The sequence below is a fragment of the Mirounga angustirostris genome, unplaced genomic scaffold (assembly GCF_029215605.1).
Source record: "Mirounga angustirostris isolate CCGP_5_RB_7025 unplaced genomic scaffold, mMirAng1.0.hap1 SCAF_9, whole genome shotgun sequence".
NCBI classification, from domain to species: domain Eukaryota; kingdom Metazoa; phylum Chordata; class Mammalia; order Carnivora; family Phocidae; genus Mirounga; species Mirounga angustirostris.
The window spans coordinates 59,002,344-59,074,432 of record NW_026991717.1 but is presented as its reverse complement, the minus strand read 5'-3'; the positions used below and the strand labels follow the sequence as shown (position 1 = coordinate 59,074,432).

Genomic DNA, 72,089 nt, shown 5'->3' with positions numbered 1-72,089 from the left:
AAGGAACAGAGAAGAACTATAAAAACATCAGAAAACAATTAACGAAATGACAATAAATACATATCTATCAATAATTACCTTAAATATAAGTGGGCAAATGCTCCATTCAAAATATATAGAGTGATTGAATGGATAAAGAACATGACCCATTTATATGCTGCCTATAAGAGACTCACTTAAGACCTAAAGACACATACAAACTGAAAATGAAGGAGTAGAAAAATATATTCCATACAAATGAGGTGAAAAATAAAAAGCTGGGGTAGCAATACATAAATCAGACAAAATAGACTTTAAAACTGTAACAAGAGATGAAAAGAGAATTACATAACGATAAAATGATCAATCCAATAAGGAGATACAATTGTAAATATCTATGCACCCAACATAGGAGCACCTAAATATATAAATATTAACAGACATAAAGGGAAAAGTTGACAGTAATACAGTAACAGTAGAGAACTTTAACACCCCACTCACATCAATACATAGATCATCCAGACAGAAAAGCAATAAGAAAACAATGCCTCGAACAACATACTAGACCAGATGGACTTAACAGAAATACACAGAACATTCCATCCCAAAACAGCAGAATATACATTCTTTTCAAGTGCATATGGAATATTCTCCAAGGCAGATCACACATTAGGCCACAAAACAAATCTCAATAAATTTAAGAAGACTGAAATCATGTCAAGTATCTTTTTTGACCATAACAATATGAAACTAGAAATCAGTTACAAGAAAAACTGGAAAAAACGTAAAGACATGGAGGCTAAACAACATGCTACAAAGCAACCAATGGGTCAACAAAGAAATCAAAGATGAAATAAAAAAATACCTTGAGACAAATGAAAATGGAAATCCAATGTTCCAAAACCCTTTGGGATGCAGCAAAAGCAGTTCTAAGAGGGATGTTTATAGTGATACAGGCCAATCTCAAAGAAATAAGAAAAGTCTTGAATAAACAGTCTAACTTTACACCAAAATGAACTAGAAAAAGAACAATAAACAAACCCCAAAGTTAGTAGAAGGAAATAATAAAGATCAGAGTGGAAATTAATGAAATAGAGACTAAAAATAACAATAGAAAAGATCAATCAAACCAAGAGCTGGTTCTTTGAAAAGATAAACAAAATGATAAACCTTTAGCCAGACTCATCAAGAAAAAAATAAGAGAAAACTCAAATAAATAAAATCAGAAGTGAAGGAGAAGTAACAACCAACAGCACAGAAACACAAAGGATTATGAGACTACCAGAAAAATTATATGCCAACAAATTGGACAACCTGGAAGAGGTAGATAAATTCCTAGAAAACAGGGAGAGTCCAAGATGGCAGAGGAGTAGGAGACTAATTTCATCTGGTCCCAGGAATTAGCTAGATAGCTATCAAATCATTCTGAACACCTATGAACTCAACTGGAGATCAAAGAAAAGAAGAGCTACAACTCTATGAATAGAAAAGTGACCACTTTCTACAAGGTAGGAGGTGCGGAGAAGTGGATCCAAGGCAATATATGGGAGGATAGACTGCATGAGGGGGAGCCTCTGTCAGCTGGCTACAGGCAAGTGATATAGCAGTGGAGCACAAAATCGAAACTTTAATAAGTCAACTCTGGTGAGGGACATAGCTCATGTGGCTAAATGGAAATGGATCCCTAGCTGGGACAGTGTGGTCTCAGGATCCTTGAGGTCACAGGAAGACTGAGGGTGCGTGAGTGAGGCAGAGCTCCCAGGCATCAGAGCAGGGAAGCCAGGTGCAATCAGTGAGCCCAGGGGTTGGCTCTCAGCTCAGGGTTGCCATAAACCACAAACCATGGCACAGTCGGGTGACTGCTTTCTGAGCAGGGGCCCAATAAGTGGCAGAACTGGTGAGACCCCCCTTTCTCCCCAGGGAGGAGCAGTGCAGGAGCACACTGCAGGAGTCTACAGGGTTTGGAGACTGAAAACAGGGTTGTGTGCCTGAGATGGAAACACTCGGTCACAGGCTAGGTGAGCATGGAGTGCGCTGGAGACAGGGAGACAGGAGTGATTGACTGCTTTTCTCTGAGGGCTCACTGAGGAGTGAGGCCCGGAGTTCTCCGCTCCTCTGAGGCCAGAGATTGGGAGGCTGCCATTTTCATTCTCATGCTCTAAAACTGCACAGAAAGACTTCAGGGAACAAAAAGCCACATAGAACAAACCAGAGCAGATTATTTAGCCTGGCCCCCTGGCAAGGGTGATACAATTCTGCCTGGGGCAAAGATATTAGAGAATCAATGCAATAGGCCCCTCCCCCAGAAGATCAGGAAGAACATCCAGCCAAGACCAAGTTTACCGATCAATGAGAACTGCTAAACAAAACTCCAGAGCTAGGGGAATACAGCACATAGAATTCATGTCTTTTTTCCTCTTGATTCTTTAGTCTTTCAATTTTAATTTTTTTTTCTTTTCCTTTTCAACCAATTTCTTATTTTAGCAACTCCTTTTAAAAATCTTTTTTATTTATTTATTTTTAAGATTTTATTTATTTATTTGACAGAGAGAGGCACAGCGAGAGAGGGAACACAAGCAGGGGGAGTGGGAGAGGGAGAAACAGGCTTCCCGCTGAGCAGGGAGCCCAATGTGGGACTCGATCCCAGGACTCTGGGATCATGACCTGAACTGAAGGCAGACGCTTAACGACTGAGCCACTCAGGCGCCCTTAAAATCTTTTTAAATTTTCATTTGTACAGTTATATCCTATCTCTTCATTGTATTTAATCTTATTTTTGTATATATATAAGTTTTCCTTTCTTTACAATTTTGGGATACAGTTTCTTCTAACAGACCAAAATACACCCAAAATCTAGTGTATGGCTCTGTTCTATTCACCTGTCTGATCATTTTCTCTTTTTTGTTTTTTTTTCTTCTTCCTTTTTTTGTTTTGTTTTGTTTCCGGTTTTGTTTTGTTAAAGTCTTTTTTAATTTTCATCTTTACAGTTACATTCTATCCTTTCAATGTATTTAATTTTATTTTTGTGTATATAAGTTTTTCTTTCTTTACAATTTTGAAATGTAGTTTCTTCTAACAAACTGACCAAAATACACTCAGGAGATAGTGTATTGCTCTGTTCTGTTCACCTGTCTATTTATATCCTTCCTTTTGTTGTTGTTGTTGGGGGTTTTTTTTTCCCCTCTTTTGTTTTTTTCTTGTGTTTTATTTCCATTTTTACAGTTACATTCTATCTTTTCATTTCATTTCATTTTATTTTTGTACACATATAAGTTTTTATTTCTTTACAATTTTGGGATCTAGTTTTCTAAAAAACAGACCAAAACACACACAGAATCCAGTGTCTTGTTCTATTCTGCTCACCTATCTGATTATATTCTTTTTTTTTTTTTCTCCTGGTTTCAGGTCTCTTCTGATTTGTTTAGTGTATATTTCTCTGTGGTCGTTGTTGCCATTTTAGTATTCTGTTCTCTTGTTCATCTATTCTTCTCTGGACAGAATGACAAGATGGAAAAACTCACCTCAAAAAAGAAAACAAGAGGTAGTACTGACTACCAGGAACCTAAAAGTATGGACATAAGTAAGATGTTGGAACTAGAGTTCAGAATAACTATTATAAAGATACTAGCTGGGCTTGAAAAAAGCATAGAAGATACTAGAGAATCCCTTTCTGGAGAAATAAAAGAACTAAAATCTAACCAAGTCAAAATAAAAAAGGTTATTAATGGAGGCTCTAACTGCTAGGATAAATGAGGCAGAAGAGAGAATTAGTGATACAGAAGACCAAATGGAGAATAAAGAAGCTGAGAAAAAGAGAGATAAAAAACTACTGGATCATGAGGGGAGAACTTGTGACGTAAGTGATACCATAAAGCAAAACAATATTAGAATAATTGGAACGCCAGAAGAAGAGGAAAGAGAGAGGGGAACAGAAGGTATATTGGAGCAAATTATAGCAGAGAACTTCCCTAATCTGGGGAAGGAAATGGGCATCAAAATCCAGGAGGCACAGAGAACCCCCCTCAAAATCAATAAAAATAGGTCATCATCCCAACATATAATAGTGAAACTTACAAATCTCAGATACAAAGAGAAAATCCCGAAAGCAGCCAAGGACAAGAGGTCTGTAACCTACAAGGGTAGAAACATTAGATTGGCAGCAGACCTATCCACAAAGACCTGGCAGGCCAGAAAGGACTGGCAGGATATATTCAGGGTGTTAATGAGAAAAATATGCAGCCAGGAATACTTTATTCAGCTAGGATGTCATTCAAAATAGAAGGAGTATTAAAAAGCTTTCAGGACAAACAGAAACTAAAAGAATTTGTGATCACCAAACCAGCCCTACAAGAAATATTAAAAGGGATCCTCTAAGCAAAGAGAGAGCCCCAAAGTAACATAGACCAGAAAGGAACAGACAATATACAGTACCAATCACCTTACAGGTAATACAATGGCACTAAATTCATATCTTTCAATAGTTACTCTGAATGTAAATGGGCTAAATGTCCCAATCAAAAGACACAGGGTATCAGACTGGATAAAAAAGCAAGACCCATCGATATGCTATCCTCAAGAGACTCATTTTAGACCCAAAGACACCTCCAGATTGAAAGTGAGGGGGTGGAATATCATTTACCATGCTAATGGACACCAAAAGAAAGCTGGGGTGGCAATCCTTATATCAGACAAAGTAGATTTTCAACCAAAGACTGTAATAAGAGATGAGGAAGGACACTATATCATAATTAAAGGGTCTATCCAACAAGAAGATCTAACAATTGTAAATATTTATGCCCCTAACATGGGAGCAGCCAATTATATAAGCCAATTAATAACAAAATCAAAGAAACACATTGATAATAATACAATCATAGTAGGGGACTTTAACAACCCCCTCACTGCAAAGGACAGATAATCCAAGCAGAAGATCAACAAGAAAATAAGAACTTTGAATGACACATTGGACCAGATGGACTTCACAGATATATTCAGAACATTCCATCCCAAAGCAACAGAATACACATTCTTCTCAAGTGCACATGGAACATTCTCCAGAACAGATCACATTCTGGGTCTCAAATAAGGTCTCCACCAGTACCAAAAGATTGGGATCATTCCTTGCATATTTTCAGACCACAATGCTTTGAAACTCGAACTCAATCACAAGAGGAAAGTCAGAAAGAACTCAAATACATGGAGGCTAAAGAGCATCCTACTAAAGAATGAATGGGTCAACCAGGAAATTAAAGAAGAATTTAAAAAACTCACAGAAACAAATGAAAATGAAAACACAACTGTTCAAAATCTTTGGGATGCAGCAAAGGCAGTCCTAAGGGGAAAGTATATAGCAATACAAGCCTTTCTCAAGAAACAAGAAAGGTCTCAAATACACAACCTAACCCTACACTTAAAAGAGCAGGAGAAACAACAGCCTAAACCCAGTAGGAGAAGAGAAATAATAAAGATCAGAGCAGAAATCCATGAAATAGAAACCAAAAGAACAGTAGAACAGATCAACGAAACTAGGAGCTGGTTCTTTGAAAGAATTAATAAGATTGATAACCCCCTGGCCAGACTTATCAAAAAGAAAAGAGAAATGACCCAAATAAATAAAATCATGAATGAAAGAGGAGAGATCACAACCAACACCAAAGAAATACAAACACTTATAAGAACATATTATGAGCAACTATATGCCAACAAATTAGGCAATCTAGAAGACATGGATGCATTCTTAGCAACGTATAAACTACCAAAACTGAAACAGGAAGAAATATAAAACCTGAACAGACCCATAACCAGCAAGGAAACTGAAGCAGTAATCAAAAATCTTCCAACAAACAAGAGCCCAGGGCCAGATGGCTTCCCAGGGGAACTCCAACAAACATTTAAAGAAGAATTAATACCTATTCTTCTGAAACTGTTCCAAAAAATAGAAATGGAAGGAAAACTTTCAAACTCATTTTATGAGGCCAGCATTACCTTGATCCCAAAACCAGACAAAGACCCCACCAAAAAGGGGAATTACAGACCAATATCCCCGATGAACATGGATGCAAAAATTCTCATCAAAATACTAGCCAGTAGGATCCAAAAGTACATTAAAAGGATTATTCACCAGGACCAAGTGGGATTTATTCCTGGAGTACAAGGTTGATTCTACACAAATCAATGTAAATGGTAAGTATTTATCCTTTCTGATGGCTGAGTAATATTCCATTAGATATCTTCTTTATCTATTCATCTGTTGATGGACATCTCTGTTCTTTCCATAGTTTGACTATTGTGAACATTGCTGCTATAAACACTGGGGTGAGGTGCCCCTTCAGATCACTACCTTTGTATCTTTGGGGTAAATTCCCAGTAGGAGGGTATGTGATGTAATGAGCACTGGGTATTATATAAGACTGATGAATCACAGAACTGTGTCTCTGAAACCAATAACACATTATAGGTTAATTAACTGAATTGAAATAAAAATTTTAAAAAATTCCTAGAAACATACAATCCTCCAAGACTAAATCAGGAAGAAACAGAAAATCTGTCCAGGCTGTTTACTGGTATTGAAATTGAATGAACAAAACAAAGCAAAACAAAAAACTCCCAATAAACAAAAATCCAGGACCAGATAGCTTCATAGATAAATGCTACCAGACATTTAAAAAGAGTTAATACCTATCTTCAAACTATTCCAAAAAATTGAAGAGGAAGAAATGCTTCTAGATTCATTATGTGAACTTTCATACCAAAATCAGATAAAGATGCTATAAAAAGAAAATTACAGACCAATATCCCTGATGAACATAGCTGCAAAAATACTCAACAAAATGGTAGGAAACCAAATTCAACAATACATTAAAAGGAACATTCAGGGGCACCTGGGTGGCTCAGATGGTTAAGCTTCTGCCTTCGGCTCAGGTCATGATCACAGGGTCCTGGGATCGAGCCCCGCATCAGGCTCCCTGCTTGGCGGGGAGCCTGCTTCTCCCTCTACCTCTACTGTTCCCCCTGCTTGTGCTCTCTCGCTCTCTCTGTCAAATAAATAAAATCTTTAAAAAAATAAAATAAAATAAAAAATAAAAAATAAAAGGAACATTCACCATGATCAAGTGAGATTTATTCCAGGAATGCAAGAATGGTTCAATATCCACCAATCAATCAATGTGATACTCCACACTAACAAAGTGAGGGATTAAAAATCATATGATCATCTCAACAGGTGCAGAAAAAGCATTTGACAAAATTCAACATCATTCCCAATAACAACTCTCAACAAAACCAGTATAAAGGGAACATGACTCAACATAATAAAAGCCATATGACGAACCCACAGCTAACATCATACTTGATGGTGAAAAGCTGAAAGCTTTCCTCTAAGATCAGGAAAAATACAAGGATGTCTACTCTTTCTACTTTTATTCAACATAGTACTGGAAGTTCTAGCCACAGCAATCAGACAAGAAAAAGAAAAAGCATCCAAATTGGTAGGGAAGAAGTAAAACTGTCTATTTGCAGATGACATAATACTATACATAGAAAAGCCTAAAGACTCCTCCAAAAGCTATTAGAATAATAAATGAATTCAGTAAAGTTGTAGGAATACATATATTATATAATTATATATACATACATATATATACATATATAATTATAAAAATTATATACAGAAATCTATTGTGTTTCTATACACTAATAATGAGGTGGCAGAAAGAGAAATTTAGAAAACAATCCCATTTACAATTGCACCAAAAAGAATAAAATACAAAATACCTAGGAATAAATTTAACAAAAGAGGTTAAAGACCTATCCTCTGAAAACTATAAGACACTGATGAAAGAAACTGAAGACAACACAAATAGAAAGCTATATTGTGCTCATGAAATTTAAAGAATTAATATTGTTAAAATATCCATACTACCCAAAGCAATCTACAGATTCAATGTAATACCTATCAAAATACTGGGGTGCCTGGGTGGCTCAGTCATTAAGCATCTGCCTTCAGCTCAGGTCATGATCCCAGGGTCCTGGGATCAAGCCCTGCATCGGGCTCCCTGCTCAGTGGGAAGCCTGCTTCTCCCTCTCCCACTCCCCATGCTTGTGTTCCCTCTCTTGCTGTCTCTCTCTCTCTGTCAAAAAAATAACTAAAATATTAAAAAAAAAAACACCTATCAAAATACCAATAGCATTTTTTATAGAACTAGAACAAATAATCCTAAAATTTGTATGGAACCAAAAAGACCCCTAATAGCCAAAGCAGTCTTAGAAAGAACAAAGCTGGAGATAACACAGTTCCAGATTTCAACTTATACTACAAAGCTACATTAATCAAAACAGTATGGTACTGGCACAAAAAAATAGACATATATATCAATGGAACAGAATAGAGTCTAGATATAAACCCATGCTTACATGGTCAATTAATCTATGATGATTAACTGAAGTCAAGCATATACAATGGAGAAAAGACAGTTTCTTCATTAAATGGTGTTGGGAAAACTAGACAGCTAATGTGCAAAAGAATGGAAATGGACTACTTTCTTATACCATACACAGATAAACCCATAATGGATTAAAACCTAAATGTAATACCTGAAACCATACAACTCCTCAAATAAAACATAGTCAGTAAACTCTTGGACATCAGTCTTAGCAATATTGTTTTGGATCTGTCTCCTCAGGCAAGGGCAACAAAAGCAAAAACAAACAATTTGGCCTATATCCAACTAAAAAGCTTTTTCACAGTAAAGGAAACCATCAACAAAATGAAAAGAAAACCTACTGAATGGGAGAAGATATTTGCAACTGATATATCTGGTAAGAGGTTACTATCTAAAATACATAAAGAACTCATACAACTCAACACCAAAAAGAAAAAAGAAAAAACAAGCAATACAATTAAAAAATAGAACCTGAATAGACATTCTTCCAAAGAAGACATACAGATGGCCTCTCATTATCTGAGAAGATGCTCATTATCATTAATCATCAGGGGAATGCAAACCAAAACCACAATGAGATATCACTTCATACCGGTCAGAATGGCTAGCATGAAAAAGACAAGAAATAACAAGTGTTAGTGAAGATGTGGATAAAAGAAAACCCTCATGCGCTATTGGTGATAATGTGAATTGGTAGAGCCACTATGGAAAACAGTATGGAGTTTCTTCAAAAAATTTAGAATAGAAACACCACATGATCCAGCAATTCCACTTCTGGGTATTTAGCCAAACAAAACAAAAACATTAATTTAAAAAGATATGTACATCCTTATGTGCATTGAAGCATTATTTACAATAGCCAAGATATGGAAAAAACCTAAGGGTCTATCAACAGATGAATGGATAAAGATATGAGATATATATATATATATATATATATATATATCTCATATCATATATATATATATATCTCCTACATACATATACAATGGAATGTTACTCAGCCATAAAAATGACTGAAATCTTTCCATTTGGGACATGAATGAACTTAGAGATATTATGCTAAATGAAATGAAATAAATCAGGCAGAAAAAGGCAAATACTATATGACTTCACTTATATGTGGAATCTAAAAATTAAAACAAGTGAACAAGCAAAACAAAATAGAAACAGACTTAGAGATACAGCAAACAATCTGGTGGTTACCAGAGGGGAGAGAGATGAAGGGATGGGCAAAATAGGAGAAGGTGATTAAAAGGTACAAACTTGGGGTGCCTGGGTGGCTCAGTCAGTTAGGAGTCTGCCTTCGGCTCAGGTCATGATCCCAGGGTCCTGGGATCGAGCCCCGTATTGGGCTCCCTGTTCAGTGGGGAATCTGCTTCTCCTTCTCCCTCTGCCTGCCTGTCTGCCTGCTTGTGATCTCTCTCTCTCTGTGTCAAATAAATAAATAAAATCTTAAAAAAATAAAATAAAAGGTACAAACTTCCAGTTACAAAATAAATAAGATCTGGGGATGCAATGTACTGAATAGGGAATATAGTTAATAATGTGTAACAAACTTGTATGGTGACAGATGGTACCTAGGTTTACTGTGATCACTTAATGTATATAAATGTTGAATCACTATGTTGTACACATGAACCTATATAATACTGTATGTCAGCTATATTCCAATTTAAAAATTTCAGTGTGTTACTTTGGACTACCAGTTCAAAATGACAGGCTGCACATATTTGTCCACCTTGTCAAAATCCCATAAAAAATTCATAAAGCATATATACCAAAGAATATAATGGTGCTAGAACACAGGGAATAGCCTAGCAGCGGACCAAAAATGGAATTTTTGCATAATATAAAGAAAATGGGATTCAGTGGTATAGAAACCAAACAGTTGAAAAATCTGTAGTACAACACTAGAAAAAGAGAAGATGCTGAAGTGTTCAATCTTGACAAAATTCTGTAAAAACTCTAAATTCAATCACTTATGCTCACAGCAGAATGAGGCCAAGGAGAAGTCAGCTAAGTATTAATTGAGAGATTAGCAAAGATGGACCAATTCAGGCTTTGGGTCAGCTCCAGGTATAGCTGGCCAAGACCCTCTCACTAAATAAAGCATGAGTATGCTATCATTATGGGAGTGAAAGCTGGAAATAAAACAGGACAGTGCTCCAGAGAACTTGAAATTCCATAACACAAGTGGAACCTTCACACCCTGTAGGGATGTTTATCTCTAGGCACATCCCATCTGATTCATTTAAGTCTGCCACTGCATTAACTTCCTCGAGTATGCCAAAGAGGCCACAGAACTTCAATATTAATAGATCTAGGCTCTCATTTATAAAGATGGATACCCATGAATCATCAGAAATTTGAGAAATCCTAGGAACATGAAAGAAAAGTCTCAAGTTACATAAGCAGAACAAATAACCACCAAAGAAACAAAGTTAGTGCAGGAAATAAAAGAGAATTTTAAAAATCTCATTTACATCTTAATAGAAATTAAAGAGAACAAGTTCATCCTGTCTTTGAGAGCAGAGTATCTAGAGAACAAGAAAGCAGTCTTGAAATTAAAAACATTATTGCCGTCTAGCCAAAAACAGCTCTTTGGAAGGGTTGAATATCAGAACTAATGCAGCCAAAAGCAAATTAGTGAGTTAAAATATCAAATTTAAAAATTCTCCTGGGATGTAAATAAAGCGAAAAAGAAGCTTTAGAGAAAAATTAAGAAACACAGAAGTTAGATGTAGTAAATCTAATGTCCATCTAGTATAAACTCTAAAGGAAGAAAACAGAAGATAAACAGGAAGACATAACCAATAAAGTTAAATAAAAATTATCTGATAATATTTTTTTAGCTAAATAATGTTTTAACTGATTAGGGCTGAAAAGATCACTTAATACTGAGAAATACTGAAAAGAGAAATAAACTTAGAGTCATTCTGCTAAAAATTTTGAATGTAAAGATGAAAAGAGAATGCTACACATTTCTAGAGGGAAAGAAACTCATTCCTAAAATAAATTAGAATTAAACTGGCACTGAATTTCTCATTTGCAACATTAAATGCAAATAATGGAAAATGTCCATAAAGTACTGAGAGGAAAACATTTGGAACCTAAAATTTGAAATCTATACAATCATTCAAATGATAGGACAAAATCAGGCTATTATTACTGGAAGTGAAATTATTCCAATGGAATATACTCCCCATTCATCCTTTCTTTAAGAAATGCTTGAAGAGAGGCACCTGAGTGGCTCAATCGTTTAGAGTCTGCCTTCGGCTCGGGTCATGATCCCAGGGTCTGGGATCGAGCCCTGCATTGGGCTCCCTGCTCCGCGGGAGGCCTACTTCTCCCTCTCCCACTCCCCCTGCTTGTGTTCCCTCTCTTGCTGTGTCTCTCTCTGTCAAATAAAAATAAAATCTTTAAAAAAAAAAAAAAGAAATGCTTGAAGATATACTCTTCAAGTTCCATTTCAGGCAATACTGTGAATGATTTTTTTTTTAAGATTTTATTTTGAAATAATCTCCATACCCAACATGGGACTCAAACTCCCAACCCTGAGATCAAGAGTCCCATACTACCAACTGAGCCAGCCAGGCAACCCTGCTGTTAACCATTTTTCCTGGAAAACCTACCACTATAAAACACCCAGAAATGTCAGTTAAGATGTAACAAACATCCTTTGACATGCATACTGGAATGTACAAGAAAGTAAAGAGAAATTCCAAAATAAAAAAAAGAATATAGAACTGAAAAGCATCAAGGTAGGTTAGAGTACTGAGACTCAGGAAAACTCAGATTTAACAATCCTTAGACCTGCACGAAGTAAGGAGTTGGACCTGAGACTTTTGAATAAAGCTGGGACATTTGAAGAGCTACAGCCTTGGTGAAGGAGTGGAAATGAGAGATAATAAAGAATCCTAACTATCTTGATTTGGGGTCTGAGTGAAAAATAAGAGTCTCCCTTGAGAATTTTTAACCACAGCTTGCCCTCACACAGGAGTAGGTGTAAAATTTACAATCTCCCTATGATCTAGAGACTTGAAAACCAATAAAATTAACATAAAATGGTGGATGGTTGGTAGTAACTTACATCTTCAAGAAGTAAACATAAATATTCCCTGGAGGGACTCATCTTTAATCTAGGCAAAATACAAAATAGATAAATATTGAATTACACTAAAATTAAGAACTTCTATTCATGGGAAGACACTATAATGGGAGTGAAAATATAAGCCATGTACTGAGAGATGGAAGGAGATATTTATAACCCAAGTAACCAAAATAGGACTAGTATCAGTGTGCTTGGGTGGCTCAGTCGGTTAAGTGTTGAACTCTTGGTTTTGGCTCAGGTCATGATCTCATGGGTCATGGGATTGACCCCTGCAGCCAGCTCTGCACTCAGCCAGGAGTCTGCTTGACTCTCTCCCTCTGTCCCCACCGCACTCTCTCTCTCTCAAATAAATAAATAAATAAATAAATATTTAAAAAATAGGACTACTATCTGGAATATATAGAGAACTACTCTGAGTCAGTAAGAAAAAGACAACTCATTAGAAAAATGAGCAAGACTTAGACATTTCTTCTCTTAACAAAAGAGGATCCACTAACATGTGAAAAAATGTTAAACTGCATTAGTAATCTAAGAAATGCAAATTAAAGCTCTACTGAGATACAATTACACATCTGCTGGTGTGGCAAAAATTAGAAAATCTGACAACAGTAAGTGTTGATGAGGCTGTGGGATAACCAAAATTCTCCTTCTCTGCTACTGGAGTGTAAATTGCTACATTTATTTTGGCAAACAGTTTGGTATTATCTAGTAAAGGTGAAGAGATGCGTATCTCATGATCTAGCAATTCTATTTCTAGGTATAGGTTCTAGAGAAACTCTTATACATGTTCACAAAGGGACACATACAAGAATATTATTAAAAGCATTGTGTGTAGTAGTCAGAAAAATTGAAATGAATGTCTACTAACAGTAGACTGGATGCATACATTGTGGTATATGCACATAATGAAATACTATATATAATTGAAAAGGAACAGTTGCATGGCTTCTCCATGGATTAATCTTACGAACATAATGTTAAAAAAAAAAAAAAAAGGAAAACAAGTTACAGAAAGATACATACCGTATAATTCCATTTACATAAAGTTCAAAACAGAAGAAAAAACTAAACACTGTATTAGCTAGGGATGCAATCATAGATGATGAAATAATAGAGAAAAGTATAGTAATGTTCAAGTCAAAAGGCAGAATATTGGCTATGAGAAAAAAGGGGACATACGCAATTGGAAAAGAACACACAGGGGTCATCAAAGGTATTGGCAATTAGTGTTTTACTTTTTAACCTGGGTAGTAATTACAAAGTGTTGCTTTGTTATTATTATTTAAAATATATATCAATGCTTTATATACTCTTATGTATCTATATCTCACAATAAAAAGATAATAAGAGAATATAGTTTTATACCAATACATTTATAAACTTAGGCAAAGTAAACTCCCAGAAAAATACAAATTACCATAACTGTGTCAGAAAAATATAGAAAATCTAAATGATCCCATAACTATTCAAGAAGTAAATCAGTACTTCCAGCTAATGCAAAATAAAAAAACAAAGCATCAATCCCAGAAGTTATGCTGGTGAATTTGGCCAAATACTCAAGGAACAGATAATTCTATTATTTTTACACAAACTCAGAGAAGAGAAAAAGAAGGCACACTCCCCAATTACTTTTATGCAGTTAGTATAACTTAGATAAGAAAACCAGACAAGGATGGTTTAAGAAAATAAAATTAAAAGCAATCTGAGTCATGAACATAGAGGTTGAATCCTAAATAAAATATTACCAAACTAAATCTAGTAATACATAAAACATATATCATGATCAAGATAGGTTAGCTCCAGGAAAGAAAAGTTGGTTTAACATTAAATAACCTAGAAAAACCCTTGCATATATGTGTATACACACCAGGAAACATGTGAAAGAATGTTCATAGTAGCATTGGTTATATGGCAAAACACCAAAACAGTCCAATTGGCTATCAACAGTAAAACGAGTAAATAAATTTTCATCAATAGAATATTATATGGAAGTGAAAATGAATGACTTTCAGTTATGTGTATCAACACAGATGAATCTCAAAAGTTATGTTGAAAGCAAAACAAATCCATATATATATATACACACACACACACACACACACACTTGTATTTATATATATATGTATATATATATATGAGCTGGAATGTTCTCAGCAACAGTATTTATAATAGCCTGAAACTGATAACTACCCAAAAGTCTTCCAACAGTAGAATGGAGAAATAAATTATGGTATATTTTCACAATGTAATACTATACAGCAATGAGGATGAATGGACTACAATTACATAGAATAATATGTAAAAATCTCACAAATTTCTTGATAAAAGAAGTCAGCAACAAAAGAATAAATGGTGCATGGTTGCATTTATATAAAATTCAAAAACAGGCAAAACTAGTGTATAGTGTTGGAAGTCAAGATAGGGGTCAACCTTGATGAGGGATAGTGACTTGAAGCAGGCATATGGGGGACTTCTGGAATGCTGGTAGTTTTCCGTTTCCGGTTCAGGGTGATGATTACACAGATGTGTTCATTTTGTGAAAAGTCATTGAGTTGTATGCATGATTCTGCATTTTTCTATATGCATGTGATTTCTGTAATGTGTTCTTAAAAAAGGAGGAGGAAAAGTCTGGATTATATTATGGTTGGTGATATTATATCACTGAGGAATCTGACTGATCTTCCAATTCTTTGTATATGACTTCTAGAAAACAAAACAAAAAAGTAATAACTAGTAGAACAGAAGTTGAAAGTAAAACTTTTAAGTAATACATGGGGAAAATGGGTGGAAAGAAGAATGTACAACAAAAAGCACTCTTCGTTTGTGTACTCTTTCTTCTGCCTTAGCTCTCCACTGAAGTTGAAATAGTGTTGGGAGTAGAAATAACGTTTGAAAATGATGAATTTATCAGATCACTTTCAAAGAGGAGACTGGTGCTTTTACTCTGGCTGCACCTATTCACAGCTCCTTTAAGAATGGAGCCCACTCTCCTGGAGTGCTGAAATGGGTAGCAAGAAAGAGAAACTTATTTTAGTTGTTCTTTCCCAAAGGTATCTTCCAGACCCTCCTCCAACATCGACCCAGGCAACTATGGGGAAGTGCATGATCTGATCACCCAGATACCCTCTAAAGTGCAGATACAAGATATTACTAAGGATCTACACTGCCCACTGTGTAATGATTGGTTCCATGATCCATTGATGCTAAGCTGTGGCCACAACTTCTGCCAGGCCTGTATCCAAAACTTTTGGAAGCAGCAAGCAGAAACATTCTGTCCTGAGTGTAAGATGCTATGTCAATATAGCAACTGTACGTTCAACCTTGTACTCGAGAAGCTGGTAGAGAAGATTAAGAAGCTACCCTTACTCAAGGGCCATCCACAGTGCCCAGAGCATGGAGAGAACCTGAAACTATTCAGTAAGCCAGATGGGAAACTGATCTGCTTTCAATGCAAAGATGCTCGGTTATCTGTGGGGCAGTCTAAAGATTTCCTGCAGATCTCTGATGCTGTCCGTTTCTTCATGGTGGGTGAGCCCTAGGTCTTGAATAATGCCTTAGGAAAGCTGGGAAAAATCTTTTGTAGGGTTTCTTCTTTCTTTCAACCCCACCCCTTTATTCAGATGATTATTAGTAAGCTCAGAAAATATAACATATCTTGCAAAGTTCTTTTCTAGAGTTGCTGATTATAGGAAAGGAGCAGTGGAGTAGCTCTGGCCTACTCCCTCAATCAATCAAATATTTATTTACCTATACCCTGCCATGACAGCACTCTGCTAGATGCTGTGTAGAATATGGACGTACAAGATATTGCTCTTGTTATAAAAGTCTTGAAATTTAGTCAAGTTTAAAATGAATAAAACAACAGAAGCAAGATAGTCTACTATTGAGAGCTAGGTTTTGTAATATTTGTAATTCATAAATATTTAGATTTTCAAAGAATATTAGAGAAAACTGAAATAGGGGATGTATGGTGAATGAAAGCTTGAATTGGGAAATCATTTGCATTTGAATGGGCAGAAGAAAGAAATGAGTATCCTAAATGATAACAATGTAAGTAAAAGTATAGTTAGTGAGAACAGTATAACTAGAGTAAAAAAATGTAATCTTCTCCAAACCCCTGTAGTAAGCCAATAAGAGCATAAAACTCAGTTTTTCTGCTGCTTTTTATTTTCTTTACAATTCTTAGAAGAGACAGGAATTATGCCTTAGGGGAAATGAAAGACTTGCAGCAATAGCTCACTTTTTTTTCCTCACACCCTGGGGCTTTAGGAGAGATAGCCCTATGGTCCTTCATCTCCCAAGTTAGTGTGGGTTAATTCTGTGTGGTATCCCCAGAAGGAGCTCACCACCCATCAAGGTCAACTGGAGGCAACCCTGAAGGAACTTCAGTCCCTGAAGAATATGCAGAAAGATGCTATAGCTGCTTACAAGGTGAGAAGCAGGGTAGAGGGGTTATGAGATAGAACTGAAACACCTTCCTTGTAACTTCAGCTATATGAGTAGAAAGGTGCCTGTACGTGTATTATGAATACACTAAGTGGCACCTGGGCTACAGAATTAGAAAATAGACACTGAAGGGTGGAAAGAAATATAGCAGGGAAATAAGTTCTCAATGGTTGATCAACAGAGAGAGCAGACTGACCTTTCTGTTATAGGCTGATGCTTCTGATGGCTCAATCACTAGGTGATTGATCTGAGGTTGAGATCTGTCTGATCTTTCCCTTTATATATGGCAAAATAAGGGATTTATCAGAAAAATCCACTAAAGATTATTATGTCCAAAGAAATACATTTCTTTTCTTTGGGTTTATAACCAGGCTACCTCTGATTGAAGGTCTCTCGGATTGCTGGTTTTTTACCATCCAATTTGATCTTTCCTAGCTTCCCCCAAACTAAATAAACTATTGCCTAGAGCTTCACAGGAGCTCTAGGAGAACATTAATAGTCAGAAACTTGGCAAAGCAGTCCCTAGGTTATGGGGCTAAATTGGGGCTTCTATTTCTTCACTAATTATTCTATGGAGGAGAATCTTCTCTGGCTTTTGGCATCTGGAAGAAGAAATATGTACAATGAGGGAAAGAAGAAGGATAGATGGAAATAATGATGTCTCCAGAGAATGTTGTTTCTGTTGTAAGAGTTTCCAGTTCAGCTATTACAGTCAACATTCATTCACTCAAAAATTATTTATTGAGTGGTAAGGTATTACACTAGATACCATATTACACTAGGGTGGGAGACGGATTAATGGGACTAAGTAATCCCATTAATAGCAATAAAATGACAACTGTGACAATTAGTATAAATGAAAATAAAGGGTACCATGAGAACATATACATGAAGAACTAATCTATGCTGAGACCCAGGAATTGTTGCAATAGAAGTACCTGAGTAAATGAGCATAAGAAGTTAGTTTTGGTGAAATTGCTGGGGATGATAAAGTCCTGGGTGATTAAGAGAATGAGCAGATAAAGGTGGAGATCACTAGAAATGAGGAGAATAAGGATCTGAGAAGCCTGGATGTCAGAAGGATGTTGCAGTACCTTAAGAAAGGGGTATAGCAGTTATCAATTTCAGTGCTTCAGACATTGTCCATCTCCTGTTTCTTCTATATTGTCCTGGCAGTGGAAGTGGCATCCCCCCAGCTCTGATTTCTAGATAAGAATAGTTCTTTCAGCCTCCTTATGGCCCCAGTTTAACAGCATCACTTGGTAGACATCACTTCTGGGTAGGAGGGTACTATCATTCATTTTAGAATGTTTAATTAACCCCACAGCCTTATTTAATATGGCATTGGTTACCACCCCCAGTACTGCAATAGGTACCTAGAGACCACTTTTGACTATTTCATTCCTGAACTATTATTAAACTAACTGAGAAAAACAAAGTAAGTCTCCCAAAGGACTCCTACTATTTAATATAGTTGAGTGATAATACTCAAGAGCCATTTTAATGCATCTTCCTGTTATGGTATTTCCCAAATTGTATGAGTACTGGTGGTGTGGACCCCCATCCCCAAGTGCTAGTCTCAGTAATTACCATGGTGATGATCATGGAGGTTTCCAGGAAAACAAGCTACATCTGCAGCAACACATCTCCTTGGAGTTTCTAAAGCTACATCAGTTCCTGCATGGCAAAGAAAAGAACATTTTAAATGAGCTCCGAGAAGAGGGGAAAGCCTTGAATGAGGAGATGGAGCTGAATCTGAACCAGCTTCAGGAACAGTGTCTCCTAGCCAAGGAGATGTTGGTGAGCATCCAGGCACGGATGGAACAGCAGAATCCCTTCGACTTTCTCAAAGTGAGACTCCCTATCAACATAATTATGGATATACTAGTTGGGGGAAGAGGGTTAGAAAGATGTAGAAGCAGCTTTTCCCCACCAGGAGGGGGAAAAAACCCCACTGTAGTGCTCTTTAGATTCTCTGGGAGAAAAGCAGAAGGCTACTTTTGCCTTACACCCAATAGGAAGCTTTATTTTCACCCTCCTAAAAAAGATAATGCCATTAATAATGGTATCTATTAATATTTTTATATTTATTCATGAAGAACTTTGAAGGTTTATTTCTCAAAAATAAGAACGTTGCAACCTGATTTGTATCTTAGGCTGGCTTTCAATTGACCTATTTGAAAGGTGTTTGCCAGTCTTTACTACCTGAAGCTTGACCTCTAAAGTGTCATTGATTATCACCTCAACAATCAGAAGTTTACTGAGCCAGAGTAAGGAAAAGTGGCTTTGGGACTGGAAGACCTATAGTGGTTTTCTATTGAAACCATGTAGCAGTATAGGCAGAAATGGCCTAACTATTAATTTCTCTTTTTCCATGTAAAAGGGAACTCTAGAAAATCAGAATAAGATAAAGCCAGTTTGTCCTGGGTTAGATGAAGGATACCTGATCAGAAAAGGCATATGGAGGATGGGAAGAGTTGGTGGTGATGGAATGGGGACATCTGCCCAGGATCCCAGTATTTATGGTCAAATTCTGGTGGTGGCCAGTATCACCAAAGAAATTTCTGGTGTTGATAAGCAGGCATCTAACTTCTTTATTATTCCTTTCCTCTTCTAGGATATCTCATCTCTCTTGGATAGGTAAGTGTTTCTGTATGGTATTAATATCTTTCCTTCAGTCCCTGGAGGATGTCTAAGAATAAATGATTTATGTCCCCTTCAGCTTGGAACAAGGAATGAAGGTGCTGATGCCCAGAGAGCTTATCTCCAGAAAGCTGAACCCAGGCCTGTACAAAGGTCCCATCCAATACATGATGTGGAGGGAAATGCAGTTTTCTCTCTCTCCAGGTATCAGTGGGTAGTGGTTATTGGTTCCTGGGTCTCCCAGGAATCTATGTTCCTTTTGTGGGACCTCTTCTGTGGCCCTAATTAGTACTATAGAGTTTGGGATGGGGGAAGGGTGGAGTTTAGCCAAAAGAAGACTATGGTATGACTTCAGTCAGTATGACTGAATTTCTTCTGGTACCATGACCTAAGAATTTATGACTTTTCACTGGTAACTAGTCTGATGTGAGAATTACTTCTCAGCCTTTGTTTCATTGTTCTATCAAATGTGACAACCAGTTATTTTATCCTGTTTTTATAAATCAGTTATATAAATCCCTGGGCTTCTCTGTCCTGAACGAGGAGGTTACTGTACATACTCTTGTATATAATAGAGTCTTTATAGATCCTCTTGTGTTTGGTGTTCATAATGTAGAGTATAACTTTTTAGGAGACTGTTTAGAGATCTTCAGTGCTTCAAAAGAAAACCAATAATTTCAATAGATGTGCCGAATAAGGACACAAGTTTTTGTTTATCCTGCAGATACCAAGGGACTGAGCAGGAGAAAAGAACACAAATGACAATTTAAGAACATAAAATAAAGTTCTAAATAATATTTATTTTTTTAAAGATTTTATTTATTTATGTGACAGAGAGAGAGACAGCAAGAGAGGGAACACAAGCAGGGGGAGCAGGAGAGGGAGAAGCAGGCTTCCCGCTGAGCAGAGAGCCCGATGCGGCGGGGCGCGATCCCAAGAACCCTGGGATCATGACCTGAGCCGAAAGCAGATGCTTAACGACTGAGCCACCCAGGCGCCCCATCTAAATAATATTTATAAAATAAACTTTTAAATAAAGTTTTTTAATATATTTTTTAATTCACATAGAATCATTATTACTATTGTTTGTAGTTACTGATTTAATGAAAATCAAATTTGTTCCTGTTAACAAATATTCCGAGTAATTGACATTGAAAACACAGTTTTGCTGAGGTTTAATTAATATAGAATAAAATATGTCAATTTTAAGTGTACAATTTGATGAGTTTTGACAAATGTATCAACTTCTGTAAACATCTCTAAACGTTTCTATCACCCCCAGAACTCCTGCATATCCCTTTGTAGTCAGTTCCTTCACTCTCTCCCTAGCCCCTAACACTCACAGATCTGCTTTATTTCACTTCAGTTTTCTAAACTCTCAAATAAATGGAATCATACATTATGTAATATTTTGTGTCCAGCTTTTTTCACTTAGCATAATGCTTTTTGAGATCTACTTATGTTGTTGCATATATCAATCATCATGTTTTATGGATACATCACAGCACAGTGAATCTTTTTCCATCATCTTATTTTTAACTTATTAGTGTTTTTATATTTTAAGTGCACTTTATGTAGCTAGCATGTAAAGCCTGGTGTTTTTTTTTAATCCAATCTGACAATCCCTTAATTAATTGAGGTGTTTTGACCACTGACATTTAATGTTATTATCAATATGATTGGGTTTAAATCTAGCACCTTGATATTTGTTTTTACTCATACCATCTGTCCTAGTTGAGGTAGTGTTTGTCAGGTTTCCCACTATAAAGTTACTCCCTCACCCCTTTACACTTTGGAAGGAAGTCATTATGCACAGCCCACACTTAAGGAGTGTGGAGTATCTACATAAATTATTTGGAATTCTTCTGCATGGGAGATTTGTTTCTTCTGGCTGGTAATTTTTTATTGAATGCCACAGATGATCAATTTTACATTGCTGTTCACTGGATCTTGTTGTAATCCTTTAAGTTCTACTGGATTTAACTTTGGCATGTAGTTAAATAACCCTTTTCCTTTTGACACTTCCTTTAAGCTTTGTTGAGGTGTTTAAGTTTTGCTAGAGTGGTTCAAGAGCAGTCTTTAATCTAGGGCTAACTTAGTCCATTTCCTAATGTAATACCTTTCTGAGTACTCTGCCTGATGTTCCACATATTACAACATTTTCCCATTATGGCTGGCAGGATTGAAAACTATTGCCAGACTTGTGTGAGCTCTAGAAATTGTTCAGCCGACTGCTTTCTAGAGATTCTTTCACTGGCCCTAATTAGTTTCACTGCACATCAGTACAGCCTTAAGGGAATCCCTTTGTAGATATTTGAAAATCTTTGTATAGCTCCCTCTTCTGTGTTACTCTACTCTGCAAATTCTAGCAGTGTTCAGATCACATTAAGTTTTTCTTCTTGTATTCTTCACTCTGTAAAATCAAAGTTCACTTCTAGCAATCATTTAAAGCACAAACTGATTTTTCTTTATTTTTGGTATAAGTCTACATCTAAGAAAATCAAATGAGATTCATTTAATCTATGGCTATTTTACTAATAATGTAACTTTGGTCAAACCTTGGTAAATTATACTTCATACTTTTATTTCTAGATCTTTGTTTATTCTTTAGGCTCATATTTTCTCCATTCCTGCCTTATAATAGAAGTTATTGATTCAGGGTAGAGGCTGGTTCTTTTTTAATAAATGGCCTGATAGTGAATATTTTAGGTTTTGTGGGTTGTATGTTTCCACAAAACTTAACTACTTAACTGTCATTGCAGTGAAATGGCAACCATATACAATGTGTAAATGAATGGCTGTTAATGTGTTCAATTTTCAATTAACATTTTCAATACAAATTTATTTACAAAACAGGCGTCAGGCCACATTTGGCTTGCTGGTTGTAGTTTTATCAATTCCAGTGTAGGAAATAATTCAATTTTTTTGGTTAAGATTTTTATTTATTTATTTGACAGAGAGACACAGCGAGAGAGGGAACACAAGCAGGGGGAGACGGAGAAGCAGGTTTCCCGCTGAGCAGGGAGCCCGACGCTGGGCTCAATCCCAGGACCCTGGGATCATGACTTGAGCCGAAGGCAGACGCTTAATGACTGAGCCACCCAGGCGCCCCAGAAATAATTCAATTTAAAACTCTTTAATATATTTCTTTTAGTCGTGTATCAGTAAAATATTACCGAAGTTCATTCATTCATTCAACACACTCTTATAGAGAGCCTACTATGTGCTAAGCACTAAGTTGGATTCAATGGATATAGAAATAAAAGACACAGTTTCTGTTCTCAGGACGAAGAGGCTAAAAGACCAAAGTAGAGTCTATACCAGCTACCTAGGTGAAAAGTTATTAAGAGCTAAGCCAAAGGCATAGGAACACGAATGGAAAATAAAGAATAGATTCTAGAGACAGAATTTCAGAAGCTGAAATATACTGGACAGGAATTGGTAGTAGGGGATAGAGAAAGGTAATGTCAAGGATAGAGCTATAGGAGATACAGATTTTGGAGGGGGTTGAGGAGTTCAATTTTGACCATGTTGTGTTGAAGGACCTATAGGAAAACTAAGTGAATGTATTCAAATGGGTAACTATTCTAACAAGCTCAGAAGAGAGGCCAGGGCTGGAATAATCAGAATGATGGGGTGGCTGAAGCTACTGTTGTAAATGAGATTTCCCAAGAAAAGTGAGAACATACAGTTAAGGAGGGAGCATCTTATATAAAAATAAAAAAAGGGCAATGAAGCCTCCCAAAAAGATTGAGGAATTTTGGCAAAAGAGGTAAGAGGAACACCAGGAAACAAAGTTGACACAGAATCTAAGGAGAGACAGTGTCAAAAAGAAGGGAGCAGTCACTCATGCCAAACGGGAAGACCAATTTAGAAAATGATTGGAGGGGTACCTGGGTGGCTCAGTTGGTTAAGCATCCAACTCTTGATTTTAGTTCAGGTCATGATCTCAGGGTTGTAAGATCAAGCTCTGCATTTGGGTTCCACGCTGGGCGTGGAGCCTGCTTAAGATTCTCTCTCTCCCTCTCCCATTTTACCCTCCGACCCCCCACCATCTCTCTCCCGCTCTAAGAAAAAAAAAAAAAGAAAATGATTGGAAAGAGATATTTTTAACAGGAATTGGGACTTTGGTAAGGGCAATTTTATTTTTTTATTCAAGATAATTAATGCATCGTGTGTTGTATTAGTTTCAGGTATACAATAAAATGATTCAATGATTCATATATTTCTCAGTGCTAATTAAGATAAGTGTACTCTTAATCCCCTTTATCTATTTCACTCATTCTCCCACCCATCCCCCCCTGGCAACAACCAGTTTGTTCTCTGTATTTAAGAGTCTGTTTTCTTGGGATACCTGGTTGGCTCAGTCGGTGGAGCATGCAACTCTTGATCTCAGGATTGTGAGTTCAAGCCCCCCATGTTGGGTGTAGAGATTACTTAAAAATAAAATCTTTTTTTTTTTTTAAAAAGGTTTTCTGGTCTCTTTTTTCTTTGTTCATTTGTTTTGTTTCTTAAATTCCACATATGTGTGAAATCATATGGTATGTTTTTCTCTGACTTATTTCATTTGGCATTACATCCTCTAGATCCATCCATGTTGTTGCAAATGGCAAGATTTCATTCTTTATGGCTGAGTAATATCCCACTGTATATATACCACCTCTTTTTTTATCCATTCATCAACCAATGGACACTTAGGTTGGTTCCATATCTTGGCTATTGTAAATAATGCTGCAATAAACAATAGCATATATATCTTTTCAAATTAGTGTTTTCATAATCTTTGGGTAAATACCCAGTAGTGGAATTACTGGATCATATGGTAATTCTATTTTTAATTTTTTGAGGAGACAACATACTGTTTTCTATAGTGGCTGCACCAATTTGCATTCCCACCAACAGTACACGAGAGTTCCATTTTCTCCACATCTTCCAAGACTTGTTATTTCTCAGGTTATTGATTCTAGCCATTCTGACAGGTGTAAGGTGGTCTTAATTTGCATCTCTCTGAGGCTTAATGATGTTGAGCATCTTTTCACGTGTCTGTTGGCCATCTGTATGTCTTCTTTGGAAAAATGTCTATTCAGGTCCTCTGCCCATTTTTTAAATTGGATTATTTGTTTTTTTGTTGTTGTCTAAGTTCTTTATATATTTTGGAAATTAACCCCTTAGAGGATATATCATTTGCAAATATCTTTTCCTATTCAGTTGTATAAGTTGTATAAATTCTTAATATACTTTGGCTGCTAGGATTGTGAGTGTACTGGTATGTGTGGTTATCTTTCAGTGGGGCAATTTTAAAAGAGTGGAATGTGTAGAAGTTATATTATAAAGGGTTCAGGAGTGATTTGGAATGAAGCAGTAGTGAAGTGAATAGATCACTCACTAGAGAAGCTTCACTAAAAGGGAAGATGTGAATGTGGCAACAAAGTCAAAAGAAGACTTTTAAAAACATTTTATTTATTTTAAGTAATCTCTACACCCAACGTGGGGCTCAAACCCATGACCTCCACATCAAGAATCACATGCTCTTCCTACTGAGCCAGCCAGGCACTCCAAAAGAGAACTTTTTAAAACACAGTGAAGGAAAACAGCCTATAGAAAGGCAGAAACCAATGGTATAAGACAGGGGATAACTGACAGAAGTAGGGAAGAGCGAGTGAGATCTAGCAGAGAGAAGTATTGACTTTCCTCGGTTTCCTCTGAAAATGTAGAGGAGATAAAATGGTAGAGGCAAACAATTTTATCAGATGGAACTTGCAGAATGAGTGGGAAGAAATGAGGGATTCCTATAAGATGTACTATAGTCTCTTTGTGAAGCAGAAGATGAAGTCATCTGCCTGGCAATAAGGAAGGAAGTGATGGAACAGAAGTTTGAGGAGGGAACTGCAGGTCTGAAATTGCTGTTGTGAGGAACTGGAGAGGGTCTGATTGGGAAATGCAGGAGTTCTAGGCAGTGCTGATGGTTAAGCACAGAGTGGAAATAATGAATCTGCAGTAATATCTACATGTATAATTTTGTGATTTTCCTCCTGCAATGGTCAGGAATTAGCATGTGAATTTTGATAGCTAGATAGATCCAGGGTTGGAGAGTTGCATGGCAGATGCTGCAGATACAAGGATAAAAGTGATAAGGTTATTGGCAATAAAACTGCCAATGCTAAGTGGTTTAGGGAAGGATTTTAAGCCAGGAAGCAGCCAGATTAGGATAATAAGGAGAAATAAGGGACCAGAGTTGTTAATGAAGTCAAGTAATGGTTGTAGGGGAGATGAGAGTGAGAAAATAAAATGTAAGAGAATGGGATATCTGAGTGTAAGGATTTTAGAAAATGAATAGTTCCCAATGACTACAAGGTCCAGAATGTGGTCATTAATATGGACAGCTGAAATGTAATGGAGTCAAAAGTCACTAGCAGTAAAATCAAGAAAGCAAGAATGGAAAAATGGCTATATCCAAAAGACAGTGAAATCACTTGGGATGATGGGCTGGAGTTGGGGTAGTGGAGTAAAGTGAACGCAAAGTACAGAGAGTATAATGAGGAAGTCTGTACACAGTAACATCAAATAGAGATAGAGGATAATATGAGACGGAATGACAAGAGCCTCAAAAGAAGAGTGATTTTTACATAAGGATAAGGATTTGAGTAGGGGTCTAGAAATGGCAGTGGTGGCTCCTGGATCTCTGGCTCTGAATTTAGAAAATGGTCTCATGAACTTTTCAAGTTGTATTTTTTGGAGAACAACCAGTCAGACTTCTGTTACAGTAAGATGGTGATGAGAGAATTCTGTAAAGCGAGGGTGCAGGAGAGTTATTTAGGGAGGGAGTTCTAAAGGGCAGAGTGGAAAGGGATGGGTGGGAGCAGTGGGAGGATGGGTGAAGGTAGAGGAAGCAAAGAACAGAATAATAGGGATAAGAGTACATAAGAAGATAAATCATTGGAAGGGTCTACATTATGGGTTTTGGTCAAGGAGAACAGGAATATGAGGCATGGTGGAATTAGTTGGGTGTCAAGGATTCAGATGGAACTCTAAAGTTCATTTATTTATTTAATAAATAGTTACTTGAATGCCTATGAACAATTCCAAATTTTGAAGGTATGTGAGGAAACAAAACAGATAAAGTCCCCACCCTCCCAGAGATTACATTCTAGTGGAGGAAATGGATAATGAAACAGTAAATAATTTCACAGAGTGATAACCACTGTCAAGCAAATCAAGCAAGGTACATTCAGTAAGTAAGTATTCATGAGAAAAAATAAAGTAGGAAAAGGGTACAAATAGTGATGGATAGATGAACATGCTATTTTTGATATTAGCCAGAAAAAAGTCTTTGAGGAGTTAACTCCCCCCTCCCTATGTTTTACTATGGACATTCCCAAACATACAGAAAAGTTTAAGGAATTTTATAGTGAACACTGCTATACCTACCCAGATTCTATCACTAACCTCTCACTGAACTTGCATGAAGAAAGGCTGGAATAATATAAAGGAGGGAACCCTATGGGGAAAGAGTGTTTGAGGACAAGGAAAGAAACAGTAAAGGCCCTAAATTCTGAATGAATTTGGTACATTCAAGAAACAGCCAAAAGGTAAAAGTGATTGGATCAAAGTAAGTAAGGGAGGTATGTGTTAGGAGATAAGGTCACAGAGGTAGGTAAATCATGTAGGTCCTGTTTGCTCTGTAAGGACTCCAGATTTTATCTTGGGTGTGATGGAAAGCATAAGAGCGTGTTGAGTAGAACTGGATGATCTCATTCATATGGCAGAATAGGATGCAGATGGGCAAGAGTAGAAACAGAACAGTTAAAAAGCTATTGCAATAGTTCCAGGCCAGCAGTATTTGTGAAAGTTATCTATCTGTATTCTGAGTAGGCTCAGAATATATTTTAAAGGTGGAGTTGACAGAATTTACTGTTGGACCGAATATGGTATGAAAAGAAAAGAGGGGAAGCAAAGCGGACTTCTAGGAATCTTTGGAGCCAGGGCAGGCTGAATTAGCTGGAGGTATGAGAGGCTTGGTGACAACAGCAGACTGGGGTTCTAAAAATGTTGGTGAGGAGTCGGACATATCCAAAGAAATCCCAGTCCTCACCTTGGAAAGAGCAACAACCCAAGGCAAATGGGGATATGTGAGGGAGGGAAGATTCAGCCTGTATGAAAAAAGTCAGGATTCTACAAAGTCTCTTATTAGAAGAGAATTCCTTGGGATGATAAAAAAGACTCTGGATTCTCTGGGAAGAGAAAGTTGGACTGGATTGATCTCACTTCCAAGGATAAATAAATTCATTAACAACAAATATATACATATATGTATCTGTGTCCCTTACGTGAACACATAGTTTTTTTGTTTCCTTTATCAAATTTTGTGCCAAGGTTTGCTTACCTTACACCTAAAATTTGTGTTATCTCCTTGCTGATATGCTTCCAACATCTCTTCATTTAGAAATTTTTTACACTGCTGCCCACTTACTTGTCTAAACCAGTGCTAGACAAATAACCAGTGATGAAGAACCAGTTTTTAAAATCTCAACCTGTCATGGACTGATATATTTGTGGAAGACAATATAAACTAATTACCCAAAAAAGTAGAATTAAAAAATATTACAAAGTGCAAGCCCAGTTGTTTAATTATTAGATCAACTGACATAAAATTACTCTATCAGATTGCTATGAAACTTTCTAAGAGCAGGGCACCTGGGTGGCTCTCAGTTGATTAAGTGTTTGATTCTTGGTTTCGGATCAGGTCATGATCTCAGGGTCATGGGATCCAGCCCCAGGTTGGGCTCCTCACTCAGCGGGGAGTCTGATGGAGATTCTCTCCTTCTGCCCCTCCTCACTCACTGTCTCTCTAAAATAAGTAAATAAATCTGAAGGAAGGAAGGAAGGAAGGAAGGAAGGAAGGAAGGAAGGAAGGAAGGAAGGAAGGAAAGAAAGAAAAGATTCTAAGAGCTTACTCTTAATTTCTGTATTATTTTGTCCCAGATTGGTAACCACACATTCTGATTAGCAGTGGCATAAACCACACATCTCAAAAGTCCCATTATCTATTAAACCAAATATAAATTTCTCACCATTGTCTTCTAAACCCTCTCAGTTAGCTCAGACTTACCTGCCTCTAACAGGCAAGCCTTTACCTTCCCTCTCACTATTTTTAACCCATTCCTTTTTGCCTCTGTTTACCCAATGCATCCTGAATACATTTCATAACTGAAATACTTATTGTCTTTAAAAGGTTTTCCAAGGACAAACTTACCTAATCTTTATGCCTTCGGCATTTGCATTTTCTTAAATTTATTAGTACAGATTGATATTATTTGTATTGTTTTCTTTGTTGGAGCATAAATTGCTCCAACAAAGAGTAAAGTCAGATTTGTACCACAAATTAAAAAATGTCTAGAATATAGCCACACGGGTATAAAACAATAAAAAGTATATAAGTAATTACTTGTCTAAGAGTATATATGCATGGGAAGATAAAGTACTGATGTCTGTGTAAATACTGTCTTTTATTATGGGAATTTGCATTCATCCCTTTTCTTCCATGCCCTGCTGTCTTTTCTTACTAGGCCTATCTTCATTAACTCTGGACCCTAAAACAGCTCACCCAAATCTGATGCTCTCCAAAAATCGAACCAGTGTGTGGCATGGTGACATTAAGCAGGTAATGCCTGATGATCCAGAGAGGTTTGACTCAAGTGTGGCTGTGCTGGGCTCAAAAGGCTTCACATCTGGAAAGTGGTACTGGGAAGTAGAAGTAGCAAAGAAGACAAAATGGACAGTTGGAGTCGTCAGAGAATCCATCATTCGGAAGGGCAGCTGTCCTCTAACTCCTGAGCAAGGATTCTGGCTTTTAAGACTAAGGAACCAAAGTGACCTAAAGGCTCTGGATTTGCCATCTTGCAGCCTGAAACTGACTAACAACCTCAACAAGGTGGGCGTATACCTTGATTATGAAGGAGGGCAGGTGTCCTTCTACAATGCTAAAACCATGACCCACATTTACACCTTCACTAGCACTTTCACGGAGAAACTTTATCCCTACTTCTGCCCTTGCCTTAATGATGGTGGAGAGAATAAAGAACCCTTGCATATCTTACATCCACAGTAATTAGTCATGCTATTGTGTAAATTCAGAGTGTTATTAAAGAGGTATTAAAATAGTTTACCAGTCTCACTGGTTTCTCTTCCCAGTTTATGGGGAACTCTGGAATAATGAAGAAAGGATTCGCAAACTAAATTCCATTCTCAGTTTCTTAAGTGGATTTCACTGGAGCTTTTCAAGATATCCTTCCACTTCTCTGGGGTCTTCTATGACAAAGGAGCCACTCTTCATGAGAATGATCATCATGCTATTGTTACTGGAGCAAACTGCAACTTCAGTTTGTGATGCTTGGAAACCCTTTCCAAACGTGTCCCGAAATTCTATTATGCTGTCATTATTCTCAGCACAAGACTCTTAATAGATAAATTTTCATATGTGTACTCTTCTTCCTATTTATCTTTTATTTTTAAAAGATTTTATTTATTCGTTTTGAGAGAAAGAGAGAGCACAAGCGGGGGGAGGAGCAGAGGGAGATGGAAGAGCAGACTCCCCGCTGTGCATGAAGCCCAAAGAGGGGCTCAATCCCAGGACTCTAGGATCATGACCTGAGCCAAAGGCAGACAGACGCTTAATCAACTGAGCCACCCAGACACCCCCCTATTTATCTTTTAATATAAACTTTGCAACACATTTCTTTTCTAGAACTTGTTACTGTAATTTAAAAAAACCAAACTGTCCCAGAGATTTATAGAAAAAAAAATAGGAAATCATCTGTGCTAGTTTATAATTTTGTCTTGAATTCTCTCAAGATACTTTTTAGTCCAGCAAATCTGACTCTCTCACTCTCTTTTTCTTGCTTTATTTGTCTACGGAGGTACTTGTTTTTCTGTACTCAAATATATTTAAGTATTTCAGTCTGCTTTTGACTATGTCCTTTTCATCATTCCTACCTATAATTTAAATATCAGTATTTTTCATCTTGTCCTCTCCAGTATACTCATTCTCCAGCATGTTCCTTCTAAGTCTAAAGTTTTTAGCATCATTTATCTCAGCAGTACCCTTGATGAACTATCCCTTCTTTTCCTTCGAAGTCCCATCTAACTGGGCTTCATTCTCTATATCTGATAGGGTTTTGTTTTTTTTTTTTGTGGGGGTGTTATCTAGGACCTGCAGCACTGGACCTTTAAAATTACAATTAGCACAGCTCTTTGGCAGGGTAAAAGCCCCCTAGCTTATTTATCATAAAGGGAAGGATACACACATACCACAGGTAATATTCCTGTACTGTTGGCATTTACAGTATACACATATTCATAGCTGCTGAGTTGGGTAAACAGCCATGACATGACTATGGCTACTTTTAAGAAATTACTTAAAAAAAAAAAAAATCTGTGGCACCTGGCTGGCTCTGTCAGTAGAGCATGCGACTCCTGATCGCTGTGAGTTTAAGCCCCACATTGGGCATGGAGCCTACTAAATAAATAAATAAATAAATAAATAAATAAATAAATAAATAAATAGTGTATCTTTTTTTCAAAAGATTTTATTTATTTGAGAGAGAGAGCACACACACAAGCAGGGGGAGGGGCAATGGGAGAGGGAGAAGCAGGCTCCCCACTGAGCAGGGAGCCCGATGCAGGGCTTGATCCCAGGACCCCAGGATTATGACCTGAGCTGAAGGCAGACGCTTAACCGACTGAGCCACCCAGGAGCCCCAAATTTTGTATCTTTAAATAAATAAATAAATAAATAAATAAATAAATTCACTTCAATCAGAATGTAATGGCTTATTTTGTGCCTGAAACCTTGCTACATGTTTCAAAAGACATAAAAGAAAAGAAAAAAAGGTTCATTTGGAGAGACTTAAATTAAGATGCTCGGACCCCGCCCGAGAGTAATTAAATCAAAATCTCTAGCAGGTGGAGCCTGGGCATTTGTAATTCTAAGAGCTCTCAGGTGATATTAATGTGCAGGTAGGGCAGAGAATTACTGAACTAAAGGAATTTTTAAAAATCTTTTCTAAGAAAAATTCAAACAGAAAAATGGCATTTTGTATGATAAACGCTTCTGTACTCCCCACTCAGATTCATCAGTTATTAACATTTTGCCACATTTTCTTATTCTCTCTCCCCCATATCCACCCCATATGATTTTGTGTGTGTAGTGTATGGCTAATGTTATTTTTGCTGAAACACTTCAGATTAAGTTACAGGCATTATGATTCTTATTCCTAAATACGTCAGTGAGTATCTCCTAAGAACCAAGATACTCTTTTTTCTTTAAAGTAAGCTTTATACCCAAAGTAGGGGTTGAACTCACCACCCCCAGATCAACAGTCACATGCTCTACTGACTGAGCAAGCCAGGCACCCCCAAGATACTCTCTTACATAATCACAGGACTAAATTATCAAATTCAGAAAATTTAGCATCAACCTGGTACTACTTACTAGCTAACAAGTAGTCCATATTCAATAAGTAATATTTCTTATTATAGGGTTTTAGACACTGTGGTAGAGAATTTCAAGTAGTATGACAGAGTTTGGGGGCCAGAATAGGGCCTAGCTCCTACCTATTAAGTATATACAAAGTTCTAGATAATAGATATCTAAAGTCTGTCCTTGGGGATAGACAAGAACTACAGAGTTCAGAGAAAGGGGCGGTTAATATTCACCAGAATAGGAAGAGAAAATTCTAAAGAAAAGTGGTGGTTAAGTTGGAGATAGTGAAAGATGAATAGGAATGAATAAAAATTCTAATCTGAATTTGGTAAATATACTCCTAAAAATGAATGGTTTTTTTTGTGGTGACGGTTGCATAGTTATATAAATATACTAGAAATTAGTGAACTGTGTACTTATAATGGGCAGATTGTATGGGATATAAACTATACCACAATAAAATTTTTTTTAAAAAAGGGAAAAAATGAATTTTTTTTTCAAATCACCAGGGGAACAAGGACAGACCACAGAAAATATGTATACATATTTTCCACTATTTGTAGGTATCCACCTTAATACTTTCTCTAACATACTACCTTAACTTTCCAGCATTTGTCTTAACATAGATGACACAAATTTATTTTCGCACAGTTTTCCCAGATAATTGGTTATTCTATACTGAATAATTTGAACAATCCTTCTATGTAGAACTCAGATTACAATTAAAGGCAGGAATCCTTCGAATGCGTATGAATCATAAAACACCAATACGAGACTTTCCTGCTAGAAATAGACTCTGAATGTATTCACTAAGAATTATGATTAGGGCTATCTTATATATTGTTTTATCGCAGGCTACAGGAGATGAGGCTGCTAGTAACAAAAATACGAAGTAGAAGGAAAAGTCAGTGGGTTAGGATTCACTTGGTGAGAACCTTAAAAGGAGAATGCCTTGCACTTTTCTGGGATTAAACTGACTTTTAGAACAGCAGTGGCAATATTGCACAGTTGTATAACATAGTTGAGATATAGGAGAAAAAAAGTAATACTGGATTACCAAGTACTTCCAAGAAAAGAGATGCTCTGGACAAATTAATTTTTCAGATGAGTAAAGGTGATTTATTCAAGGCCAAATATTTGTTTAACTACTTTAGATAAAATCCTCCTAAGTTGACCTACTTGATTTTTTTTTTTTTTAAAGATTTTATTTATTAGAGAGAGAGAGAGAAAAACAGCATGAGAGGGGGGAGGGTCAGAGGGAGAAGCAGGCTCTCCGCCGAGCCGGGAGCCCGATGTGGGACTCGATCCCAGGACTCCGGGATCATGACCTGAGCCGAAGGCAGTCGCTTAACCAACTGAGCCACCCAGGCGCCCTATTTTTAAGAATTAAACTGTAAAATACACACAAAAGAGTGTATGTAATATATATATGCAATTTAGAGAATGATACACAAAACACTCATTAATTGACCATCTAGTTTTGCAAATAGTATCAAAACCTTTTAAGGCCCCATGTGTCCCTCTCTAGGCCCTGAGGTAATCATTATTCTACATTTTGTATCTGTTTTTTCCTTTCTGAAAATAATTCATAGGTATATTTTTCCAACAACCATACTGTTTAGTTTTTTCTTTACTACATATATATGTATCCCTAAAAAGAAAGATTCATTATGCCTGTTTTTTTTTAATTAAAAAAAAATATTTAAGTAATCTCTACACCCAATGTGGGGCTCAAACTCACCACCCCGAGTTCGAGTCACAAACTCTTCCAACTGAGCCAGCCAGGGAACCCCCTTATGCCTGTTTTTTGAAGTTTAAATGAATGGAATCATGTTCTGTCTTCCTTAGCTTTTTTGAAATTCAAAATTATGTTGTATTCCATTCTATGAAAATACAACAGTTTAAATACCCAAACTACTGTTGATAAATAAGTGGTTGTTTCTAGTTTGGTTTTGGTTGTTGCTGTTGCTTTAGCAAAAATGTTGCCATAAACATTATTGTCCAAGGTGTACTGGTAAAGGGGAGCAAGAATTTCTCTAGGTATATATGTAATAAATGCTGGCAGATAAGTTATGCACATCTTCAAGTAAGTAATGCTGAATTGTTGGTCACAGTGACTATGCCAATTTACATTCCTACAGTTCCCATTAATCTATGTTTTTAGCAATTCAATTATGTACCAGTAAAGTGGATACATAATGGTATCTCATAGTTATGCATTTCCAGCTCCCTATGGCTGAGCATCTTTTTATAAGTTTATTGGCCATTTAAATTTCTTCTTCTATGAAATGTCTATGGTGTTGTTTGTCTCTTATTGATTCATAGGGTTATTTATGTGCTCTAGATACCAATCCTTTGTTGGTTATTCATACTGCAAATATCTTCTCCTAGTGGTTAATCCTTGTGTCTGTTAAAAAGTTATTCTCTACTCAGGGGCCTGAGAGGTATTCTCCCCTGCTTTATTCATATGTTTTAAAGTTTTGCCTTTCATATTTAAGTGCTTAATAGTTCAGTCAAGTAGAAAGTAACAAGTATACATTAGCATGAGCCTAACAACATAATTTCAATATATATAAAGCAAAAATTAACAAGAAATCAATAAATGGAGATTTTAATATGCTTCTTTCAATAACTGATAGAAAAATCTGACAATATGATTAACAAACTTGACCCAATAAACATGCAGAATGCTGCACCCAACACTTAGAATATCCAACAGGTGTGAATAATATTTGCAAACACACACATAACACTGACCATATACTTCAATCCTAAGGGAAATTTCAATACATTCAATACATTTTAAAAGTCATATTCTTTGACCTTAATGCATTTAAACCAGCAATCATTAACAATAAGATAACTGCGTAGTCACGTGTTTGGAAATTTTAAAGAAAACACAGTTTTAAGAAAATTTATAGCCTTATATGCACATATTAGAAAATAGAATGAAAGGCACTCATCTCTTTCAAGAAATTAATAGAAGAGCAATTTAAGACCAAGGAAATGACAACAACAGAAATTAATAATATAGAAAATACATTAAAAAGTATCAACAAATTCAGAAGTTTGTTCTTTGAAAGACTAATAAAATTGACAAACCTCTGGTGAGACTAAGAAATAAAACGGCACAAATAACTAATAACAGAAATGAAAAAGGAACTATTGTTACAGAACCTGCAGACATTAAAAAAGATAATAAAATGTTTTATGACCTTTATATCAATATTTTTGAAATTTTAGATTAAATGGACCCAAAACCAGAAAAATATAGCTTATCAAAACTGATGTAAGGGGGTAGGTGGTGGATTGTGGAAACTGCAAAAGAAAAGCATAATTTTGAAAACAAAACAAAACAGAAATTTCAACACTGGTGAAATTTGACTATATCAAAGAATCATTATTTTTAAGTGTGATTGTATTGTGGTTTTGTCTTTCTAAAAGTCCTCATCTTTTAGGGATTTTTTTTTTTTTTTTTTAAGATTTTATTTATTTGACAGAGAGAGAGAAGCATGCAGGGGAAGCGGCATGCTGAGGGAGAGGCAGAAGCAGGCTCCCTGGTGAGCAAGGAGTCCGACTCAGGACTCGATCCCAAGACCCCTGGATCATGACCTGAGCGGAAGGCGGCCGCTTAACCGACTGAGCCACCCAGGCGCCCCTCTTTTAGAGATTCTAATGGAAACATTTATAAATGAAATGATAAAATGAGTTTGGCTTCAAAATAACACCTGATGCCACAGAACGTGTGACCATGCCTGTAACAACAGCACAACAACTTTAACACTGAGGGTTTAAAACTCACACGCACGACTGACCTTCTCCGCCATATCAGGGGAAACAGGAGACGCTTCTCCACAGCCCCACGCGTCGGTCAGCTCTCTGGTAGTGAGTGACCAGACTCCGCTTCCTTTAGCCCCAGGCTTTTCCCGCCCATTACTCTGAGAACCAATCATCGAGCTGGGCTTCGCACCTCAGCCCAATCAGCGACCCCCGTTAGGCCCTCCTCCCCCACACCCTCGCGCGCACGCCGATCGCCATGTTTCAAGGACAGCGGGGTTGGTTCTGCGGCAGCGTCGGCCGAGAACTGAGGCAGTTCTGGGGTAGGCAGCTGGGTGGAAGGCGCGGGTGAGGTGGTGGGCAGAGCGTCTCTCTTCTCTGTGGTGCTTTGGCACCGGGGTACGTGATAGGCTCACCCTGTGCTCTTGCCTCCGCAGTGGCCGAAGGGGGCTCGATCAGTGACCCAAGGGCCGCCGATTTCTTGTTCAGCTGTGATGCCTCCCACCCAGACACGCTGAGGTACCTGAAGGCCACCTGGCAGTGCCTCCTGGGTCATAATGAGCCAGGAGCTGAAGATGGAAGTCACAGTCACTAAGAAATATTGACGATAGGAACAGACTGGAAAGGAGCAAGTTTTCGGTCCTAGATGGGAAGCGGGGAGGGATAAACACCACCTTTCTCTTCTCCTTTCTGCCACAATGACTTGGCCTCCTACTTGGTCCACGAGTCTTCCCTGAGTTCCAGTCTTCTGTTTCTAGCTGTCTCTCCCACAACTCTACGTGGTGCCTTGAAGGCCTATCACATTCAGTATGTTCCTACCAAATCTCCTGATTGCCCCTTCACACCTGCACCAGGTCCTGTGTTCTCAAACTTAAAACCCTAGTAGTTTCTTGTGAATAACAACCCCACCCCCATTAATCAGTCGGTGGCCAAACACCACTGTACATGAACCGTGTACCCCTGTAAATGTTCTTGGTGGGACTATAGTAGCTTTCAGAGGTTACTCTGCCTCCAATCCGCCCACCTGCGATCCCCCTTCATATTATGATTACAAAGCAGAGGTCTAATCACCACCCTGGCTGCCCCCTCCCCACTCCCTTATTCCCCAGTATCTTGATTGCCTGTAGATAATTATCCCTACTTCTGCTCACCTATTCTTTCTTTTGAAAGGTTGAATACATTCTTGTTTATTTTATAACCTAAAATATTTCCTTTCTTTCTCCTAGAATATATCAGAGCCTTGATTACATAGAAGATAATGCTACAGTTTTTCACGCCTACTATCTCTCTGCAGTAGCCAATGCTGAAATGAAAAACTCGGTGGCTTTAGGTCATTTCATTCTTCCTCCTGCGTGCTTGCAAAAAGGTTGGTAAAGATAATTTATCCAATCTCTGTTAGCCAAATCCAGCTAGGTCTCCCAACTTGACTGATCTTTGTTCTCAATAAGAGATTTTTGTGTTTTGTATCATTTAATATAAGTGGAAAATCATGGACTTGGGATCAGATTGGCTTGGGTGTATATTCCAGCTTTGTTTGTTTATTGCTCATTCACACATTCATTAAACTCCTGTGGGTCAGGTTTCAACCCAGGTGCTGAGGATTCAGTGGTGAATAAGACAAAAAGCAGATCTTGCCCTCACAGTGCTCACTGGCTAGGATCCAACATTTACTAGTTTTGTGAACTTTAACAAGTTGTTTTGAGGATAAAATGAGATAATATATTAAGTAGTCTGACATGTGAACATTTAATAAATGCTAGTTTTGAATCTCTTCATTATAATGAAATTTTAAGATTCGTTATAATAATGAACCCGTATGTTTGTTTGTTTGTTTTTTTTTAAAGATTTTATTTATTTGACAGAGAGAGAGCGAGCACAGACAGGGGAAGCAGCAGAGGGAGAGGGAGAAGCAGGCTCCCCAGTGAGCAGTGAACCCAACTCGGGGCTTGATCCCAGGACTCCAGGATCATGACCTGAGCTGAAGGCAGAAGCTTAACCAACTGAGCCACCCAGGCGCCCCTTGTATTATTCTTTATACACTGGGGCGCCTGGGTGGCTCAGTTGGTTAAGCATCCTACTCTTTTGATTTTGGCTCAGGTCATGATCTCAGGGTTGTGAGATCAAGACCCACGTCAGCCTCTGTGCTGGGCCTGGAGCCTGCTTAAAGACCCCCCCCATCTCTCTTGCGCATATGTGCGCGTGTGCTCTCTCTCTAAAATAAATGATGGGGCGCCTGAGTGATTCAGTTAAGTGTCAGACTCTTGGTTTCAGCTCAGGTCATGATCTCAGGGTTGTGAGATCAAGCCCTGCGCTGGGGGCTCCACATTCAGTGCAGAGTATGTTTAAGACTCTCCCTCTGCTCCACACCCCCCCCCACACACACACCACATACATGCTCTCTCTCTCTCTAAAATAAATAAATAAATCTTTAAAAAAATAATAGTAGTAAGTAAAATTTAAAAAGATGTTTTAAATGAAAACATGCTCTTTTTTAAGAATAAAAAGCATACATTATTATCCACCTACACCAGTATTGTCTAGAAGTGTGAGATGCAAATGTGAACCACATACTAATTTTAAATTTTCTAGTATAAATAAGAAATTGATGTATAAAAATAGGTAAAATTAATTTTTTAAAGATTTATTTATTTTGAGAGAGAGAGAGCCCAAGCAAGGGGAGGGACGGAGGGAAAGGGAAAGAATCTCAAGTAGACTCCCCACTTGATCTCATGACCCTGATATCATGACCTGAGCCGAAATCAAGAGTCAAACGCTTAACCAACTGAGCCACTCAGGTGCCCCTAGGTGAAATTAATTTTAAGAATATATCTTATTTAACCTAATATATTCAAAATATTATCATTTCAATATATAACCAATATAAAAATTATTGAGATATTTACATTCTTTTTTTGATGCTAAATCTTTGAAGTCCAGTGTTTATTTTACACTCACAGCACATCTCACTTTGGACCAACCACATTTCAATATGGTGCCCATATATAGCTAGTCCAGTGGCTACTATATTGGACAACATAGGTCTAGAGGAATGTTACCTTTTTGTCCTCAAGTGGGCTACTGTGGAAGCTTTTGAGATCATTAAGGATGATGACATAGTCCTTTGACATGCTGAGCATCGTTAGAACTCCTATTCTACTATGCCCACTAGACCTGTTTCTCTTTCACTCTTCTTTTACCAAATTATTGAATACTTGAGGACCTCTACTCTACAAATTAAGGAATTTTATACCTTTTATTTTAACTGGACAATTGTCTTCTTTATTAATGGTTGGCCTAAAGACAAAGATATCTAATGAAGTCATAAATTCCAGCAGAAAAAATTTACAACAATGATTCTCATAATGCTTTGGAATCATCTGGGGAGGTTGTTAGAAATGCAAATTCCTGAGCTCCTCCTCAATCTTCTGATTCAATGAGAATCTGCATTTTAAACAAGTATCTTAGGTGAGTTTGAGGTAAGTGGAATAATGCTGGCCTGGAAAATTCAGACTTCAAGTAAACTTCAGAAGATTCTACAAAATTACTTAAAAAAGAGTATTGAATTTGCTTTTCTTACCACAGAAATAAGAAGAAAACTTGGTAGTTTTATTTGGGAACAAGACCAACATTTTCTGATAGAGAAGGTAAGAGTAAATTAAAGTACTTGGTTAAAATCTACAGTTTCAAAAAATTTTGAAAGCAATGTAATCTGAGAAATGTTTACTTATGACATGTTAACACCAGTGATCCAGGTTATGGAATTTAAAGGGCATGCTTTTATTGAACATTATCTTGTCTGATATTGTTTTCACACTAGTACACTGAGATATTTTCATATGAATAAAATTATTCATGTAAAAAGCTTGAAAATTTGCTTCTATCATTAATTAGATACAGTATTTACCAGTTTTTTACTGCCAGCATAGATTCTGATTTACTAATTCCCATGTTGTGTCATTTGTTAAATGTTTTGAATAATACGCCTCAATAAATGTGTTCAATACTGAAAATTGACTGTTTTATAGCTTTTGCTATTCTGCTTCAAATTTGTCAGTGCTTTTGACTTACTTCAAAATCTTCATGCAGTAGCCAAATTTAGGATAATTTGAGCATCAAGAAGAATGGCAGTAATGAATTATAGTACATTAAATTTACATTAAATTGGAGACTCAATAGTGATACTCCAAAAGCATAAAGAAAGACAAAAAGAACAGAGGGAAGGAAGGAAAGGAGGTGAGAAGAGGAAAGAAAGGAAGGCAAGAAGGAGGACTGGAAGGAAGGAAAGGAAAGGTGGGATAAGGAAAATTTCCCTTATAAAATAGTAACTACCACCCCCAATAAAATAATTGATTTAGGCAGGGTCATTAATGAATGTTAAAACCATGTTCTCAAATTATCACCCCACAGATTACTTAGTGGTTACAAAGGTAAGTGATGTGCCTTCACAGTAGAGAGATCTGGTAGACACCACCTTAACCAACTGGTCGAATTTAGCATCACCAAAATTGGAATAACCTCTCCTTATGTTCAGCTTGATGTGATATAATAAAAAGCATACAATCTATACAGTGAGTATTCTTGTTCAAAATGCTTAACCTAATTAACACTCAGACAATTTCAGAATGTGAGACATCACAAAACAACTATCTGGCTTAGACTCTTTAAAACAATGTCATAAAAAAACAAAACAAAACAAAACAAAAACAGGAATACTGTTCTAGATCAGAAGACGTAACAACCAAATGTGATGTATAAACCTTGATTGGATTCTGGATATTTTTTAAATAAAAAGTTAAAAAGACATTTTGAGAACAATTGGGAAAATTTAAATATGGACTATTAGGTGATATTGAATTAATGTTAAATTTCTTAATTGTGATGGTGGTATTATAAAGACAAAAGAATGCTTTTGAAAGAAAATGCAAGCTAAAGATTAAAGAGTAAAATGTCATAATATCTGCAAACCTTTTCAAATGGTCCAGCAAAAAATAAAAAATGAGAGAAGGCATGCAGAGTGATAAAAATGTTAACATGTTATGAATCTAGGTGAAAGGTGTATAGTACTTACTGTACTTTCGCTAACATTTCAGAGTTTGAAAATTTCCAAAATAAACACTTAGGTAGAAAAATCTTTATATGTCTGAAGCCAAACAATTAGCTTAAGCATTTTGTATTCTTTCATTAATTTGTTTTTTCTTCCCAAGTTGTGATCATCTGAAAATCATAGTTATTTTAGTATCTTTGGCTATGTTGGTTCTAAGGACCAAAATATCTAATCCTTGGCAGTCATAGTGTTTTCAGGGATGTGAGTGGTGATCAAATGGTTGTTATTTGACAATAATTACTGAGTATGCAGAACTTTAGAGCTAAAAAGCTCCTAAAGCCCATTAATTTAATCATTCAGATTTAGAAATGAGAGAACCGAGGTAAAGAGAAGGTAAAAACCTGTTTTAGTTCACATGCTAGACAATAGCAAAATGGAACCAAATTTTTTCAGCTCCTACCCAATCCAATATTTTTTCATAGAAAAATAGAATTTTTTCATAGAAAAATTAGTGGAATATGCCTGTAGTGATGATTGATTCTAGAAATTATGTTTTTATGATAAATGATTTTGTTAGTTCTTTCAAAATATTGATTGATATTAGCCAATTATAATAATGTAACCATAGAATATATAAGTAGAAAGTACTTCATTGAATGGCAACAAGGGTAAATCTGGTAAGTAATTTGGGAAACATTAGTATTGTTTGGAGTGGATTTGTGATCTAAACATAGAAATTTCCTACTGGCATATTAAGTAATTATACTATGTGACAGGTATCAGTATCTGAGTCACTGTCAAATAATCTTTTTGAAAAGCTTAATATATATTTAGTTCTTTCATAACTCCATAGCTAAATACTTCATTTTCATTTTGAAGGGGAAATGTAATTTGTTCAACTTACTTCATGTTTTTGATTTGTAACTCACAGGAAGCCTAGGAATTTTCAAGTCAAGGATTTTAAGAAAGTTTAGTTAAATTTAAATTTTTTGTTTCCTTATCTTTTAAAAACTAAAAATTAATATGGCCAGGGAAAATTTCAAAAATTGAAAAGAATAAAATTAGTCAAAATTTTACAATCTAATACAACCACAGCTGATATTTTAAAAATACATTGTTTTCATTACATAGCCCTAAAAACAAATAGTATAATTGTGTGTGTGTGCAAAATTTTGTTTTTGACACTGAACTAGATTGAATGGATCTAAGTGTATAAATATTTTTATGACTCTTGATATATATTGCCAATTTACTTTTTTACTTTTTAAAAAAACTTTTGATTGGATCATTTATGTGCTGATTTTCAAAAATGTGATTTCTTTTGCTATCCACAGCATGATGAAGTAACACCAAATGAAATAAAGGCCCTTAGGGAAAGCAATGAACCAGCAACAGATCAGGAAAAAGAATTATCCAAAAGGTATTGAATTCATACACTGCATTGATAATTCAATTCAATGTAGGCATCTTTGAGCACTTACTGTGTTTATCTCACTTAATTTTCACGGTCTTCTTACACCATTGGTATTATCATTATCACATGGCCATTTTACAGCAAAAGAGATCTAGGATTAGATAGATTAATTTGCCCGAAGTCATACAAACTTTTATTATTAAGTGGGAGGAAGTTGGATTTGAACTGGGTCAGTCTAATTCCAGAGCCAACGACTATACTAGACTTTCCTTGCACAAAAGAAACAAGAATTTAGGGGCACCTGGGTGGCTCAGTCGTTAGGCGCCTGCCTTCGGCTCAGGTCATGATCCCAGGGTCCTGGGATCGAGCCCCGTGTCAGGCTCCCTGCTTCGCAGGAAGCCTGCTTCTCCCTCTCCTGCTCCCCCTGCTTGTGTTCCCTCTCTCGCTGTGTCTCTCTCTGTCAAAGAAATAAATAAAATCTTAAAAAAAAAAAAAAAAAGAAACAAGAATTTATGTATATTGTGATTACTGTTACATTAATTTTTAAATAAGAAGATATATGAAATATTAGCAGTAATTTTATTAGGATTGGAAGTTCTGAATGATTTCCCCCTCTCCTTTCCAAATTGTTTGTAATGTGGTTACTTTAAGAAATTAAATTTAAAAAGACAGACAATCATGGACTTACCATTGTGTGAGAGCCAATCTAAGAGAGACCCCTTTTGTTTCAGGCTTATTATCTAGTCCTAATTCCATGTTTTCCAGTTCCATGGTTTTCAAATACTCATAAGGAGTACTGGCTATTCAAAGGTCTGCTGAAATAAAAATGACCAAATAGTAGCTGTTTCTCTTCAATATAAAAGTTAATGGGTTTACTTTATAGTTTTTTCAATTTTAAGTTTTTTCTTCTATAGTTTTTTTCTTATATCTTTTGTACCTACTATTTGGTTTGTTATAATTTGAAGTTAGTTGTTATCTAATTTACACAAAGCTGTGCATTTAATTAAGTTTAGTAAACTATTGTTTCATGGTCCTGTGACTTCTAGACATTCTACCACTTAAGTTTGAGAATCCATATTTTAAGTCTTAGGATCTCTATGTATAGCACTCCTTTGAACTTACTTGTTATGGTTTTTTGAGATAAAAAACTGGTTAAAAAAAAGGAAGAAAAATAAGAAGAGGTAAGACCATGAAGATATTCTTAAGGGATTAATAGAGGAAAGAATAATTATCCTAATGACCTTGTAAAAGAAGGCTGGGAAATAGAAAATAAGAAATAACTCCCAGTGATTAACTTGACTAGTATAGATATCAGATACATAAGTTCTTTAAGAAATTGTTGCCCTGCAAAACATGGAGGCCATCAAGGAAAAGATTGGTTAAGTGTGACTACCAAAAATATTTTAAATTTGTACCTGGCAATAAAAACACCATAAACTAAGTCAAAAGAAAAATATACACATGAAAAAACATCTGACAAAAACTAGTTTAAGATACAAAGGGGGCTTCCAAATTTGGGGAAAATATGTCCAATCCAATAACAATAACAATGGACAAAGGATATGAATAGATACCTTAGATAGGTATCTAACCTAGAGCCTTTTCTTTATGGAACCACCAGAGGGTGCAGTGTGAACATAGATAAAATATACTTTGCCCTTACTCAGAAAGCATTTGTTTCTTTGGCATTCTACTAGTGATACTGAATAGTAAGTGATGAACCAGTTATTAAAAACACTTGCTAAATATAAGACACTTGTGAGCTTATCAGTTAATTTGATTCTCATAACCTTGTAAGATAGATAAATATTAGCCCCATCTCACAGTTGAGGAAACAGGTTAGAGAGCTAAATGTCATTCAACATTACTCATATAGTGAAGCTGAATTTGAAGCTAAGTCTAGCTGATCCAGAATCCAAACTCTTAATCACTATGCTGTTTCCACTTCTCAATATGTTCCCCAAATCTTCTGAAAATTGCATGAATTTAATTATTCTATTATGAACATAATGCATGTAATTGGTCAAAATAGAAAATAAAGAAAATTTAAATTATAAGCAACCCCACCGTTTAGAGATAACTACCATCTCTTTCTAGTTTTATACAAATACATCTTGTTTTCATGTGCATTTTTCTTGATTACTAATGGCTTTGAACCTTTTTGAATTTATTAGCATTTTATATTTCTTCTCTGTGGTTTGTTTTTATCCTTTCTCCCTTTTTTATTGGGGGCCTTATTGTTTTTCTTATCAACTTGTCTGGCATCTTTATGTAATAGCTTTATTATCCTTTTGCCAGTTTGTCACATTATATCCTCAGTTTGTTGTCTGGTTTATACTTTTTTAGAGATACGAATTTTAAATTTCTGCATCATTAAATTGATCACTTTTCCTTTATAATTTCTTTAGTTGCTTTCATGATCAGAAAAGTTCTTTCCCATTCAGAGATCAAATCAATTTTAAATTCGGCAGATATTTATTTTGGTGTACGGTAATAGATAAAGATCTAAATTGATTTTGTTTTGCAAATAAGTTCCCACTTTTTTTTAATAATAAATCTATTTCCAACTGATGTGTAATTTCCCTTTGTCATATTTTTTTTAGTATATAGAGATCTATTTTTAAACTATTTGTTTTATTCCATTAATCTGTGGATCTATTTCTATATCAATACAATATTCTTTTAAGTTATATAACTTCATTTATGTATTTTAATACCTGACAAGGCAAGTCCCAAACTCATTACTCTCCTTTTAAAAATCTTTTCCTTAGTTCTTCATGCCTACATATTATTTTTCCATTTTCACATTTTAATTATCAAAATCCAACTTATACAAAAGGGGATACTATGAAAATACTGGTCCCTAGTGAGCCAGTTTCCCTCCCAGAAGTAACCAATATTATAATTTCTTATATGTGCATATACTAACAAATTCATGTAAGTATTTTCATTTCTCCTTTTTCTTACAAATAGTAATAGACTGTAAGCCCTGTTCAGTCCCTTGCCTTTTTTCACTCAGTAATTTACCTTGGAGATCATTTCATGTTATTACATAAAGAGCTTTTTCATTTTTGCTTTGTATAGTGTTCTACTATGTGGATTTATCATAATTTATTTAACTAGTTGCTTATTTTAATGGATTTTTAGGTAATTTCTAATTTGCTATTAAAAACAGTGCTTCAGTGAATGATTATGTAATGTCATTTTGTGTGTGTGAATATCTGTAGGGTAATTCTTACGAGGTCAAAAGGAATGTAGATTTGTCTCCTTGATAGGTCTTAAAATTGCCCTCCATCCAGGTTAAACCAATTTATGCTCCTACTGGTTGTGTATAAAAGTGCCTTTTCCAATTAAAAAAAAAACAACAAAAACTGTTACAAAAGTGCCTTTTCCAGCTAGGGTAATCAAACATCCAGGTTTGCTTAGAACTGTCCTGATTTTAACACTGAAAAGCCCCGTGTCCTGAGAAATCCCTCAATCTAGGGTAAACTGGGATAGTCAGTCATCTTATTAACCCTATACCTTCTCCAACACAGAGTACTATCATGTATTTTGGTCTTTGCTAATCTGATAGGTATAAAGTGGTATCTCAGTCTAGTTTTGTTTGAATTGCTATTATGATGAATGAGGTTGAGTGTCTTCAGATATTTGAGAACCACTTATATCTCCTTTTCTGTGAACTGTTTGTTCATATCCTTTACACATTTTTCTATTGATTGAGTATTGCTTTTATTTTTTGATAAGAACCCTTTACGTTTTAGGAGAATTACTTCATTATGAAATAAGTTACAATTCTTAGCCTATTGTCTTTTGACTTTAAAAAATGTTGGGTTTTGTCATGCAAATATGTTTTACTGTATACATTTGTGATTATTAACATTTTCTTTAATGGCTTTCAGGTTTTGTGTTGTACTTAGGGAAGTCTTCCTACTCTTAAGATTATTATCATTATTATTTTTTGCTATGGTTTCTTCTTAATGATTTCTTTATTTTTCAGTTTAAATCTGTGACACATTTGGAATATATCTTGGTGTAAGATGTGAGGTGGGGATCCACTTTCTTTTTTTTTCCTCCAGATAGCTAACTATCTGTGGCTATTGGTAAAATAATTTATCTCCCCCCACACACCCTGTCTTAAAATGCCACCTTTATCAGAGGTTAGATCCCTGTAAGTATTTGGGTCTATTTCTGCATTTTATATTTTTATATTCCATTCATTTGTCATGCAACAGCACCACTCTGTTTTAGTTATTTATAATACGATTTGATATCTAGTGCTAATTTTTCCTCTTTACTCTTGCTATTCTTTCTGGTTTATTTTTCTATCTGAATTTTAGATACACCTTGTTCATATATGTTTTAAAAATTACTGTTGTTATTTCTGATGACATTACAAAAAATGTATAGATTAACTTAGGGAGACTACCTCTGATATTGAATCTTTCTATCTGAGAAAATGGTGTTTTTTCCCACTTGTTCAAATTTTCTTTTGTGGCCCTTAAGGAACATTTTCACATTTTCTTCATATAAATCTTATGCTTTTCAGGATGCATAATCATATCATTTGTTCATATGAAAGATTGCTTCTAGTAAAAAGACTAAATATCTCTTCCATTTCTTTCTCTACCCTCCCCCACCTCATTGCTTAGCCAGAAATCTTAAAGCCATAGTAAATAATAACAATGGTTATCCTTTTAGAGTCCCTAACTCTTCTGGGAACACTATTTTACTTTATTTAAAGGATCTTATCCTAACTGAGCTATAGTTTCTTTTAGAAGAGTTCAGATGAAATCTAATTTTTAAACAAATTGAAAATAAAGCTTTTCTAGGTGGCGCCTGGGTGGCTCAGTCATTGAGCATCTGCCTTCGGCTCAGGTCATGATCCCAGGGCCCTGGGATCGAGCCCCACATTGGGCTCCCTGCTCCGTGGGAAGCTTGCTTCTCCCTCTCCCACTCCCCCTGCTTGTGTTCCCTCTCTCGCTGTGTCTCTCTGTCAAATAAATAAATAAAATCTTTAAAAAAAAAAAAAAAGAAAAGAAAGCTTTTCTAACACTAAGTGTAATTTTAGATTTTTTAAGGAAAATAAATTAAGGATGACCACTACTTTTAATTATTGAGGTTTTTATTTTCATATAATTGTATTATCTATTGGTTATATGTAGTCTAAATACAGTAAACATTGTTACTTGGCACAGTTGGAAAACAGAATATTTTAGTTGAAAACTACTAAGCTCTTAAAAGTTAGAATATAATTAATTATACTACACAACCACACTCAGAATACTTTAACGTTTTCTCTTTTTAACTCAGAAGTCACTTCAGAATCTTAGTGTACCTCATGATTTTCCCAGATTTCATTTTTTATTTAAAGCATTGAAGTACTAGTTAACAGAGTTCCAATTATTTAAACACTGAATAACAAAAAATGCTGTGATTATTTAAAATAGAGCCCACTATACTTTCCTTGGCATAAGATTACATATGTATATATATTTTATCTAATTGTAAAGTATTACTGAATTATTTTGCTTTTAATAATATTGAGAAAAAGACTTATGCCCCTACATACACAAAAAATACGTTTTTTGAAGTGGCCAAGAAAACCGAAAATATCTGTATGGGAACTTGTATTACTTAGAAGCACAAAAGAAGTCCACACATAACATTTTCACCCAATAAGATTGAAAAGATTGAAGTCTGCTGTAGAGCAAATAGATTACTATATATATTGCCTGGAATAATTTCTCAGGAAAACACAAATATAAATGTGACTTTCTGTATGTTTCATTTTATAGCACAGAAAAGCATTTTATAACGACTCCAGTTACAGAAAAGCAGATGTACTTCCCTCTTCAGAATTATCCAGTGAACAACATGGTAACAGGTAATTTAAAATAAAATAAAATTTAGAGAAAACCCAAGTAGGAAAGAAACAAAAGAATATTTTGTATAATAAAGCATTAAATACATGTACAACATGCATTACAACAAATGTACAACAATGCACTAAATAAATCTGCAGAATTGACCCAGAGATAGGTCCCATATTTTGTTAAAACGCTCATCTATTGGTAGCGTGAATACACATCCCTGTTTACACAAAATAGTCCCAGTTTATGTCTGTTGTCCTGGCATCAGTTTTTTACTCTCAGGTGTCCCAGCTTGGAAGATAAATTATATGGACAACTCTAATCATAGTTTCCTTTGAGAATCTGATGAAACATAGACCCTTCTCCCTAGCATACAAACACACACAAACATAACACACCATCTTTACATATAATTTAAAGAGGTTCACAGGTGTCCACGGACTCCGTGTTTGTGTTTTCTAGTGCCTGACATAAAGAAAGACAGCTTTCTAAGGCTGACATGAGAGGGTGGAACCAAGGGAATCAGGTGGAAGTGGCCATTGGGATTGGGATAGTGGTGAGTGAGGTCGATGTTTAGATACTTTGATCTGAGTAGTATTTAGTTAGGGTCATTGATCATTTCTTTTTTAAAGATTTTATTTATTTATTTGACAGAGAGAGACAAAGTGAGAGAAGGAACACAAGCAGGGGGTGTGGGAGAGGGAGAAGCAGGCTTCCTGCTGAGCAGGGAACCCGACACGGGGCTCCATCCCAGGAGCCTGGGATCATGAACTGAGCCAAAGGCAGACGCTTAACGACTGAGCCACCCAGGCACCCGGGTCATGGATCATTTTAAAAATAGAGGTTTTTTTAAAAATTGTGTTTAAAACACAGCAACTTAAAAAGTATAGGTTTTTGAAATTCCATTTTAAAACTCATTTGTATATTTATCACATTCTCTTTATCAGACTCTTGGAACTAGTCCACAAATTCCTAGATGTCTTCTCTCATAGTACTATTCCTTCTTACCTTTTGGTCTAGCCATTTGTTTCATTATTTTTTTTCTTCTGTTAATAGCCTTTAGAAAAGCACTTTAAAAGAACTTTTAGGGACACCTGGGTGGCTCAGTTGTTAAGCGTCTGCCTTCGACTCAGGTCATGATCCCAGGGTCTTGGGATGGAGTCCAGCATCAGTCTCCTTGCTCAGCGGGGAGCCTGCTTCTCCCTCTGCCTGCTGCTCCCCCTGCTTGTGCTCTCTCTCTCTCTGACAAATAAATAAAATCTTAAAAAAAAAAAAGAACTTTTAATGTGTCGTTTGAGGCTGAGACTTGGAGACATCAAAGAAAACTGTTACCCAGCTTTGACAGAGAAGTCAGTTCTGGGGTTCTTAGGAGCAATTGTGGGCTGCAAAGGACAATGAACTAAGTAGAAGTAGTTGTTCTAATATCGGGAGCAGCAACTGCTACCCTCATTTATCCTTAGGCCTAAACATTCAGATAAAATGTAGGTACCCCTTAAACCATGGTTGTGGCATATTACTGGTATTGATTTTGTTTCAGGCAACTCTATCACCAGATTCTAAATGTCTCATGTTCATTTGGACTTACCAAGTGTTTGATAACATATTTTAAAAATCAATGATAAATATTAAAATCAGCCATACAATAAAGACAAATGCTTAGATTTGGACATGTAACAATGCCGGTTTCATTGCTGCCTGACTATTCAAAAGACATGACAGTGTTGTATTAAAAGCAAACTAAAGGGGCACCTGGGTGGCTCAGTTGGTTAAGCGACTGCCTTCGGCTCAGGTCATGATCCTGGAGTCCCGGGATCGAGTCCCACATCGGGCTCCCTGCTCGGCGGGGAGTCTGCTTCTTCCTCTGACCCTCCTCCCTCTCGTGCTCTCTCTCATTCTCTCTCTCGCAAAAAAAAAAAAAAAAAAAAAAAAAGCAAACTAAAGAAGAACTACAAAAATAATCATTAGTCAGAATTTTTAAAGATTTCAACCTGTGATCATCTTTTGTTAATTTTATTGATAGAACCATAGTAAAATTTTCTGATCTTTTTATTTGATTATTTTCTTTCCTTATATTTCTACACTAAAATTTTATTTTATTTTTTTAAGTTTGTTTGTTTATTTTAAGTAACCTCCACACCCAACATTGGGCTCCAACTCACGACCCTGAGATCAAGAGTCATATGCTCTTCTGACTGAGCCAGCCAGGTGCTGCCCCTATATTAAAATTTTTAAAAATTTTAAATGGCACTTTCTTGGAAGAAAGTTTCAATCTTTAGAGATGATTCTTTGGCTTTAATTTTGATGTGAAATGACAAGTACTTCCTTTTTTTTTTTTTATCATGCCCATCTGCTGGTACAGGAAAGAATAACTTCTTGTTGGAATATAGTGAGTGACAGTTCTAATTTAGGCAGTGGTAGCAATTTTTGTGACTGTAACTTGACTGTCTCTTCCTCAAAATGGGTTGGGTTCAGTTCAATGAATGTTAAGTCTCTTAAAATAGAACTAATTAGATTTTAGTTTGCAGAAAATACAAGTTGGAACTATGCCCTAGAACCCGTGGCCCCAAGTTGTGACTACCAAAAATATCTTCAGATAGTGCCAAATGTCCCATAAATGTCCCATAAAATATCAAGGGGTTTTCTGGGTCTGTTTTTGTTTATTTTTTGCTTTTGGCTGGAATTAAATTATTTTAGTCTGATATCACTAGTTATCACCCATGATAAGAAGTTCTGACTGGTAGCTATATGGGTGACTAATTTTTAAAAATTAATAATTATAGGGGCACCTGGGTGGCTCAGTTGGTTAAGCGGCTGCCTTCAGTTCAGGTCATGATCCCAGGGTCCTGAGATCGAGTCCCACATTGGGCTCCCTGCTCGGTGGGGAGTCTGCTTCTCCCTCTGCCTCCCCTTGCTTATGTTCGTGCTCTCTCTCTCTCTCATAGATAAAATCTTTTAAAAAATTAATAATTGTAAATATCTTGCAGGTAAAAATTTTCAAACCAAAAAGTTCTGATAACTAAAAGTTTGGGAACCTATAATGGATACTGTATTAGTTACCTATCACTGTTTGGCAAATTGCTCTAAAAGTTAGCAGCTTAAAGCCAACATTTATTACTTGATAGTTTCTGAGGGCCAGGAATCCAGGAGCATCTTAATTAGATACTTCTGTCTCAAAGTCTCTCATAAGGTTGCAGTCAAGTTGCCAGCTAGGCTGCAGTTACTCCAAGGCACAAATGAGATTGGAAAATCCATTTCAAAGCTCACTCATGTGGTTATGGCAAGCCTTGGGTCCTTGCTGATTTTTGGCCAAAGGCCAAAGTCCTCCTCAAGTGGGCCTCTCCATAAGGCTCTTCACAACATGGCAGCTTGCTTTCCTCAGAGTGAGAAATGCAGGAGGGAAAAAGAGCATACCCAAGACAGAAGCCACTGTCTTTTTTTATATTCTACTCTTAGAAGTGGCATACAATCACTTCTGCCATGTGTTGTTGGTCATATAGACCAACCCAAGTACAGAGTCTCCTTCTAGAGACTACACAAATTTGTGAATACCAAGAGATAGGGATCATTTAGGGCCATCTGGGAGGCTGGCTACCACAGACACATATAGAATACCTTTCCTAGGAACTCTCTTTTCTTCCCCTCAGTACATCTGATTTACATAGAAACAGTCATTTTCTAAAACATGAGCTCCTCACCCCTAACTATTGCCTTGGGAATGAATACCTGATTTGAGTTGAGCCAGTTACAGCTCTTTCTCTAGATTTTTATACATGGAACGCAGCCAGTCAAATCATTCTCATTTGGGTGACCATAGCTCTTAAGATCTAAAAGTTGGGAGCCATGTAGTTCCATGTTTCCTACCATGTAAAGAAAGCCAACTTGCCTCAAGAGAGAAAAATTGAAATTAACATGCAGGGAAAACTGGATACCAGTGAGAGACAGCCATGAGCTCTGGTTACTTCTGAGGCCCACACAGAAATGTCTGCCTTCCTCACAGTTTGGTTGATATAGCAATCTTTTTAGTAGACTCCCCTGTCGTTTAAGCTAGTTTAAATTGAGGGTGCCTGGATGGCTCAGTCGTTAAGCATCTGCCTTCGGCTCAGGTCATGATCCCAGAGTCCTGGGATCGAGCCCCGCATCGGGCTCCCTGCTCAGTGGGAAGCCTGCTTCTCCCTCTCCCACTCCCTCTGCTTGTGTTCCCTCTCTCGCTGTGTCTCTCTCTGTCAAATAAATAAATAAAATCTTATAAGCTAGTTTAAATTGAGTGTCAATCAACTTCAGCCTAAAGTCCTAACTACTTCAAAACTGCTAGAATAATCCATTTCTGATGCATAAATGTCCTATACTTCTTATAGGAATATTTTTATTAATGTAATAATTATTTTTAAAATTCCTATCCTCACACGTATCTTTAGCAACTTCACACAGTGTATATGTGCAATTAACTAAGTGTTAATATTTTTCTGTACTAGTTTATTTTACATAGAAACCTAGTCATTAGGCAAAGATCATGAACCATATGGAGTATAGTGCTTCAAGAGATTTTCTAAAGTAAATGATTATGATTAAAATATCTTTAAAGACACTAATCAGTTTTATGTTAGTGAATTCATAGTTAATTTATTAACTGTCAATTTATCATATATTATTAGAAGCAATCAAACTATATGCATATGTACCACATGTTGATGGTGGTGGTGTTCTAAAATCAATCATCTTTGAGCTCTACCAGAATTTTTCTCATACAGTACTGACTATTAAATTAGGTGTCAGTTTTAATATAAACTACAAACATATTACACATAAAATATAATCACTCAAATAAGCAGTAGCTATCAAGGTAATATCGCTTAAATCCTTGAGTCCTTTTTCTTTTTTTTTTGAAGTGAAGTGAAAGTTTATTAAGTGAAGGTGAGAACAGAAAGGAAAGGAAACAAAAGCCCTCTAGAGTGAGAGGGGCTCCGAATGGGTTGCCCTAAAGTATTGAGTCCTTAAGCTCTCCACATTCTAGGTGGGTTTTTTTTGATACTCATATCAATTTCAGATTATTAATGATATCAAAATTAATCACACTCATAACCTTTGTTGACTAAGCAGTAATACTGATTTTCCTTAATTTATTTTTTTAAAAGATTTTATTTATTTATTTGAAAGAGAGCATGGAGGGGTGGGGGTTGAGGGCCAGAGGGAGAGGGAGAAGCAGACCCCACCCCCACCCCCTGGTGAGCGGGGAGCCTGATATGGGACTAGATCCCAGGACCCTGGGATCATGACCTGAGCCGAAGGCAGATGCTTAACCAACTGAGCCACCCAGGCCCCCCTTCCCTTAATTTCTTATTAAAGAATGTTATCTCAGTGTTAGCAGTGCAGGAAAGTGTTCCCTGCCCTACTAGTGAAGATGAGCTGTTTGTGCTGTTACAGTAGCTACTTGGATAGATAGTTCTAAATGATTATACTCTAAGCCAGACACACTTCCCAGTTATTTTGGTCTAGGTACCATATGTTTTACCCCCAACCTGGACATTACACTCTCAGTAGTCAAAGTGGATAATCAAATATTTGTGTTTTAAAAGGAGCTGGAAGGGGCTCCTGGGTGATTCAGTTGGTTAAGTGTCCAATTCTTGGTTTTAGCTCAGGTCATGATCTCAGGTCCTGGGATCGAGCCCCGAGTCAGGCTCTGCGCTCAGCGTGGAGTCTGATGGAGACTGTCTCCCTCTCCCTCTGCTCCTCCCCTGCTTGTACACTCTCTCTCTCTAAAATAAATAAATAAAATCTTTAAAAATAAATAAATAAAAAAATAAGAGGTAGAAGGTTGCAGGGAGTGGGGAGTTGGGAAGGAGGGTATTCCCTGGTAATTATCAAGTTTCATGGAGAATCTTCTCCCTGGCATTATTTCTTCTTTTTACTTCTTTCTAAAAACATTCTTTAGAAATCGTAACTTTAGGGGTGCCTGGATGGCTCAGTCATTAAGTGTCTGCCTTCACCTCAGGTCATGATCCCAGAGTCCTGGGATCGAGCCCTGCATCGGGCTCCCTGCTCTGCGAGAAGCCTGCTTCTCCCTCTCCCACTCCCCCTGCTTGTGTTCCTTCTCTCGCTGTGTCTCTCTCTGTCAAATAGATAAATAAAATCTTAAATAAAAAAAAAAGAAATCGTAACTCTAATAAATCAAAGATACTGAAAAACAGTATGATAGGATTTCAAATATATATATATTTTGTATTTTGTAGGTTATATATCAATTGATGCCATGAAGAAATTCCTTGGGGAGCTACATGACTTTATTCCTGGAAGCTCAGGATATTTGGCATACCATGTTCAAAATGAAATTAACATGTCTGCTATAAAAAACAAATTGAAGAGAAAATGTTAAGTTTAATTGTCTTTATATCTAGGTGTTCATTTTTTCTAAAATATTACCAAAGATGTGCATAATTTTACATTCTCCCCTTTGGGACAGGGGGATGGGGAAATGGGGGAGAATTCTGTTTCTTTCTCAGAGTGTGTCTTTAGGAAATTCAGAATCATTCTGGCTCCATGATTTGACATTTGGGCTGGATTTTTCCCCCCAGCTTGCAATGTTATGTCCACAGATCCTGAGTACACAGTTGTTTTGGAGTAATTGTCATTGACACACTTCATAAGAAGTCTCAGGCTCTCTCTCTCTGTCATATGCTCTTTTGGCTTTAACATTCTATTAATTATACATGTTTTTCTAGGTTCAATGCTGTGAATACTAAGTTTAATGATTCTGGTCATCTTATTTTGATTTTAAAAAATAGAATGTTATTGTTGAGTTCTAAATTACTGTTTCTGGCTTGAAAAATATGGAGTAAAACATTTTAATGATTCAGACTTCATGTGTGGATAGTTCCTGATAACATGTACCGGAAGTGATTTAATGTAAACAATGCTATTTCATCCAAAATGAGCCTTCAAGTCAACTTAGAATTACAGTGCTGGAAAGAACCTTAGAGAACAATGAGGAAGTGAAGGTCTTCAAAGGCTGTTTTGCCTAGGTTGACTAACTGGGGGCCAAATAAGGACTAGAACATGACTGTCTTGATTTTCCAAGTCAGTTTCTCCCCACTGTCTCACATGCTATATCCTGTAGCCTGTTTCAGATATAATTGACAGCAGATCTGCAAAGGGGACCAGAAACCAGCCAACATGCTTGGCTTATTTTTTAAATAATGATTTCAAGACGGCAACTTATCTTTATTCATATGGTCATGCTATACAGAATCTGGTGGATTTATTACTTTATATACATGATATATTTTTTGTGAAGCTATCATTTTTAAAAACTGTACTTTCTCCTAGGAAGTGCAACCAACTGTAGAATTATCTAAAGAAAATGCACTTTTTAAAAGTGTTTGGATCGGGGGTGCCTGGGTGGCTCAGTCGTTAAGTGTCTGCCTTCGGCTCAGGTCATGATCCCAGGCTCCTGGGATTGAGCCCTGCATCGGGCTCCCTGCTCCACGGGAAGCCTGCTTCTCATTCTCCCACTCCCCCTGCTTGTGTTCCTGCTCTCGCTATCTCTCTCTCTGTCAAATAAATAAAATCTTTAAAAAATAAATAAATAAAAGTGTTTGGATCATTTGGGTATATTTGGGCCCTGGCCTTTCTCCCATGACTCAAATTTCATAATACAACATTATTACAGTAATCTCAGCATCATCATTTGAAAGCTCTATTTTCCCCTTATGGTAACTTTCCCATATTTATATTTGTATTTGTGATTAAACTCTTCTGAACTTGTAAACTATAAAAAAAAAAAAAAAACTAAACTAAATGTTAATGACCTTTTCCTGAAACGTATTAAATATTATCTCTCCTGAACACTTTATCTCAGTCACATTAAATTTTTCTTACATAGGGGCGCCTGGGTGGCTCAGTTGGTTAAGCGACTGCCTTCGGCTCAGGTCATGATCCTGGAGTCCCGGGATCGAGTCCCGCATCGGGCTCCCTGCTCAGCAGGGTGTCTGCTTCTCCCTCTGACCCTCTTCCCTCTCGTGCTCTCTGTCTCTTATTCTCTCTCTCTCAAATAAATAAATAAAATCTTAAAAAAAAAAAAAGAAAATTGTTTCTTACATAGAAACCAAGTCTGTCTGTGGATCTTAAATTAATTATTAAAAGGATTAAGTAAATTTACATTAAGTTGTGTACATTGGGATTTCTTGGAAATGTTCAAGTATTTTTCTGATCGTGTTAATATAGTAAATAAAAAACTACAACCACAGTGATTTCCAAACAAAGGTAATTATATCTTTAGGAGTATAGAAAAGGCCAGGTGCAATGCATATCCTTGAAATACTACCAGAAGCAGAAAAATCAGTTGATAACGTAAGCCTTTCAGGCATTAGAAACATATGAACAAATAAAATAGGCAAAGATAAAGTGTTCTGTTAAAAATTGATGATCTTAATGGGAAGTGAAAGAAAGTATGATTTTACTTATTGCTCATTTAAGCAACTTCTTTTTATTTGCCTAGTATGTCTGACGGATATTGCCTCTGGCTCCCATCTTATAAAAATGCTCTCCCCACTTTAGAACTTTTGGTTATTTCTCTACCCTTTTGCAAACATATCTCCTCTGATGCTTTTCACTATTAGGCATAGTCATTCCTCATACTGCTTAATTTAGTGTATAGTTCTTAGTTCATCTTATTTCTTTCATCCTTTGTGACCAGATTACTTTTCTCTAGCTTTTGGTAGGGTTTTGTGACATTAGATAAGTTATGAATTATTGGCAAAGTCTGCTAGTTTTTTTCTGAATGTGTGTTTCCCTTTCTTTCATGATGATAGAACCCCTAATTTCTACCTGGACACATGCTACCTGGGATAAAGACCATATTCTCAGTCTCACTTGAAGTTAAGTATGGCTATGTCCCAAAGTTTTGGTCAATCATTGCAGAGCAGAAAGGGCATCTGGGAACTTTTCTTAAAGACCTTTGGCACATACACTTTGTCCCCTTTCCTTCCACTGCTATTCTTTCTGTTTCTTCCATCTTGTTGCTTGGATGTAATAGCTATCATTTGAACCATAATAGCAAGAACTAGACCCTATGGTTGACAGAGCAGTAGACTGAGCCTGGGGCCTATAGCAGGAGCCTGGGATCCTGTGGTCACTGGAGAGATATCTGCCATCTCAGCCCTGGATTGCCTACCTCTAGACTTTTATGTGACAGTGAAATAAACTTCTGTTTTTTTTAAGGCACTATATTTTCATGTCTCTTACTGCTAAAGTAATCTTAAGTGAGGCTTAAGGACAGGCCACTGACCTTATTGTATGGGAGAGAACTGTGTGGAAGATACTAATTCTTTACACCTGTAAAGTATTGACAGATTTGTGATGTTGAAAATATGTAGGTGACCTTAGGGACATCACATATCTATTATAATGATTTATAGTAGTTTTAGTAAAAAAACTGTTCTTTCAAATGGAGTATTTGGTTACACTAAGCAATGTGAAAAACTAAAAATAATCTGTTTAATAATGAATAGAATGGCACCTTAAATCATGTTTATTTATTTATAAAAGATTTTATTTATTCATGAGAGAGTTCAAGAGAGAGCACAAGCAAGGGGAGGGGCAGACGGAGAGGAAGAAGCAGACTCCTTGCTGAGAAGGGAGCCCAACGAGATGCTCAATCCCAGGACCCTGGGATCATGACCTGAGCTGAAGGCAGACACATTACTGTCTGAGCCACCCAGGTGCCCACCTTAAATCATATTGCATCAATTTAATGGAATAGCCATGTTTTTTCTTTTTAACAGCTTTATTAAGATATAATCACATACCATACAATTCACCCATTTAATAGGTATAATTCAATGGTTTTTAGTATCCACAACATAATTGTGCAACTACCACCACAATCTGATTTAGAACATTTTTACCACCCCAAAAAGAAACCCCTTACCCACTAGTAGTCACTGCCCATGCCCCCTCACCCCCACTCCCAGCCCTAGACAACTACTCATCTACTTTCTGTCTCCATAGATTTGCCCATTCTGTACATTTTATATGTGTGGAATCATATAACATGCTCTTTGGTGACAGGCTTCTTTCACTTAGCATAACATATTCAGAGCTCATCCATGTTGTATCATGTATCAGTACTTTATTTCTTTTTTTTTTATAGGTTTTTTTTTTTTAAGATTTTATTTATTTGAGGGAGAGAATGAGAGAGAGAGAGCACAAGAGAGGGGAGGGCAGAGGGAGAAGCAGACTCCCCGCTGAGCAGGGAGCCTGATGCGGGACTCGATCCTGGGACTCCAAGATCATGACCTGAGCCGAAGGCAGTTGCTTAACCAACTGAGCCACCCAGGCGCCCAGTACTTCATTTCTTTTTATTGCCAAGTAATATTCCATTGTTTGGATGATACTACATTTTATTTATTCATCAATTGATGGACACTTAAGTTGTTTGTACTTTTTGGCTATTGTGAATAATGGTGCTATGAACATTTCCTGTACAAGTTTTTGTGTGAATGTCTGTTTCTGTTTCTCTTTGGTATATAAAAATGGACTTGCTGGATCGCATGGTAACTATGTTCAACATTTTGAAGACTGCCAAACTGCTTTCCAAAGTGGCTGCACCATTTATCCACCAGCAATATATGAGGGTTCCAATTTGTCCACATCCTCACCAACACTTGTAATTATGTTTTTTTTTTTTTAATATACCCATCCTAGTGGGTGTGAAGTTGTATCTCATTGTGGTTTTGATTTGCATTTCCCTTATGGCTAATGATGTTGAACATTTTTTCACATGCTTATTGGCTATTTTTATATCTTCTTTGGAGGAATGTCTAATTGTCAGAGGAGGTCATCGAGAGGATGTGACCACTGATTGACCCACAACCTGGACCCGGGCAAGTGGAGGCTCTTCATCCCTTCCCATGTCCCTGAAATGTGTGTTCTGCCCACTGTTTCCCACAGTGACAGCCATTTTCAAGGACGCAGACTTGAGAGCAATATGGTGTTAAGACCACCTGGTCGATATATATACTGAACTCAGTTAAAGCCTCTATATAAATTTTTAAGATTCTGGTGGGTGGGTGCAGATATCTACTCATCTTGCAACTGACCAAGACAAGTCTTGTATGTAAGTGCCCTTACTAATTAAACTCTCACCTACCAATCTGGAGTGGTCTGCCTATTTCTTCAGCATTTCCTTGCCCTCTTTGTATGGGACCAGTTACAGATTTCACCTGCAAAGCTCCTGAATTTGCAAATCAACATCTATGCAAGTACGTTGCCCATTTTTAGTTTGGGTTGTCTTTTTATTATTGAGTTATAATAGTTTTAAAATATATTCTAGATATAAGTCCCTTATCATATATATGATTTATAAATATCTTCTCCCATTCTATGGGTTGTCTTTCACTGCCTTGATGGCATTGTTTGCAGTGCAAAGTTTTTAATTTTGACGAAGTCCAGTTTTTATATTTTTCTTTTGGTTTTGTATCTAAGAAGTCTTTGCCTAACCCCAGATCATGAAAATTTAGGCTATGTTTTCTTCTAAGACTTTTTTTTAAAAGATTTTATTTATTCACTTGTGAGAGACAGAGAGAGAGCATAAGCAGGGGGAGCAGCAGGCAGAGGGAAAAGCAGGCTCCCCGCTGAGGAGGGAGCCCAATGTGGGGAGAGGGGGGAGGGTTGGTATACCCTGGGATCATGACCTGAGCCGAAGGCAGACGCATAACCGACCAAACCACCCAGGCACCCCTCAGATCCTAAATTACTAAAAAATTAAGGTTTTTGACCAGATTCATGCCAATAAGTTTGAAGATTTAAATGAACTGTCTAAATTCCTAGGAAATATATCTTACTAAAACATACAAAAAAAGGAAATCTGAATAGCCCTATAACTATAGAAAACAATGAATTTATAATATAAAAAGCTTCCTACAGCCGCACAAGTTACTAGCATTATGATCTTAGCAAGTCATGTAAACTGTTTCCCTATCTGAGAAATGAAGATAGTAACATAATGTCATAGGTAATATTGATTTTTTTTTTAAGATTTATTTATTTATATGAGAGATAGGGGGTGGGCGGGGAGGGGCAGAGGGAGAGGAAGAGAGAATCCTAAGTGGACTCTGCTAAGTGCAGAGCCCGACATAGGGCTCAATCTCACGACCCACCCCGACTCCCAGATCACAACATGAGCAGAAACCAAGAGTCAGACGCCTAATTCACTGCACCACGCAGGCGCCCCTGTCATAGTAATGTTGTGGAGATTAAATGAGATAATGCACATGGCCTACAGTTGCCACATGCTCAATGTATACTAGCCATTATTAGTCTCCTTTACAGCTTTGGGTGTGTGTCACTGAGTACAAAAACATGTGTTCTTCAGGCACCCTTGTATGCATGCTCTGAAAGGTAGAGCATGGTCTGGTCTGTCTTTTTTCTGAAATAAAAGTGCTTAGAGGCAACAGATGCATCTGAAATTTAAAAAATGGAAAGTAAATTAGTCTTCTCCTTAAATCAGATTCTCTCTGTTTTCCTTTTGTACACCTGCCCCAAAGCCAGTCTTGGAATTTGCCCTGCTGCTGTTGGTGCAACTTTTGTATGTGTACAGAACGACCTACACACCTCCAGGCATGAATCCTGACCCCCGTGATTGGGAAAGGTTTTGGCGACCTGTAATTTACACAACAACCTAGTCAATTGCTGTCTCCTCTCTCCTTCCAACCCCGCACTGGGGGCTGATTTCCCAGGCTGGTGTCTGATTTCCTGTGCTGACCGCTCCTGTGATCTCCAGGGCATGCAGTCCTGACTAGACAGAATATTGCCCACATCTCCTGTGTCACATAAAGTTCTTTCCAGCTTATCTGATCTCTTCTTGTCCTTTCCCTGTCCCTCTGGGGCTCTGCTCCAACCTGGTTGTTTAACATTCTTCAGGAGAGTCTACTTTCCTTGATCAGAGGGCTCTTCATTCCTCCAGTCCCGGCCTCTGCCACATGAGTGTGTCACACAGACCTATCTCACTTCCTTTTGGAATTCCCAGCTTCACTTGGCAAGCCCTTCTTCCTGGCATTGTCTTCTTCAACAAGGTGCCTACCAGCTCTGGAATCCTCACCCCTCCCATGGGATTTGCTCCTCCGCCACCCTGTTGGGATTTCTTCCACCCACCTCTCATCTTTGGAGTCTGTTTCATTTCCTTGTCCTAATGAGTCTCTTCACCACACCTCCTCTGTATTGTGTTTCTTCCTCATTTGTCAGATTTTTAAAAGCTGTTTGTTTCCTCCTTCCATTCCCACTTGTCCAAATCCTGTCTTAACCTCAAGCATCATCTCAAGGATGAGTCTGAACAGAGCCTCTTTTGCGAGTCCCTCTTCTTGCCCCTCTCCTACCAGGCCTCTTTATTCTACTTACAGCACTGAGTTTACTCAACCTAAAATTATAATTATTTGTGTATACCTATCAAAGGCCCCGTACTAGTTAGGGACTGGAGGGCAAGGATATTTCTTACTCATCTGTGCAGCTCCAGTAGTACCCAGCACAATGCCTTGGGCACGGGAGTTGTTCAGGAACTATTTGCTGAACTGAGTTCATGAGCATGAGACCCTGGAAGACAAAGGCAAGTATTTCCCCCAGTTTCCAGGCTGGGATCAACAGTGCCCTGATTGGCTTCACTGTTAATGAGGAATCAGGCTGTATGGACCTAGGGGGTGTCAGATAAAACAAAGGCTTCCATAATACATGTTTATCAGTCCTGTAAGGATTCATTCATTTATTCAACAAACATGTACTGATGACTAGGTGCTTAAACTTGCTGCAAAAAGAGATGACTAGGAGTAGGACAAATGTCCTTGAGGCCTTTGTAATCCAGTTGGGGAATCTGAAACATAACAACTGAGCGTAAGGCAAAATGAAATAAAATGCTATAACATGGACCACATTCTCTGAGAGCACTAGCCCTTGATTTCAGAAGAGGAAAGAAGAGGCATATTGGAATAGATGAGGATGTTTCAGAAGAAGAGCAACTTTGTTTTTTCTAGTGGACTCAGCATTGGCATGACAACAAGGCCTCTGAACTTCTGGCCCACCCCTCAAATTCCTGCATCTGACCGGAGTGGGAGGTAGAGTGGGAAGGAGGAAGCAAGTCAAGTTCCTTAGACCTGTGCTGTCTAATATGTACCCACCAGCCAGATGGAGCTATAGAGCACTTAGAATGTGGCTAGTCTGGGCGTGCCTGGGTGGCTCAGTCAGTTAAGCATCCGACTCTTGATTTCCTCTCAGGCAGCTCAGGTCACGATCTCAGGGTCGTGGGATCGAGCCCCACATTAGACTCTGTGCTCAGTGTGGCGTCTGCTTGGGATTCTCTCTCTCCTCTCCCTCTGCCCACACCCCCACCCCTGCTCGTGTGCACGTGCATGCTCTCTCTCTCATAAATAAACAAACAAATAAATAAATAAAATCTTAAAAAACAAAATGTGGCCAGTCTGAATCGAGATGTACGTATGTGTAAAAAATGCACTGGATTTTGAAGACAGGACAAAAAAATAGTTTTTACATTGCTTGCATGTTAAAAATAATATTTTGGATATACTCGGTTAAATAAAATATATTATTAAAATTAATTTCACCCATGTCTTTTTACTTTTATCACATGACTACTGCACAAGTTTCAATTAGATATAGGGCTTGCATTATACTTCTATTGGACACCACTGTTCTAAAGGCCGTTCCTCAGGTTTGGAGAGCCTAGAAAATTTGGAAAACACCTGAGGGAAGTGGATTCTGATACTGAATCAGGACCCAGGCCCAGTGCTATTTACTAGCCCTGACCTATATTCAAACTCCAAGGACTTCCGTCATCATCACTTGAGTCTGGCCTGGGCAGAGTCAGCCCACAGATAGGAAACCTGGTTCTGTCCCATCTGCATTTCCTTATGATTCAGGCCACAGGAATATATGTGACAGGGAGTTGGTTTATTTTCTGTGTTTCTTTTAAGCAGCTTCCTTGAAGACACAAACAGCTCTTGAAAAGCAAAGATAAGGGACAGATCTGGTAGAGTCTTCCATAATAACAACTAGGTTTTTGATCATTAATCAAGTTAATATACTTTTTGCCTGGGAGGATTTATAACAAATTGTTGGTTGATCTTTAAGATGTTAAAAGTGATATGTTTTACTAAAATAAAGCCCTGAGGGTGTGAGAATAACAAAGCCTCAGTGGAGGAGCTCCAGCTACTGATAACACAGTTAAGTTGCCCATCTTGGGCATCTAGGTTCCCAACTATCCTACTCTACCCTACTGCCCTTACCCTTTGTGAGAGATCACAACCCTCTGATTTTTGCTCTGAGATTATGCCCAGCCACTGATATCTTTAATGTTCTCTCAGCTTCAAGCCTTGACTCTTGATATTCCCTTTGCCAGTAATATTCTTCTGCCTCCCTTATGCCCCACTGTTTCAAGATCCATTTAAAAAATGAGACAGAACTAACATTTGTTCTGTCTTTTGTTTTCATTAAACTCTTGCGAGAAATAAGGATCCATAGGCAAACTCAAGTAATAGGACTTCATTTGAAGATGTCGTGTGGCAATAAGGAAGATAAGCAAACTGTGGAAATCCAAGATTAGGAACTCTTCTGAATCCAAGATGGCACTAGGCATCTCAGTGGCAGAAGTTAATGGGTCTTCACTCTACTGTTCTGCCATTTATGTGACTCAGCTACTAAGACTTTGCTTACTGGGGCGGGGGGGGGGGGTGGTCCCCACTTCTGGCTTCCTCAGCATCCATCTATAGCTTTTCTTGACCTCACTACTTTTGCATACTCATAGTTTCTGTTTCCTCATTAACTTAGCCCTACTCAAGAACTATATTAGCTTTAAAAATAAAACTGCAGTTATTTTACCAGCAAAAATGGGTTTACTTGGGAATAGCAGAGAACTGCAATCCAGGAAGCAAGCTACAGCAAAGCAAGCTACAGCAAAACCATAGGCAAGTCCAGACAACAAAGAACCCTTTTTTATAGATGAAAGGGGGAATTTGGAAGGGCCATTATAAACAAAAAGACCATTGGAGTAAACCGGGAGTTCAAAGTATAGTGGCTTTTCATTGGTTGAAGTTGTGACAGTCTCACCAGCTAGGATGTTGCCAGGGGAGGAGGAAAAACTTTCTCCCTCCTGCTGGCATAGTAAAGAAATACACACCTGCAAGATCTGTCTCTACCTGCAGGGTCTGCAATTCACAAGGACTAGTAGGGTGTGAGAGCTCCCTCTGCTGGCCTCTCCACTCCTTTCTAAACAAAGGTTTCCTTTGTTACTTTCACAATTACAACTTGCTTCTGGCCCCACCTCTTCCTTCTTAACATCTTATTAGCTTCAGTTCTTGTCCCTAATTGCCTGATTCCCTCTTTATTTTCCATTTCAGGTTCTAGAGAGCAACCTGCGGTTATCTTACTGTTTAGACAGAACTTTCTCCACTGAACTGCATCATTAGTATCTGATCAGCCTGTGGATCTGGCTGATTTTGGGGTATCAGGTACCCACACATGGTCTGATCAACTGTGGACCAACAAACATGGCTGCCCAAGTTCTCTCTCAGCAAGGGCTGTACCCATGCTGGTCATCATGATTGCCATGTCCAGGACACTTTCACTTGTATCATTTTAGTCCTTACAACAATCCTGAAAATAGATATCATTCTATTTTCTACAGATGAAGAAACTGAGGAACAGAGAGCTTACTCAAGGCAAAGCCAGCATGCAACCCTAAATCTGCCATCAGAAATCACCATGCAGCAGCCTCAATGGAACATGTTAAGTGAATTCTCTTGAAACAAAACTACAAGGCAGAGAGATGTCAGAAGTAGGATAACATTGCTGTTCTCTGTTCCTCCCACAACTGCATGAAGAGCAGGTTTTCCTAGGAGAACTCACCTATGGTTTATGCGTGTGTTTGTGTGTGTGTGAGAGACTGTCCTGTGTATTCAAACCAAGGATATTACTTAGAATAAACCCTGATGGGGGCGCCTGAGTGGCTCAGTTGATTGGGCATCTGGGTCATGATCCCAGGGTCCTGGGATTGAGCCCCATATCAGGCTCTGTGCTCAGCAGGCAGCCTGCTTCTCCCTTTCCCTCTGCCTGCCACTCTGCCTATTTGTGATCCCTCTCTCTCTGTCAAATAAATAAAATCTTAAAAAGAAAAAAAAAAGAATAAAGCCTGATGGATGAAATCTAAGATGGATCCATCTTGTACCACAATCCACTTTAAGGTAAATACAGATGCATCATCCTAAACTGATATAAAAACCCAGATTTATAAAACAAGTCAATGAAAATATAATTATCTTTTTCCCTGTTGCAACTTCTTCCCATTTTACTCTGGACCCTAGGTTATGGAAGTGGTGTGGGAGTGGTTTGAGGGAAACCACTAGGCTGAAGGCTCTTCAGAGTCCTCCTTATCCCAAAATAAGGTAGGTCAGGAAGATTCTGCACATGTAGGTACAAGGTGGGTGTGGTGGAGCCAGCTGAGGATGGGGCCAACTTACTAACACACCTCTCCATGATTAATGAGGAGAGGGGAAAAGGTGAGAGTTGGATGAAATAATACACAGGAAGCCTTTAGAATAATGCCTAGCTGTATTCATTTACTGCTGTAATAAATTACCACAAACTCAGTAGCTTAAAACAACACACATTTGGGAGTGACATTACCAAGATGGCAGAGTAGGAAACCCCTCCATCTCTCCATAAAGATCAACAATTAGACAGTCATCCACAAATAAAAACAGCACTGGGGAGCTCTGGAGTCCACTTAATAAACTTCAGTAATGCAGTTAAACAAAAAATTTGAGAACAACCACACAAAAAGGGAAGGAAGAACAGCTTTGTTTTGCTCCATCAACTCATCCCCCCAGTCAGCATTACTTAGCACCAAGAGGGAACTTCCAAGTTAGAAAGAGTTCACCTTACCAGGAAAGGAAGAGCAGGGTGAGCAATCGGCCTTGATAAGGATCATGTAGTTGATGGAGTAGACCCTAATGGCCTGAGCTAACAAGTCACCACAACCCCCAGACCTGGTGCCACCAAAGGATGTTCATCATCACTAGACTTGCCTTACAAGAAATGCTGAAAGAGTTCTTCAAGCTGAAACAAAAGGATGCTAACTAGTAATGTAAAAACATGTGAAAATAAACAACATAGAGGCACCTGGGTGGCTCAGTCAGTTAAGTGTCTGCCTTCAGCTTGGGTCATGATCTTGGGGTCCTGGAATGGAGCCCTGCATTGGGAGTGGGGAGCCTGCTTCTCCCTCTTCTCCCCTCTCATGCTCTCTCTTGTTATCTCTGTCGCTATCTCTCTCTCTCAAATAAATAAATAAAATCTTTAAAAAGAAAAAAAAAAGAAAAGAAACAACATACTGGTAAAGACAAGTATATAATCAGATTGAGAATACTCTAATATTGTAATATAGTGGTGTGTTTACCACTTAACTCTAATATAAAGCTTGAGGAACAAAAGTATTAAAAGTAGCTATAACTACAATAACTTATTAATGGATACACAATCTAAAAAGATGTAAAATATGAAACATAAAATGTCCTAGGAGATGGAATAAAAGGGTAGTTTTTTGTATACAGTTGAAGATGTTAGCAGTTTGAAATAAACAGACTATAATATCTATAAGATGTTTCAAGTGAGCCTTAGGGTAACCGTAAAACAAAAACCTTTGGGGGTTACATGCAAGACAAAAAGATCATCAATTCACAAAGGAAGACAGCAAGAGAGAAAAGAAGGAACAAAGGAGCTACAAAACAGCCAGAAAACAATGAACAAGATGGCAATACTAATTCCTTATTTATCAATAATTACTTTAAATGTAAATGGATTAAATGTTCCAATCAAAAGGCATAGAGTGGCTGCATGGATTAAAAAACATGACGGAACTATATGCTGCCTACAAGAGATTAATTTCAGCTTCAGGAACACACATAGACTTAAAGTGAAGGGTGAAAAAGGATATTTCATGCAAGTAGAAATGAAAAGACAGCAGAGGTAGCTATACTTACATCAGACAAAAGAGACTTTAAGTCAAAAACTGTAGTAAGAACATCATCATATAATCCTAAAGGGGTCAAGTCATCAAGAGTATATAACAATTGTAAATATATATGCACCCAACATTGGAACACCTAAATATATTAAACAAATGCTCAGATCTGAAGGGAGTAATGGACAATAATATAATAATAATAGGGGACTTCAATATCCCACTTTCAACAATGGATAGATCATCCAGATGGAAAATCAATAAGGAAACATTGGACTTGGGTATACTTTAGACCAAGTGGACCTAACAGACATATAGAGAACAATTCATCCAATAACAGCAGAATACACACCTTAGAACATTCTCCAGGATAGATCATGATGACTCTCAGCAAATTAATAAATACTGAAACTGTACCAAGTATCTTTTCTGATCACAATAGTATAAAATTAGAAATTAATAACAGGAGGAAAACTGGAAAGTTCACTAATACTGTGGGAAATTAAGCAACACGCTCCTGAAGAACCAATGGGTCAAAGATGAAATCAAAAGGGAAGTAAAAAAATATATTGAAGGAAATTAAAATGGAAACACAACATATCAAAACTTATAGGATGCAGCAAAAGCAATTCTAAGAGAGAAGTTCATAGCCACAAATGTCTACATTAAGAAAAAGAAAAGATCTCAAATAAACAGCCTAACTTCACATGTCAAGGAACTAGAAAAAGAAAAAACTAAGCCCAAAGTTATCAGAAGGAAGGAGATAACAAAAATCAGAGCAGAAATAAATGAAATAGAGAATGGAAAAACAGAAGAAAAGGTCAACAAAAATGAGTTGGTTTCTTGAAAAGCTAAACAAAATTGGCAAATCTTTGACTAGATTTACCAAGAAAAAGAGAGAAGATGCAAATAAAATTATAAATGAAAAAGGAGATATTACAGCTGATACCACAGAAATACAAAGGATCATAAGAGACTTCTATGAACAGTTACACACTAACAAATTGGACAACCTAGAAGAAATGGATAAATTCTTAGAAACATACAACCTACCAAGTCTGAATCATGAAGAAATAGGAAATCTAAATAGACCAATAACAAGTAAGAAGACTGAGTCAGTAATCAAAAACCTACCAACAAAGGAAAGCCCTTTGGAATGGATGGTTTTACTGGTGAATTCTACCAAACATTTAAAGAATTGATGCCAATTCTTCTCAAACTCTTCCAAAAATTTGAAGAGGAAACACTCCCAAACCCATTTTATGAGGCCTGCATTACCCTGATTCTAAAGCTAGGTAAGAACACTACACAAAACGAGAATGTATTTATCTTAATGAGCACTGAGTAATATATGGAATTGCTGAATCACTATATTGTACACCTGAAACTAATAGAACACTGTATGTTAACTACAGTGGAATTAAAATTTTTAAAAAAGGTTTAAAAAAATCCTAAAAAAAGAAGAACACTACATGAAATGAAAACTATAGCCCAATATCCCCAATGAATATATAGACACAAAATTTCTCAACAAAATACTAGCAAACTGAATTCAAGAGCACATTAAAAGGATCATATATCATGATCAAGTGGGATTTATCCCCGGATGTAAGAATGGCTCAACACACACAAATCAATAATTATAACACACCACATTAATAGAATGAAAGACAATAATCATATGGTTGTGCAATAGATGCAGAAAAAGAATTTGGCAAAATTCAACATCTTTTCATGATAAAAACACTCCACAAATTGGAAATAGAAGGCACATATGTTATTCAGCCATGAGAAAGAAGAAAATTCTGCCATTTGTGACAACATGAATGAACCTTAAGGGCATTTCGCTGAGTGAAATAAATCAGACAGAGAAAGACAAATTCCACATATATGTGGAATCTAAAAAAAAATTGAACTCATAGAAACAGAGTAGAATGGTGGTTGCCAGAGGCTGAGGGGTGGGAGTGATGGGGGGATAGTGGTCAAAGGGTACAACTTTCAGTTATAAAATGAGTAAGTTCTGGGGATCTAATGTACAGCATGGTGACTACAATTAACAATCACTGTTTTGTGTACTTGAAAGTTGCTATGAGAATAGAGCTTTAATATTCTCCCCATAATAATGACAAAATGGTAATTATGTGAGCTGAAGGATGTAACTAACCTTATTGCAATAAACATCTCCCAATATATATGTGTATCAAATCATCACATTGTACACCTTAAACTTACACGATGTTAGATGTCAATTATATCTCCACAAAGCTTTTAAAAAAGCCGCCTCCACACATTTATTGTCTTACAGTTCTGGAGATCAGAAGCCTGAAATCTGTTCCAGTGCGCCAAAATCAAGGTATCTGCAAGCCCACACACCTTCTCGAGGCATAGTAAAAAACCTGTTTCCTTGTCTTTTCCATTCTTTGGTGGTACCTTCCTCCGTCTTGAAAGCCAGCCGTGTAGCATCTTGCTTTGGGCATCATATTGCCTTCTTCTGTAGTAACATATCCCTTTGATCCCCTCTTATAAGGACACTTTGGGTTACATTTAGGATCCACCAAGTTCATCTAGGATAATTTCCCCATCTCAAGATCCTTAATTTAATTACACCTGCAAAGTCCCTCTTGCCACATCAGGTAACATACATAGGTTCCAGGAATTAGCAGCTGGATATCTTTGGGCGCCACTATTTAGCCCCTGCCATATTGGCATAAAAAAATGCTTAAGAGGGCGCCTGGGTGGCTCAGTTGGTTTAAGCGACTGCCTTCGGCTCAGGTCATGATCCTGGAGTCCCTGGATCGAGTCCCGCATCGGGCTCCCTGCTCGGCAGGGAGTCTGCTTCTCCCTCTGACCCTCCCCCCTCTCATGTGCTCTCTCTCATTCTCTCTCTCTCAAATAAATAAATAAAATCTTTAAAAAAAAAATGCTTAAGAAACATTAGCTATTATTATTACTGGGCTAAGTACTTCATATGTATCACCTCATTTAATCCTCACTACAACCCTATGAGATATAGACTATATCCCTACCTTACAGAAGAGAGGTTTGAAAACTTTAGTAGCTGCCTAAAATCAGATGGCAAGTGGAATTCCAACTCAAGAGACTAAACCCAGAGCCCATGCTCTTAGCCACGATCACAGTCTGGCTTTGGGGAGCACACCTATTACTCTCCCCTTACAGTAATGGTGAAGCGCCATCCTACTTTTCTATTTCAGTCATTTGAATGGAGACATGTTTTCTTGGGGAGGGGAGGTCCTTCCCCACTGATTGGACTCTCTTTCAGGATAGGGAGTCTGTCGTGCACTTTTCCTTGTGGCTTGGTGCTCGGTACATACTGAAAATGAAATCAATGTTGTTGATTTAACTGTCAAAGCTGGAGACCATAAAGACAATTAAGTGCAAACAATACTGATCAAACAGAACAAAATCCAAATCCTTATTTTGCCAAACCTTAGAGGCTGACACAGTGAGAAGGGTGAATTGAAATAGAGAACTTTAGTTTTACCTTCTAAAGATCAGCCAGTCTATCGACCTGGGACATGTAGAGATTATAACTACTTTCTGGGAAAACATCTCATTTTGTTCCATAAAGAATAAATACTGTTTTGTTAATGCAGTATGTTCTAGTCATCCTGGCACTTTGAGACTGTGGTTAAACTCATCATACTATGGGATGGGTAGGAAATGGACAACATTCAACAGAAAAAAATCAAATCAGCAAATAAACTATGAAGAAAGAGGTATCTACAAGGTCAAAGTGATAAGCATTCTGGGTAATGGCGGAGAAAAGCAGAGTGAAGGATAAGTGATAAAAGTATGTGATGAAGGTGAGGGACCTGGGTGGCTCAGTTGATTGAGGATCAAGTGTCTGACTCTCAGGGTCCTGAGACTGAGCCCGAGCCCCTCCCCCACCTTCAGGCTCTGAGGCCAGCGCTGAGTCTGCTTGTCCCTCTCCCTCCCCCTCTACTCCCCCCCTTAAATGAATAAATAAAATATTTGAAAAAAAAGTTTGTGATGAAGGCATGTATTTCTGAGAGATAATGAAACATGTTGAAAGAGAAGAAGAAAAGAAAGATTTAGAATTAGGCAAGGAGAAGGGGAGGCAGTTTGATTAAGATTGTCTCTAAAACATGAGAGAAAGAACCAGAAGTGGCCATATAAAAATTGAGCCATCTCATAATAGACCTGTTTTTCTTCAGAAGGGGTAAGCACTAGCCAGTATTCAGTATATCTGAGAAATCATCATCACAGCATTGTCCTTGATGAATTCTGTAGCAGCCACCCCAGAAACCTGAATCACCAAAGCCTCCTTTTTCCTTCCCTATTGACACATGACCTGACTAGACTGGGGTGGGAGAAAAAGACAGAAACTACAATAAGTAACGGAGTATCCTTACTAGCATCTCCCAGGCACTAACCGGGGGAATGAAGGTGGCCGAAGTCCAAGGGGTTTTAGATTTCCACCCATATAGCACTAGGGGATTGAACGTTGTGCTACTGGTTCATCTCCCTTTCCTGTGAGCAAATCTGGGTGGAAATCAAAATGTCACTAGGAAGGTGAGCATGAAACCAGGGGATGGGGAGAGGGTGTGCTGGGTGTTTGCAATGGCTAACGCCACCCTGCTTTGGTGGCCTGATGCCTCCACAGCAGTAGGTGGGGACTGGCTCCTCATATTCTTGGGTCAGAGAACTCTCTCTCCAGGATGGTTTTGGAAACCAAAACCCCCTTCTGCTAGCACATTTTTTTCTTCCCACATTATTATGTAATTGACTAGGTTTAAACCTAACTTAATCCAGTCCCATCCAGTTCACATTTTCCTGACATGACAATATACTCTCACCACTTTAATCTGATCTGGTTGTCTCTGAGA

General features: G+C 37.2%; 2 protein-coding genes across 3 annotated transcripts; both read left to right on the top strand.

Annotated features, from left to right (window-relative positions):
- The first annotated feature begins 16,078 nt into the window (after window positions 1-16,078).
- Window positions 16,079-29,792, top strand: TRIM69 (tripartite motif containing 69). Of its 2 annotated transcripts, XM_064570527.1 has the most exons (5): window positions 16,079-16,965; window positions 18,598-18,831; window positions 19,598-19,620; window positions 19,703-19,827; window positions 29,190-29,792. In XM_064570527.1, the coding sequence occupies exons 1-5, from the start codon at window positions 16,936-16,938 to the stop codon at window positions 29,729-29,731; spliced, it is 954 nt and encodes a 317-aa protein (XP_064426597.1). In that variant the 5' UTR covers window positions 16,079-16,935; the 3' UTR covers window positions 29,732-29,792. The 2 variants fall into 2 exon arrangements, with proteins under 2 accessions (XP_064426597.1, XP_045756119.1); XM_045900163.3 differs by having other exon boundaries at window positions 16,079-18,831.
- A 6,348-nt stretch (window positions 29,793-36,140) lies between these two features.
- TERB2 (telomere repeat binding bouquet formation protein 2) lies at window positions 36,141-55,645 on the top strand. Its single transcript, XM_045901908.2, has 7 exons — window positions 36,141-36,204; window positions 36,319-36,400; window positions 37,108-37,247; window positions 39,464-39,525; window positions 42,260-42,345; window positions 48,135-48,223; window positions 54,437-55,645. Exons 1-7 carry the CDS (start codon window positions 36,141-36,143, stop codon window positions 54,577-54,579), a joined length of 666 nt encoding a protein of 221 aa, XP_045757864.2. The 3' UTR covers window positions 54,580-55,645.
- Window positions 55,646-72,089: the final 16,444 nt, after the last annotated feature.

Bases quoted from the DNA above. Each gene is read 5' to 3' on its own strand.
- TRIM69 (XM_045900163.3), top strand. From the start codon at position 18,484: ATGCATCTTCCTGTTATGGTATTTCCCAAATTGTATGAGTACTGGTGG. The intron at 18,832-19,597 runs GTGAGACTCCCT...TTCCTCTTCTAG, and splicing joins ATCCCTTCGACTTTCTCAAA to GATATCTCATCTCTCTTGGA. The intron at 19,621-19,702 runs GTAAGTGTTTCT...TGTCCCCTTCAG, and splicing joins ATCTCATCTCTCTTGGATAG to CTTGGAACAAGGAATGAAGG.
- TERB2 (XM_045901908.2), top strand. From the start codon at position 36,141: ATGTTTCAAGGACAGCGGGGTTGGTTCTGCGGCAGCGTCGGCCGAGAA. The intron at 36,401-37,107 runs GTACCTGAAGGC...TCTTTCTCCTAG, and splicing joins TCCCACCCAGACACGCTGAG to AATATATCAGAGCCTTGATT. The intron at 48,224-54,436 runs GTAATTTAAAAT...TGTATTTTGTAG, and splicing joins AGTGAACAACATGGTAACAG to GTTATATATCAATTGATGCC.